This window comes from Chiloscyllium punctatum, chromosome 43 (assembly GCF_047496795.1).
Source record: "Chiloscyllium punctatum isolate Juve2018m chromosome 43, sChiPun1.3, whole genome shotgun sequence".
NCBI classification, from domain to species: Eukaryota; Metazoa; Chordata; class Chondrichthyes; order Orectolobiformes; family Hemiscylliidae; genus Chiloscyllium; species Chiloscyllium punctatum.
The window spans coordinates 65,001,154-65,073,242 of NC_092781.1; the positions used below are offsets into that span (position 1 = coordinate 65,001,154).

General features: G+C 44.8%; 1 non-coding gene and 1 pseudogene across 1 annotated transcript; both read left to right on the forward strand.

The window, feature by feature from the left end:
* Positions 1-15,602: 15,602 nt before the first annotated feature.
* On the forward strand, positions 15,603-15,684 carry trnas-gcu (transfer RNA serine (anticodon GCU)). The gene has a single exon. It is a non-coding gene; the product is annotated as a tRNA-Ser (tRNA).
* Positions 15,685-45,233: 29,549 nt separating this feature from the next.
* Positions 45,234-48,540, forward strand: LOC140466531 (uncharacterized; annotated as a pseudogene).
* Positions 48,541-72,089: the final 23,549 nt, after the last annotated feature.

The window sequence follows — 72,089 nt, forward strand, 5'->3', positions numbered from 1 at the left end:
TCGTTTCTGGAATGTTTCAGGACGTCTGACAGCATCTGTGGAGAGACGGATCCAATGGATGTGAAACGTTAACTGTGATTCAACTGCACAGATGCTGCCAACACAGCTGTGATTTTACAGCAATTTCTGTGTTTGTTTCAGATTGGCAGATTTTGTCGCAGTTCATGAGAACAGTGCTCATTAGAATCAAACAGACAGCATGGACCTGGTCGTGTGAAATGAGACAGTAATAATGAATGAGTGGAGAGTGTTATACTGGAAAAAGACAGCAGGTTAGGCAACATCTGAGGAGCAGGAGAATGGACGATTTAGGTATAAGCCATTCATCAGGAATTAGGCCTGTTAGTCGAGCAGAGGAACAAAGCTGAAGCCAGGTGCCAACTCACAGGCACCTCCTCCTACAGACCACGATCACAAACTCTCCTCCCCTCACCAAACCATCATCTCCCAGACCATCCACAATCTCATCACCTCTGGGCATCTCCCATCCACAACCTTCAACCTCATTGTCCATGAACCGCGCACTCCCCGATTCGACCTTCTTCGTAAGATTCACAAACCTGACTGCCCCAGTCGACCTATTGTCTCATCCTGAGCCTGTCCCATCCGAATCATCTCTTCTTACCTTTCCACAATCCTCTCTCCCTAGTTCAGGAAATGCCCACTTACATTCGTGACACCCCTATGCACTTCACCTCCTCCAAGAATTTCGTTTCCCTGGCCCCCAACGCGTCATCTTCACCATGGACATCCAGTCCCTACACAAATCCATATATCATGACAGAATTCTGGAAGCCTTCCTTTTCTTAATCTCACACCATCCCAACCAGTACCTTTCCACCGACATTCTCATCCACCTGGCTGAACTGGTCCTCACAATCAACAACTTCTCTTTCCAATTCTCCCACTTCCTCCATCGAAACTGGTAGCCATCGGCACGCGCATAGGACCTAGCTATGTCTGTCTGCGTGTCAGATACGCGGAACTGTCCATCTTTCGAAGTTGCACAGGCACCATCCTCCACCTGTTCCTCAGCTAGATTGATGAATGTTTGGGGCCACTTGGTGCTCCAACGAGGAGGTTGAATAGCTCACCAACTTTACCAACACCTTCTACTCTGACCTCAAATTTATCCGGATCATCTTGGCAACTTCCCTCACCTTCCTGGATCTCTCCATCACCGTCTTTGGCGACTGACTAATTACAGACATGTACTACAAGCCCACCGACTACCACAGGTGTCTAGACTACATCTCCTCCAAAACTTACTCGTGTAAGAACGCCATTCTTTATTCCCAATTCCTCCACCTCCAGTGCATCTGTTTCCAGGATGACCAATTTCACCTCAGAAAGAGCCAGTTGGTCTCCTTCTTCCACGATCACAAATTGCTTTACCACATGGTTGACAGTACCCTCGAGTTCATCACCTCCATTTCACACAACACCACCCTTGAAGCCACGCCTCTCAACGCAACAAGGACAGAACCATCTGGTGCTCACCTTACACGCCATCAAACTCCGCATAAACGCATCATATTTTGCCACTGATGCCACCTCCAATCAGACTCCATCACCAGAGATATATTTCGCTGCCCAGCACTGCCAAAATTCCCGAAAGACCATTCCCTCCATGACCCCCTCTTCAGGTCCACACATCCACCCACCAGCCCACAACCCTCTCCTGGCACCTTTCACTGCCACCAAAGGAAGGGTGAAACAAGCACCCACACCACTCTCCTCACCTCAGCCAAGGCCCAAATGGATCATTCGATATCCATTAGAAATTCACCTTTACAGCTACCAATGTCATCTACTGAATCCGTTGCGCCTAGTGTGGTCTCCTCTACATTAGGGAGACAGGACATCTTCTTGCAGGTCATTTCAGAGAACATCTCTGGGACACCCGCACCCACCAACTTCACCGTCCCGTGGCTGAACACTTGAACTCCCCCTCCTACCCCATCAAAGACATGCAGTTCCTGGACCTCCTTCACTGCCAAACCGTTACCACCCAACACCTGGAGGAGGGAACGCCACACATTCCAGCTTGGGGCCCTAACACCACACGGGATAAATGTGAATTTGAAGACTTACCTCTTTTCCCGTCCCCCAAGCACAAGCCTTCAACTCGCCACCGCCCTCTCGACCCATTCCATCACTGCCATTTCTGACCTATTTTCTTCTCCCTCCTATTCATCCATCTATTACTTTCCAGCTATTTCGCCTCAATCCCACACCATTTCCATTTATCTCTCAGCACCGACTCACAAGCTTTATTCCTGATGAAGGGCTTAGGCCTGAAACCTGAATTCTCCTGCTCCTCGGATGCTACCTGATCTGCTGTGCTTTTCCAATATCACACTACCATCTCCAGCAACTGCAGTCCTAACTGTATCCCTGGAATTATCAATGACCTTAGAGTGAATACATCCCTCGATTGCAGTGACCACAGTGTGACTGAGTTTTCCATTTATTTTGGGTGAGGGCAGGCTGGATCTGAGACGAGCGCTTAACATCTAAACAACGGGAATGGTATCAGATAGCGAAGTTAGGGCGGCTGAAGTGAAGTGGAAACTTTTGTCAGAAGATGGGTCAGTACAACTGCCCCACCTCACCCAGACTGTAAAAGACTTGCAGAAAGAGAAAATCAACTTCAGTGCAGGCACAATGACAGGTAAAGTGGAAAAGAGACAGTAGAACACACTGAGGTGCAGTGGAATTAGAAATGTGAATTTATTCGATATATAAGCTACACCTTTACATATGGACTGCCCTCACATTGGAAAAAGGAATTTCCTGCAGTATAACGGCGATTTTGCCTGTGATATCACAATGTTGAGAGACACTGACATAGTTTCTTCTGTAGCAGCGTGGCCTAGTGAAAGCATGATCATCCCATCAACCAGAATTCAATACTTCAAAGCTCTCCTCTGCGCTGTACAACTTCTTTGCTGCTGCTGTAGTCAGATCTCAAACGCTTCACTGTGTATCTTCTTCTGCTTCCTGCTGCACGGAAACACTTGAAACGTGAACAAATCCACTTTCCACTTTCACCAATCTTTTGCAACTTCCGAGTTGGCACAGGTACGAGTGACTGATTGGCCTTCTCGAGCGCTCTCACTCTGGTATGATCTGAATGATAAAGTGCATTGTGTCTGATCTGCAGAATGTCCCCACGCGGGACAGTGCTGTTTATCCCATCCTCTGGGAAGGAGCTGTCTCTATTGGCAGAGTATTCAGCCATTTCCCTCCACTTGCAGGCATTATGAGAGGATGTATGTCCGGATATGCTTGGAAGCTTCCTCTCACGGGCACAGCCAGGTGCAAGAGCGCCGCTGGAACTTAGCAACTTTATTGCGAACTTCCTCCAAAAATCATTTATTTGAGAGAGAGAGAAAGGTGCTGAGCTGGTGGGAAAGAGAGAAATGGGCTGTGGACTCTCTTCCCTCAGTAAAATTCAAATAAGTGCATTTTTGTGTTGCCCATTTGATGTTCAGAATCTATCTTCGCAGAACAATCCATCAGAAAGGCTTTTGTTTCAGAGCCGTCGGTTTTTTTGCTGCAATCGGGCATCAGTTAATATCTGAGTCCCAACTGTCCCAGATTGACTCCGAATGAAACCCTCACTCACTGAGAACCATCCCCACAGCCAGGAGCTGCGGGGCTGCAGGCAGTCCAAAGCGGAAGGGAGGATTAAAAACGAGCCATTATTTCTTCCTCTGCCACTCTGTCACAGAGACAGGGAGAGGGACGGCAGAGACGTGTGACGTCATTCATTGCCGACAGAAGCCGTTCAGCCCATCGAGTCCACGGCAAATCTGTATCGCTTGCTTCTCTCTGAGGATTTTCATCATCAGTGCTGCTTGTTTTATAATAGGGAACTGTATCTGTGTCGAAATGCTGTCGCCGACAGACTGAACCACATGTCATTCACGGCTGTTCATTTCACCGGAGGACCCTGCTGTGCGACACAGTGTGGGGAATAACTGCAAGGCGGTAAAACAATGACTGCAGATGCGGGAAACCAGATTCTGGATTAGTGGTGCTGGAAGAGCACAGCAGTTCAGGCAGCATCCGAGTAGGTTCGAAATCGAGGTTTCAGGCACAATCCTTCATCAGGAATACAGGCAGTGAACCTGAAGCGTGGAGAGATACGCTAGAGGAGGGTGGGGGTGGGTAGAAAGAAGCATAGAGTACAATGCGTGATTGGGGGAGGGGATTAAGGTGAAAGGTCACGGAGGAGAGGGTGGAGTGTATAGGTGGAAAAGGAGCTAGGCAGGTAGGACAAGTCATGGGGACAGTTACGGAGCTGGAAGTTTAGAACTAGGGTGAGGTGGGAGACGGGGAAAAGAGGAAACTGTTGAAGTCCACATTGATGCCCTGGGATTGAAGTATTCTGAAGCGGAAGATGAGGCGTTCTTCCTCCAGGCGTCTGGTGGTGAGGGAGCGGCGGTGAAGGAGGCCCAGGTCCTCCATGTCCTCGGCAGAGTGGGAGGAGGAGTTGAAATGCTGGGCCACAGGGCGATGTGGTTGATTGGGTGTCTTGGAGATGTTCCCTAAAGCGCTCTGCTAGGAGGCGCCCAGTCACCCCAATGTACAGGAGACCATATCGGGAGCAACGGATATAATAAATGATATTAGTGGATGTGCAAGTAAAACTTTGATGGATGTGGAAGGCTCCATTAGGGCTTTGGAGAGAGGTGAAGGAGGAGGTGTGGGCGCAGGTGTCCAGTTCCTGCGGTGGCAGGGAAAGTGCCAGGATTGGAGGGTTGGTTGTAGGGGGGCGTGGACCTGACCAGGTAGTCACAGAGGGAATGGTCTTTGTGGAAGGCGGAAAGGGGTGGGAAGGGAAATATATCCCTGATGTTGGGGTCAGTTTGGAGGTGGCAGAAATGACAGCGGATGATTTGGTTTATGTGAAGGTTTGTCGGGTGGAAGATGAGCACCAGGGGCGTTCTGTCCATGTTACGGTTGGAGGGGTGGGGTCTGAGGGCGGAGGTGCGGGATGTAGACGAGATGTGTTGGAGGGCAAATTTAACCACGTGGGAAGGGAAATTGCGGTCTCGAAAGAAGGAGGCCATCTAGTGTGTTTTGTGGTGGAACTGATCTTCCAGGGAACAGGTCCGGCGGAGGTGGAGGAATTGGGAATACAGGATGGCATTTTTGCAAGAGGTAGGTTGGGAAGAGTTGTGGAAGTGGTAGGGTGGGAAGAGGTGTGCATCGGGTCAAATCTCCGTCACATTCGTGACTGTTTTTCTTATGTTTGTTTCTTCTCTACGTGTGCTGAAGTAACACAGTGAGGGAGCAATTACTGTTGTCAGACATACATCTAGGGGCGTATTAAACACTGAAGTTGTGAGATTCGAGCAGTGTTTATTAACATAGATCATTCACTGTTCGAATCTCTGGCTCAGGAATTTGACAGAGAGCGAACTTGAGCAAAGGTTGAGCTGGGGCGTTTACCCCATGACGTAACACGAGTTTCTGCCGTTGCTTTGTTGTTCACGTCATTTGTGTGTTTTGCATCATTGAGGATTTTGAAGTTGTCCCCTTGATACAAAAGGCCCGTACTTTTGCAACATTGTACAAAAGATGCAATACAATAAAAGCCGTTGCTGATTCAGTCTACTTATCCAGATATTGACCCCGAGAAACAGCACTGTGCACTCTCCTCGAGTCTGGAAAACAACTTCCTCACATATGATGTTATATGCTCGCGCTCATGGCGCTCTTCCTTCCATCGGCTTCTGTGTTTTCACAGAATCTGATTCAATAGATCTTGTCACTGTGTCATTTCTTTCCATGTGGTCAGATCTTGTGAACAGAATATCACAGTGGGAGTGCCCTGGGCCCATAACCCAGAAGTCAGACCATACTCAGGGAACCGTATTCTGGTCTTGACCATTTCATGAACACCAGGAAGACATATCTATGCTCTTCAAAATTTAATTACCTGTTTTAAGAAGAAAGGTAAACAGTTCCTGGTTCCTGCTTCTGCTGCCACACGTACCAAGATTATAAATGCTGGAACTGTCCGCTCTCCCACATCCAATTTATCCCCAGGTTGTGTTAAGATGATGGTCTGAATCGCTTCCTTCTCTTCCCTGTCACTCTCGGACGATGTGAGCTGTGAAATCTTTGATGTGAACTGGAGACAACGGGAAAAATGTATACACGTCAGCTGCGTGAGCCACGGGGCTCGCTGCATTAACATCCCATGCTGATTCAGACAGCAGAAGCCTCCCTGTGACTTCGAGAAGCACAGACACTGTTCCCGAATAATGGGGAGAGATTCACTCTTTCCTCGCAGTTCTGCATTTTCTAACTGTCTCAGATGGCATTATTTGGACAATGGTTCCCAAAAGAAGATGATTTCTTGTGCATGCACGATCCCCCTTTTCTACACCTTTCCAGAATTCCCATACTTCCCACTCTGGCCAGACCCCTACCCGCCTCCACAAACTCTTGTTTGAAGCAAGCTGAAGACCGCGTTCGAACTGCTCTCCACCAACACTGCAATGACAATGGAAGAGGAGTTCGTCCAGTTATCAATGAAGACCGCCCTGTTCCGGGAAAGCAGCTAGCACAGCCTCCTGGGAGAAGCGAGTCAGAATTGACAGGAGCTGTTATTAGAACTTTGTGCTGCTTTCACTCCGAAACAGCAGAAATAGCCTTAGTTAACCAAAAACTCACCTGATTTCTGGTTACCACGTCTGGCGCCGTTCTGGCTCGTTTGTCTCGGGTGTGATATTGCCTCATACAGGTGACATACGTGCGAGTGCTCTCGGGTTCATATTGCAGATAAGCCTTGGAATTTTGTACACTATTTCATTTTCGACTGAGAAGATATGATTTCGATGCAATCGAGTTCAGATAAAGATTCCAAAGCTTGAAAACATACACAAACAAGTTCAAGAACCGCTTCTTCTCGGCCATTGCTGCTCTGAGAAATGAATTGCCTAACTTGAAATCACGCTGATCTTGCCAATGTGGATTTTGCTGAGCGCCCGTCCTTTACGTAGTAACCTGAATTCCTGAGTCTGGTCAAATGTTGCTTTTCTCACGCTGTGATCTGCATGTCCTTGATTACTATGATCCGCCTTTACCAATCGCAAACTACGCTTTCCACTGTACTTAGGTCCATGTGACAATCAATCAATCAAAACACAGTCATTTCCTCATTGCGTGGAGACGCCGAGCGAAGGTGTGCTGCATGGCCTCAGTCTGCAGTGTGACACGTTTTGTGATTCTGATTGAAATTGCAATTAAAACAGCAGAATTGGGGAAGTTACTGATGGTTATATTGACACAGCCGGGACACATCTGTGCCACAGTGTATCACACAATAACAGTGAAGATCTTTTGACGTCATCCTCGAAGGCACATGCTACAAAAACCTGAAGACTGCGGGAAACTACAGTGGACAGCGCTAACAGAGCGTCCCATAGGGATCGTGGTGGGCGCATAATCCAGAAATTAATGTATGAAAAGCATCCTCTGCTCGATGACAATTCCACCTTTCAGCATGTGTACTGCCACCACCAGTGTTTCGCAAAAACAGTGCTCCGTTCTTCGCATTACATATTGATGAGCCATCTACGTCCTGACACTCAATGGTATCTGAAATAGATGCACCCGGCAAATTTATAGAGTTGAGGAAACACACGTTTGAAGTTTTTTTTAGATTAGATTAGATTACATTACAGTATGGAAACAGGCCCTTGCGCCCAACAAGTCCACACCGACCCGCCAAAGCGTAACCCACCCATACTCCTACATTTACCCCTTACTAACACTACAGGTAATGTCGCATGGCCAGTTCACCTGACCTGCACATGTTTGGACTGTGGGAGGAAATCGGAGCACCCGGAGGAAACCCATGAAGACACGGGGAGAAAGTGCAAACTCCACACAGTGAGTCGCCTAAGGCAGGCATTGAAGGCGGTCTTTGGTGCTGTCAGACAGCAGTGCTAACCACTGTGCCACCGTGCCGCCCACAAAGTTATAGAATATTTTTGCTGTTCTCTGTCGTTCTGTTATGACCTGATTCGCAAAGTCACTTGACTGAACTGGGAATACACTGGCAAAGGTGAGAGAAATCAGTTGTGGTGTGGACCATGCCCCTGACAAGCAGCACTGATGATGAATAACCTCAGAGAGAAGCAAGCGATAGAGATTTGCCGTGGACTCGATGGGCTGAACGGCTTCTGTCGGCACGTGAATGACGTCATACGTCTCTGCCGTCCCTCTCCCTGTCTCTGTGACACCGTGGCTGAGGGAGAAATAATGGCTCGTTTTTAATCCTCCCTTCCGCTTTGGACTGCCTGCAGCCCCGCAGCTCCTGGCTGTGGGGAAGGTTCTCAGTGAGTGAGGGTTTCATTCGGAGTCGCTTCATCTAGGACATTTGGGACTCAGATGTTAACTGATCCCCGATTGCAGCAAAGAAGCCGACGCCTGTGAAACAAAAGCTTCTCTGCAGGATTGATTCTGCGAAGATTGATTCTGAACACCAAATGGGCAGCACAAAAATGCACTTACTGGAATTTTACTAACGGATGAGAGTCCACAGCCCATTTCTCTCTTTCCCACCAGCTCAGCACCTTTCTCTCTCTCTCAAATAGATGGTATTTGGAGAAAGTTCGCAATCAAAGTTTCTAAGTTCCAGCGGCGCTCTTGCACCTGGCTGTGCCCGTGAGAGGAAGCTTCAGAGCATATCCACATTTACATCCCGTCATAATGCCTGCAAGTGGAGGGAAATGGCTGAATACTCTGCCAATAGAGACAGCTCAGTCCCCGGGGATGGGATAAACAGCACGGTCCCACGTAGCGACATTCTGCAGATCAGACACAGTCCACTTTATGATTCAGATCATACCGGAGTGAGTGCGCTCGAGAAGGCTAATCGGTAACTCGTTCCTGTGCCAACTCGGCAGTTGCAAAAGATTGTTGAAGTGGAAAGTGGATTTGTTCACGTTTCAAGTCTTTCCGTGCAGCAGGAAGCAGAAGAAGAGACACAGTGAAGCGATTGAGAACTGACGACAGGAGCAGCAAAAAGTTGCACAGCGCAGAGGAGAGCTTTGAAGTATTGAATTCTGGTTGATGGGCCGATCATGCTTTCACTAGGTCACGCTGCTACAGAAGAAACTATGTCAGTGCCTCTCAACATTGTGATGTCACAGGCAAATATTGCCGTAAGACTGCAGGAAATTCCTTTTCCCAATGTGAGGGCAGTCCATATGTAAAGGTGTAGCTTATATATCGAATCCTTTCACATAGATACTTCCACTGCACCTCAGTGTGTTGTATCGTCTCCTTTCCACTTTACCTGTGATTGTGCCTGCACTGAAATTGATTTTCTCTTTGTGCGAGTCTTTTCCAGTCTGGGTGATGTGATGCAGTTGTACTGACCCATCTTCTGAAAGAATTTTCCACTTCACTTCAGCCCGCCCTAACTTCGCTATCTGATACCATTCCCGTTGTTTAAATGTTAAGCTCTCGTCTCAGATCCAGCCTGCCCTCACCCAAAATAAATGGAAAATTCAGTCACACTGTGATCACTGCAATCGAGGGATATATTCACTCTGAGGTCATTGATAATTCCAAGGATAAAGTTAGGACTGCAGATGCTGGAGATCAGAGTTGGTAGTGTGATGCTGGGAAAGCACAGCAGTTCAGGTAGCGTCCGAGGAGCAAGAGAATTCAGGTTTCAGGCTTAAGCCCTTCATCAGGAAGAAGGCTTGTGAGTCGGGGCTGAGAGATAAATGGAAGTGGTGTGGGGTTAAGGGGAAATAGCTGGAAAGCAATAGATGAATGAATAGGAGGGAGAAGATAATAGGTCAGAAATGGCAGTGATGGAATGGGTTCAGAGGACGGTGCCGAGTTGAAGGCTTGGGCTTGGGGGAGGGGAAAATAGGCAACTGTTCAAATTCACATTTATCCCGTGTGGTGTTAGGGTCCCAAGCCGGCAGGTGTAGCGTTCCTCCTCCAGGCGTTGGGTGGTAATGGTTTGGCAGTGGAGGAGATCCAGGACCTGTATGTCTTTGATGGGGTAGGAGGGGAGTTGAAGTGTTCAGCCACGGGACGGTGAAGTTGGTGGGTGCGGGTGTCCCAGAGATGTTCTCTGAAATGATCTGCAAGGTTTCCTGTCACCCTAATGTAGAGGAGACCACACTGGGTGCAACGGATTCAGTAGATGACATTGGTAGCTGTACAGGTGAATTTCTAATGGATGTGGAATGATCCCTTCGGGCCTTGGCTGAGGTGAGGGGAGTGATGTGGGTGCTAGTTTCACCCTTCCTTTCGTGGCAGTGAAAGGTGCCAGGAGAGGGTTGTGGGCTGGTGGGGGGATGTGTGGAGCTGAAGAGGGGATCATGGAGGGAATGGTCTTTACGGAATGTTGGCAGGGCTGGGCAGCGAAATATATCTCTGGTGGTGGTGTCTGTTTAGAGGTGGCATCAGGGGCAGAATATGATTCGTTCATGCGGAGTTTAATGGGGTGTAAGGTGAGCACTAGGTGGTTCTGTCCTTGTTGCGTTGAGAGGCGTGGCTTCAAGGGTGATGGTGTGTGAAATGGATGTGATGAACTGGAGGGCGCTGTCAACCACGTGGGAAGGCAATTTGTGATCGTGAAATAAGGAGACCAACTGACTCTTTCTGAGGTGTATTTGGTCATCCTGGGAACAGATGTTCTGGAGGTGGAGGAATTGGGAATAAAGAATGGCGTTCTTACACGAGATAGGGTTGGAGGAGATGTAGTCTAGTCGGTGGGCTTGTAGTATATGTCTGTAAAATGTCAGTCGCCAGAGTCGGTGATGGAGAGGTCCAGGAAGGTGAGGGAAGTTGCCAAGATGATCCAGATAAATTTGAGGTCGGAGTGGAAGGTGTTGTTAAAGTTGGTGAGCTATTCAATTCCTCGTTGGAACACCAAGTGGCCCCAAACATTCATCAATGTAGCGGAGGAACAGGTGGAGAATAGAGCCTGTGTAATTACGAAAGATGGACAGTTCCGTATATCTGACAGACGGGCAGGCATAGCTAGGTCCTATGCGGGTGCCGATGGCGACCAGTTTCGATGGAGTAAGTGGGAGGATTAAAAACGGAAGTTGTTGATTGTGAGGACCAGTTCAGCCAGGTGGATGAGGGTGTCGGTGGAAAGGTAATGGTTGGGATAGTGTGAGATGAAGAAATGGAAGGCTTGCAGACTTCTGTCATACAGATGGATTTGTACAGGGACTGGATGTCCATGGTGAAGCTGACGCGTTGGGGGCCAGGGAAACGAAATTCTTGGAGGAGGTGAAGTGCATAGGGGTGTCACGAATGTAAGTGAGCATTCCTGGACTGGGGACAGAGGATTGTGTCAAGGTAGGAAGAGATGACTCGGATGGGACAGGCTCAGGATGAGACAATAGGTCGACTGGGGCAGTCAGGTTTGTGAATCTTAGAAAGGAGGTAGAATCGGGGATTGCACGGTTCACGGACAATGAGGTTGAAGGTTGTGGATGGGAGATGCCCAGAGGTGATGAGATTGTGGATGGTCTGGGAGATGATGGTTTGGTGAGGGGAGGAGAGTTTGTGATCGTGGTCTGTAGGAGGAGGTGCGTGCGAGTTGGTACCTGGCTTCAGCTTTGTTCCTCTGCCCGACTCACAAGCCTAATTCCTGATGAATGGCTTATGCCTAAATCGTCCATTCTCCTGATCCTCGGATGTTGCCTGACCTGCTGTGCTTTTCCAGTACAACACTCTCCACTCGTTCATTATGACTGTCTCACTTCACACTGCCAGGTCCATGCTGTCTGTTTGATTTTAATGAGCACTGTTCTCATGGACTGTGACAAAATCTGCCAATCTGAAACAAAAACAGAAATTGCTGTAAAATCACAGGTGAGCTGGCAGCATCTGTGCAGATGAATCACAGTTAACGTTTCACATCCATTGTGTCCATCTGTCCACAGATGCTGCCAGACATCCTGAAATATTCGAGCAACGTCTGTCTTTGTTTGATTTTCAACATCACCAATTTTTTCATTTTTGTTTTATTTTCTGCCAATATGATTTGGCTAAAGATTACCTTAAATGTTTTAAATATGACTGCGATGGAATGGCCAGGTTCCACCAGCCGGCTCCTTTTATTTGGTTCACGTGAACAATGCCTTTCCACTTGGTCACCACGCCCTACAGCGGCACTGCATATAAATTGACAAAATTGTGGCATTCTCTCGGATTGGTAATCAGAAGCGAGACTGATTGAAATTATTGGAAATTTAAGATAAACTGATAAAATACGGGATATAAAACGGGAAACTGAAAGGGAAAGCGAGAACAGCGAATGATAATTTCTTGACAAAACTGAAATATAATTACTCAAGATTCAGAAAGTGCTCTCATCCACAGACATACCATAATATGGAATGTAATTTTTGGGACAATCAATGCAAGCAGATAGCAAAATCTTAGTTTTAAAGTCTTGCTGCAACTGTTTTGGTTTTAATGAATGCACACATGGGACTCAGTGCTGTAATGGTCCCCGAAAATGGAAAAGGAAATCCTTGCCTTCGAGGATCCGTGGGGAATGTTCACTGATTCATCCCAGTCATGCCAGGACTGTTCCCTGGAAGCGTATGAGTAAAATCTTTCAATGTCCCATGGAGTTTCGAATGAATGGTGAAGGGAATGTCTCCATTCACAAATTAATCATTCAGTAGAATTCAATACAGGGACTCATGAAATGATGAACAAATTGAACAAGAACACGGACATACGACACACAATAGCTACGACCATTACTATGTGAAAACTATTGATTTCACATCCACGGTGGCTTTTGGTGATGGCATTTACTGTACAGAACCAGTCTGCACTGGATTGACTGGAGACACACTATGAAGTATTTGAACTTCAATCGCCTTTAGAAATAGCTGAGACTGACACAGGATACGGGGATTTAGAGATGTTGGCCTTACAAACCTTTCAGACATTCCGTGGAAGAATATAGGAAGTGATAGAAAATTTTCGTCTCCATGGAGACGATGTTCGTGAACTGGATAGATAGTAATTTACCTTATTGGTGTTTATAAATAGAGGCGTCATATTTAAAAAGCAAAGAGTTCACAGTGTAACTGTAAAATCTTTTGGTCATACTCAGTGGGAACATTGTGTGTAATCCTTCTCCTCATTCTCCACCAAAAACATACAACGAAGTTAGAAAGGGCACAGACGCTGTTTCCTGGACATCAAGATATTAGAAAGCCAGGTGACGTTGTTTACTGAGACATAAAAATATCAGAAAGGATACAAACGGGATAGAAAAAAATGAAGGAGTTTATTCACGAGATTTGGAAATACTGGAGCAGAAAAACGCAAGTTTGATGTAAACAAATGAGATTTTCACGTAACGCGAGGTTTGAATGAATAAATTGGGGAAATTTCCTCTTTCCAGTGAATCAATAATTTTAGTTAGAGCTTGAAAACCATTAGTGAATGACGAAGAAAAGTTTAGATGAGAGTTATATAAATCGTGAACGACTTTCCAGAAATAAAACGTAGAAGCTGAGTTCAGAGTGTTTTAAAAGATACACTAATAAACATACAAGGAGAGAATTTATCATTGAGTGAAAGTCAGTGTGGTTGCGTAACAATTTCGAATTTGTTGACTTCAGACACAAAGACATTTCATGAACACGTACAGCTGAATAAGACTGAGTATAACAAGTTCATGGATTGGTAAGGTGTGGCGTATTATTCAAGGTGAAACTCTGTAAATGGAGCTGATGTCGTAAAATATCTGCAGACAGAAGTTATATCCTTATGAGTAGGAACTGAATCGTCACTTGGAGACGCAACTTGGAGACTATAAAGATTTGACCACATTCACATGATGGTATGTATATTTCGTACATTCTTTACTCCACCCAAGAAATCCACCAAGAAGACTCTGTCCTTTTGTATTGTTAACCCTCCGTATTTCTCTGCAGCACGCCATTTAAGATAAAATATGCTCAAACCAAAATTCAGCTCAATACAATTTTCAAACGGTCCTGTGTGATGTCTTTTTTTTATTATTGCAACATCCTTTGTGAGTTTGCAACAAACTGTGTAACATGAAAGCAGTTCAACATCTATTTTCCCGGAATTTCACGCAGTGCACATGTGAAACGTTATCCATCTGCTGAAATTTCACCTTTGGCTCTCTCTCCACATATGTCTCTTCACGTTTTAGATACTTGCAGTATATTTGTTGATCAAGGAGTCATTATCCAGAAAAGGTCGTTTCTCAATCCACAAACACGGGTATTTTCCCATAAACATGGCTTTGCTCAATATCACCTCCTGTCCGTACCCCTCAACACGACGACAAATTGAAGTTGCTCCATGTGAGTCTCAAAATTAAAACTTCCGCACAGCACAGCCCACTGTACTGGAACAGAGATACCGTGCACAGGTCACCTGCAGCACTGGAGGAACACATTAATACTTACCTCCATTCCTGGTTTTACCTTAACGTTTGGTAAACCGAGTTTCTCTGATTCCATGGCAAGTAAACGGGGATTATATGATCATCTTCACCAGCGGTTCTATCCCCGAGTGAGGAAAGTAATGTGGTACTCATTGTAAAGATGGGTAGATTGATTAAATGTACAATTTCATCTTTTGCCTTCACTCACTCATGAGCTTTTTATTTTGTTTTGCATCTGGAGAAATTTTAAAATCTTCATCTTGAACAGACTCAATGTCAGATCTCCATTGTGTCTCTGGCATTAAATTTCAAAATATAAACTCCCTCTGAATTCTTCCACCACAGTCCGCTGTTTGGGAAGTGTTCCTGTTGTGGGAAATGCACTTCCCCGTGTGTCACCTGCTGCTCCCAGCATGCGCACTGGCACTGCACTCATTTTCCTTCTGACACTTTCTCACTGTGTTGCTGTGATCATACAGTGACTTGGTGTCGCACGACCCAGGAAAATGATACACATCAAGGTTTTTGCATTGTTGAGTTCAATTGTCAGTTTAGCCTTATTTTGGGTTTTGAAATTGTCTGTTCTGTACACAAGTGCGTGTCAAAAACATCTGAGCGGAAGTTAGGTGTTCCGAATAATGACATTGAGCACTATGCACTCTCCTCCAGTCTGGAAAATAATTCCTCACAGACAATTTAATAGACAAGAGACAGCAGGTGCAGGAGTAGGCCATTCTGCCCTTCGAGCCAGCACCACCATTCATTATGATCATGGCTGAACATGCTCAATCTGTATCCTGTTCCTGCCTTATCCCCATAACCCTTGATTCCACTATCCTTAAGAGCTCTATCCAACGCTTTATTGAAAGAAAACCTCCTGCTGTCTCGGGTTCTTCATTCCGTTGACTTCAAATCTTCACAGAATTCAACAGACCTTGTTACATATTCATTTCCTCATTTTTGTTCAGATCACTGTGTGCATAGTGTGATAGTGGGAGTGCACTTGCCCCACAACCCAGGGGTCAGACAATAGTTTTTGAACCGTTCTGTGTTATTTATCATTTCACCAACACCAACGAGAAATCGCTGCTGCTCTGACTAATTTACACAATTCAATTATTCATAAGGTCATACCTTCATTCGCAGCTGCGACGAGGTGGCCGAGAGGTTAAGGCGATGGACTGCTAATCCATTATGTTCTGCACGCGTGGGTTCGAATCCCACTCTCGTCGTTGTAATCATCGGCTTTTAATTGTGTTGATTACAGTTGTCATGTTGAAACTGGAACGCCGATGTTCAGTTTTTATGCATTGACGCTGTTACAAAATCTCAAAGAATAGTTTGAACCTGTTGACTAAACTGCATTGCAATGTCGGTTGCATTGGGATAATGAAAAGAAAATCGATTTTCTTTTTCAAGTCAAGTTGCTGTGAACGATTTTTCGTATGAAAGACATCCAGGAAAATCAAATACCGAGAGCTGCGAAGTGCATGTTTATGCAAAGGGATTCTTAATGAATGTTTTGTCAGATGAAATCTGGAGGAGGTTGAGTAGAAGTATTTCATCCTGGTGAGAAGAGTACAGTGAGACAGCACAAAACAATGGAGATATTTCAAAGGGGCAGGGCGTGGGTTTAGGGGCACTGAGAACTGGCTGTAAATGCAGAGTGGAGAATTGCCGATGTAGTTCCGTGCATGGGCACGGATAGATTTACACATTGGTCTCACCCTCGCCCCTTGCTCTCGCCATTGATGAATGCTGGACATAAGGCACAGATAAACACAAGATGTGGGAAGTAAGCCCCCTCTCGTTATGCACACACTGGATGCATCACATTGAACTATGAACAACTGGAGAAATCAGCATGTTACCTATAGGGAGTGAAACTAAACTGTGGATCAATAACCGCAGATTCATGCAACATAAACATGGAAAATGATTTAAAATGTAGGGTGTAGGGTTGCTCACTGAGCTGCAACTTTGATATCCAGACGTTTCATTACTTGGCGAGGTAACATCATCATCAGTGGCGACCTCCAATTGAAGCAAAGCTGTTGTCTCCTGCTTTCTATTTATATTTTTCTCCTCGATGGGGTTCCTGGGGTTTGTGGTGATGTCATTTCCTGTTCGTTTTCTGAGGGGTTGATAGATGGCATCTAGATCTAAGTGTTTGTTTATGGCATTGTGGTTGAAGTGCCAAGCCTCTAGGAATTCTCTGGCATATCTTTGCTTAGCCTGTTCCAGGATAGATGTGTTGTCCCAGTCGAAATAGTGGTATTTTTAATCCGTATGTAGGGCTACGAAGGAGAGAAGGTCGTGTCTTTTTGTGGCTAGCTGGTGTTCGTATATCCTGGTGGCTAACTTTCTTCCTGTTTGTCTTACGTAGTGTTGGTGGCAGTCCTTGCATGGAACTTTGTAGATGACGTTGGTTTTGTCCATGGGTTGAACTGTTTCTTTTAAGTTTGTTCGTTTTTGTTTGAGAGTGTTGGTGGGTCTGTGTACTACTAGATTTCCGAGGGGTCTGAATAGTCTGGCTGTCATTTTTGAAACTTCTTCGATGTATGGTAAGCTGGTTCGGGTTTCTGGCTGTGTTTGGTCTGCTTGTCGTGGTTTGTTCTTGAGGAATCTGCGAACTGTATTTTTGAGAATCTATTCTTCTCGAATACGTTGAATAGGTAGTTCTCCTCTGTTTTCCGAAGTTCGTCTGTGCTGCAGTGTGTGGTGGCTCGTTGGAATAGTGTTCTGATACAGCTTCGTTTGTGTGTGTTGGGATGGTTGCTGGTGTAGTTAAGTATTTGGTCAGTGTTTGTCGGTTTTCTGTATACATAGGTTTGTAGTTCTCCGTTGTCCTTTCTTTCTACTGTGACGTTCAGGAATGCGAATTTGTTGTCGGTTTCGTCCTGTTTGGTGAACTGTATGCCTGTGAAGGTGTTGTTGATGATGTCAAATGTCTCTTCTATCTTGTTTTGTTTTGTGATGACAAAGGTGTCATCTACGTAGCGGACCCAGATTTTTGGTTTGATTGTTGGTAAGGGTGTTTGTTCTAGTCTTTGCATGACCGCTTCTGCTATGAAGCCTGATAGCGGAGATCTCATGGGTGTGCCGTTGGTTTGTTTGTAGACTAGGTTGTTGAAAGTGAAGTGGGTGGTGAGGCACAGGTTCACTAGCTTCATGATGCTTTCGTTGGTAATGTGATTGATGGTTGTTGGTGCGTCTGTGATGGTCTCTTCTAAAAGTGTGGTAAGTGTTTCCTTTGCCAGGTCGATGTTGATGAAGGTGAACAGTGCTGTTATGTCAAATGAGATCATTGCTTCTTCTTCCTCTATTTTGGTGTTTTTGATGATTTTTAGGAATTCCTGGGTGGAGTGGATGGAGTGCTGTGACTCTTCTATGAGTCATTTCAGTCTTGCGTGTAGTTCTTTGGCCCGTCTGTAAGTTGGTGTTCCGGGTAATCAGACTATGGGTCTGAGTGGGGCTCCTGGTTTATGGATTTTTGGTAGTCCGATTCAACTTGGGAAACACCTTGATCCTGGGACAGTCAAAGCAAAGACATGCCAGAAAATTCCCAAAGGCCTGGCACGCCAACCACAACGCCATAAACAAACACATAGATCTAGATGCCATCTTTCAACCCCGCAGAAAACGAACAGGAAATGACATCACCACAAACCGCAGGAACCCCATCCAGGAGAAAGATATAAATAGAAAGCAAGAGACAACAGCTTCCCTTCACATGGAGGTCGCAACTGATGGTGTTACCGATCCAGGTAATGAAACATCTGGATATCAAACCTACAGCTCAGCGAGCAAACCTACACCTTAAACCTCAACCTGAGTTACAAACCTTCACAATCCTTGCGATTTAAAGTGTCTATACGCATATCATTAATAGACTTTTCGATATAATACCCGTCTGGTTGAAAGAAGAAGACACCACATTTCAAGATGGATGACAACGTTACCAATGTTGTTTTGAAATTGAGATCTATTTGATCATTTTACGCAGTGAACAAGTTCATTTTAAATAACGCAAACCACATTCTCTCACCTGGAATAAAAGTGTGTTTTGAATACAAACATTGTCCTTGTTAACTCGCAGTTACTCAACATGAAAAATAGGATGTAATTTTTATTAAGCATACATCAATTAGCACCATTATCTTACTTCGGATGGACTGCAGTATGCACATGCGAAATAAGGTTTAAGAAAGAATAACTTTTGGAAATAATGATTCGGTGGTGACTAAAAATAATATTAGGTTCTTATGATGTGGTTATTCCACCAATTGGTCCAGTGGTGGGGATGTTCAGTGGGCAGTATTTCTATGATGGTATAGAAGTATGTGAGCTGCCAGGGATGGGAGCTCCCACTTCATTTGTGACATCAGTCTGGGAGTTCCAACCACACCTGGAGCAGCTTCCATTGACATGGAGCAGCAGGGAGCATTGAGGCATCAGGCTGGGAGTTCCAAACACAACTGGAGCAGCTTCTGTTGACATGGAGCAGCAGAGAGCATTGGAACATCCGAATGCAAGACCTAACCTCATTTGGAGCAGCTTCAGTTGACATGGAGCAAGGAGCTTTGTGAGATCCGTCTGGGAGTTCCACTCTCACCTGGAGCAACTTTTAATGACATGTAGCTGCAGGGAGCTTTGGGACATCAGAGTGATACATCCAACCTCAACTGGACTGCTTCTGTTGACATGGAGGAGGGAACATTGGTACATCAGACTGGGAGCTCCAACATCACAAGGACCAGCGTTTAGTGACATGTAACAGCTGGGAGCATTGGGACATCAGAGTGGTAGGTCTAACCTCAACTGCACTACTGGTAATGACATGGAACAGGGAGCATTGGGACATCAAACTGGGAGCTCCAACTTCAAGTAGAGCAGCTTCTATTGACATGGAGCAGCAAGGAGCATTGTAACGTCAGGTTGGGAGCTCCAACATCACCTGCAGAAGCTTGTATTTACATGGAAGAAGAGGGAGCATTGGGACATTAGGCTGGGGGAAAGGATATTCAACTATTTTAATCTAAAGTAAAATATGTTTCAACACCTCATATGTTAATTGATTTATGAGGAATCTTTCCCGGAAAAATAATTAATTCTTTAGACAGTAAAGACAAGTCCTGCAAATATTCAACTCAGGAAAATGCATTGGTACAGAGAGAAATGGGAGTGATGTTTCATGTCTTTGTCTTTTCTTTTCTGGCCGACTCTGCACTGGATTACGTCATCGGAAGGACGTTTTCACTCATTTCCTGCAAATTCGGACAGGTCATTAACGATATCTACATATAAAAATTAATGGGAATATGCGATGTTATGATTAGGCTGGAGTTTACCGCAAATTATGGTGAAAACGCATCAAAGTCAGTTGAAATTTCGAAGATCAGTAGTGACCTCATTGATTGGCTGATCAGATTGTGAATTGCAGTTTTTTTTGAGGACAATTTGAAATGAATCAATGATGGTGATTATCTTGGTTCTTTGTTCACCTTGTGACTGTAACTGTTATTGCTCATGTCCTTGTTAACACCACAGCCCTGCAGCGTGTAAAATCTCAGCTGTGCATCTGGCCTGTGGTACAACCATTCGTACAGCTGGCTACGGATCTGGTGGTTGAAGTTCGACTTTTACTTTGCGCAAGCGCATTATGGAGATTCATCACATCCAACCTAATCATTTTTGTTTTGCTGAGGTGGGTAATATTTGAAATTTTCATCTCCACGAAGGAAAATTCTTTCACTGTCTTCGACCAGTTAAACATTGTCAAGAGCTATCAGAGTAAAAATCACACAGCACCAGATTGTATCGAACAGACATATTTGGAAGCACCAGTGTTCTATGCACTGCTTCTTCATCAGGTGTTTGACAACTGTTGGAATCGAAAATGGCTTTGTGTGATTATTAAATATATCCACCCAAGTCCAACACCAACACCTCCAAGTCATGGGTACCGTCGACACGTCGAACGGTCAGTTAAAGATCAGATGATCTTCCAAAAGATCGCGCATATTGATACACACACCAGGTTTCTGCAGAAAAACACCCACCTGATGAAGGAGCGGCTCTGCGAAAGCTGATGCTTCCAAATAAACTTGCTGGGCTATGCCCTGATATTGTGGAATTTTTAACTTTGTCTACTTAACTCAGACACTGGCACTTCCATATCATAGACAACATCAGTCATGTCCCAGCGCTGTCAGAGAAGCCAATCCTGGAATAGCCCAATACCTAGCACATAGGTACGTTTCATTTTCAGAAACCAACGCACTCAATAGCTGCAGCTCCTAGGTATGAAAAGGCAGAAAAGAAATAGCTGAGACTCAGTTTTGACAATATTTTGAAACTCTTTGGGAAGTGGAATCAGAGGAGAATGAAGGATTATCTGTCCGACTGTGCAGAGAGAGGGAATGCACTATTCCCTTCTTTGATGAGCTGGTGTATTGACTGATCTAAGGCATGAAACAGGTTCCTGGTAGAGCTGCGCTCTCTGCATCAGGAACAAGAAGTCCTGATTTCCTGAACGGTAATGAAACCCAGGCCACTCAGTTAAAGCGCTGAATACTAACCACTAGACCACCAGGGAAGAGGGCAGAAGCCGTTGCACCGTTTCTTCATAACACGGTTTTTGGAATTATGTCACTGCAGATATGTTTCCCCTCAAAAATGAGTGAATTACCGAGTGTTTACAGCACAGAAATGGGTCCCTTCATCTCATTTCCCAGCACTTGGCCTGTAACCTTGTGAACTCTGACGTTTCACTTGAATGCTAATTTCTCTGGAACGTTTTAATCTCGTAAAACACAATAAATGGGATTAAAGTTTGAAATGGGAACTGAACCCCATTTTTACCGATAGACTGAAGCACGCAGGCACATTTCCCCAAGTGTGACACAGGCCTCGGGAGAAAACAAGGAGAAAGTAAGATTTCACCGACTTGTCTGATGTTGTCCCATTTCAGAGTTCAACACCAATGTCTGGTTACAGCAAAGAAAGGAAGCATTCAGCCCCTCCCGTCCCAGTGTTCCTTGCCCATTGTTTCCCCTTTACTCTGTAGTTATACTAACTCACCTCGTTCTTGCTGCCAAACTTGATCACTGCTCACGCCCGCTATTTCTTGTCCTGCCGAACGGTTTGCCTCAAGTTCTTGGAATGAAAAACAGGAATGGCCTATTTCAAGCACTTTTCTAGTTTACAAGGACAGTGTTATCACCACTGAGCAAGCACATTGCCAGCTCAGAGAGAAGGTCTCATCCTTTAGAAACTGAAATGCAAAGATGATTGGATCGCCTCAGTATTGTAAACCAACCAACAAGACCGGAATAGGGCAGAGGGGATCACGCACAGTAGGATGGGAGAATAGAATGGCGAATCTCATGGTGTCCTGGGTGATGTTAACAGAAATCTTCCCTGGTAGTATAGTGATGAGGATTCAGTGATTTCACTGTCATGGCTTGTTAAAGGGTAACGTGTCCAGTAATCAATATAAAATACAGCCTGATATTTCGAAGCAGAATGATGTTGTGCAGCAGACAGAATCGTTTCCCTGCATTACCTAATAAGAGAGCTCAGAAGAGCCAGGAGGAGACATGAGAGCCAGGAGGAGACATTAGAAGTTGTTGGCGGATAGGATCAGGGTTAACCCTAAGGCTTCCCACAGGTATGTCAGGAATAAAAGAATGACGAGAGTTAAGTTAGGGCCAATCAAGAATAATAGTGGGAAGTTGTGTGTGGAGTCAGAGGAGACATGGGAAACACTAAATAAATATTTTTCGACAGTGTTCACGATATAAAATGAAAATGTTGACGAGGACGATACAGAGATACTTGCATCTAGATTCGAAGAGATTGAGGTTCACAAGGAAGAGGTATTAGAAATACTGCAGAGTGTGAAAATAGACAAGTCTTCTGGGCCGGATGGTATCTATCCTAGGATCCTCTGGGAAGCAAATGAAGAGATTGCCGAGCCTGTGCCATTGATCTAGAAATCATCATTATCTACAGGAATAGTGCCTGAGGACTGGAGGATTGCAAATGTGGTTCCCTTGTTCAAGAAGGGTCGTAGAGACAACCCTGATAATTACAGACCAGTGAGTCTCACTTCAGTTGTTGGTAAAGCGTTGGAAAAGATTATCAGAGATAGGATTTATAATCATCTAGAAAAGAATAATCTTGTCAGGGACAGTCAGCATGGTTTTGTAAAGAGTAGGTCGTGCCTAACGAATCTTATGAGTTTTTTGACAAAGTGACCAAACAGGTAGATGAGAGTAAGCAGGTTGATGTTCTGTATATGGATTTCAGCCAGGTGTTTGATAAGATTCCCACAGTAGGCTATTATACAAAATGCGGAGGAATGGGATTGTGGGAGACAGAGCAGTTTGAATCAGTAATTGGCTCGCTCAAAGAAAACAGAGGGTTGCAGTTGATGCAACATGTTCATCTTGGTGTCCAGTTACTAGCGGCATTGCACAAGGGTCGATGTTGGGTCCACTGCTATTCGTCATTTTTATAAATGTCCTGGATGAGGGCTTAGAAAGGTGGGTTAGTAAATTTGCGGACAACACTATGGTCGGTGGTGTTGTGGATAGTGACGAAGGATGTAGTCGGTTGCAGAGGGACATAGATAGGATGCAGAGCTGGGCTGAGAGGTGGCAAATGGAGTTTAATGTGGACAATTGTGAGGTGATACACTTTGGACGGAGTAATCGAAATGCAAAGTACTGGGATAATGGTAAGATTCTTGGGAGTGCAGATGAGCAGAGAGATCTCGGTGTCCATGTACACAGATCCCTAAAAGTTGCCACCCACATTGACAGGGTTGTTAAGAAGGAAAACAGTGTTTTGACCATAATTAATACAGGAATTGAGTTCTGGAATCAGGAGGTTATGCTGCAGCTGTACAAAGATCTGGTACGGCCACATTTGAAGTATTGTCAACGTTTCTGGTCACCGCATTATAAGAAGGATGTTGATGCTTTGGAAAGGGTGCAGAGGGGATTTTCTAGCATGTTGCCTGGTGTAGAAGGAATGTATTATGAGGAAAGACTGAGGGCCTTGAGGCTGTCCTCGTTGGATAGAAGACTGAGAGGTGACTTAATAGAGACATACAAGATAATCAGAGGTTTAGATAGGGTTGACAGGGAGAGTCTTTTTCCAAGTATGGGGACGGCAAACACAAGGGTCACAACTTTAAAGTGAGGGGAGATAGGTACAAGACAGATGTCAGACGTAGTTTCTTTACTCAGAGAGTAGTTAGGGCATGGAATGCTTTGCCTGTAACGGTGGTAGATTCGCCAAGATTAAGTGCATTTAAGTCGTCATTGGAGAGGCATATGGACGTACATGGAATAGTGTAGATGGGATGGGCTTCAGATTAGTATGACAGGGTTGCGCAACATTGAGGGCCGAAAGGCCTGTACTGCACTGTAATGTTCTATGTTCTATATGCTTCAGTTCCACATCAGCAATGTCATTTTCAATTGCCTGAAGTTCAATCAGTTTAAAACAAGAACGGAGGGTGCGTCAGGAAAACGGAAGGGGAATAGTGGTTTGTGAGAGTTAACTACATGCCTCGTGGAGCCAGGTTCAATGTAGACACTGAATATCGGTTTTCCTGTTTACCTTGGTATACTGATCACGACGGATCAATGACCCAATATTGCCTGCCCTTTGTGTGTGGTTCTTTGTACATTTCACCTCGGTTCAGTGCTCCGGGGACCACACTTTTTTTAAATTTGGTACGTTTTACTGAGGTCGGTTTTGCAGCTTCATATTAAGGCCAACAATTTTAGGAACAAATAGTCACCATTCAGACCACCAAGTCTGTTCTGCTATTCAATGGTTTCATATCTGATCTGATAACCTTGAACTGCAATTTTTGCCTTTCGCCATAATGCTTGATGTCTTTGCTGTTTGAAGATCTACCGATCTCAGCCTCATTACACCTAATGACATTTCCTCAACAGCCTTCTGCTACAAGAAAGTCCACTGATCCAGAACTGTCTGAGAGAATAAATGCTTCTTCATCTCTATTTTAATTGTGAGATCCGCATTCTAATACAAAGTTAAAAATCGCACAACACCAGGTCATAGTCCAACAGGTTTAATGGAAGCAATAGCATTTGGAGAGCTGCTCCTTCATCAGGTGGCTGTGGAGTACACAGTGGTAAGATACAGAATTTATAGCGAAAGGTTACAGTGTAATGTCACTGAAATTATACATTGGAAAAATACCTTGATTGCTTGTTAAGTGTTCCATCTGTTAGAATGACTATGTTAAGTTCATTTCTTTCTTATGTAAATCAAAAAACTTTCTTTTAACACTTACATTCTCAGGTGGACTTAACCAATTAGTGTCAGCACAGATACTATGTTGAAGGTGTTAGTCCCTGTGTACTGCGTCCATGCCATAATGTTTAGACTGACGCTAATCTAAAAAAAACAACATGCTGCAGACAAGGATGCCTTAAGACATGGTACATTGGTGAAGCCGAGCAGAGGCTACAACAACAGAATGGGCGCTGCACATCAATTAACAGACAGGTGTACCCCTTCCCAGTTGGAGAGCACTTCAGTGATCCAGGACATTTGACCTCGGATCTTCGGGTGACAACCCTCAAAGGCGGTCTTCGAAACAGGCAGCAGCTAAAAGTGCCCCCACAGAGACTGATAGCTAAATTCGGTACCCATGGTCATTGCGTTCATGTCACAGTACAGGTGATCCCATTGCCCTATCTACAAACAGAGACCCTCCTGTACACACACACGCACACACACACACACACCCACACACACACACATATCCGTCTGTGGGGTGAAGTTGTACTTGCAGAGTTATATTGTGCTTTGCTCAAAAACTTCATGAATCCATGTAAGTCTCTGGTCACTCATTTTAATAAATTAGAATCAGTCTAAACATTATGGAACAGACAGCAGCACAGGGGGGCAGACACCAGTTTTTAAACTTCACCTGAGAATGAAACTTTAAAATAAAGAAAGCTTTGCGCTTTGCATTTGAAAGAAGTGAAGCTAACATGGTCATGAAAACAGATCGGAGACTTAGCAAACAATCAAGCCATTTTTCAATGTACAATTTCAGTTACATCACACTGCAAACATATGCTATAAATTCTGTGTCTTACAAATGTGTACTCCACAATCACCTGATGAATGAGCAGTGGTCCGAAATCTAGTACTTCCAATTAAACCTGTTAAACTATAACCTGGGGTTGTGTGATTTTCAAATTTGCATATCCCAGTCCAAAACCGGCATCTCCAAGTCATTCGATACGAAGTGCTCTGGTCATAGAACTAAACTTTCTGCATCCAACTTATTAAATCCTTGAAAATACCTCTATGTTTCAATAAGGATCATTTTGTAGTACTGAGTCTCAGCAGGAAAAGGCAGCTTATTTCAGCGTTTCTTCCCATTTGATTTCATCTCTGATATGAAATGCTCTCTGACTCTGACAGAACTGCTACCTTTGCTGTTTTGTAATGTCAGGAATTCATGTTCCATTTCAGATTTCCATAAGGAACAACAATGTTTTTTTGACACTGACTGGAAATCAACATTGGGAAATAGCAGCGAGACAGCTGCATTTCAGCACGTTCGCACCAAGGACGACATATGCAATGCTTGGAACTGTTCTTGATGACTTTGTTTTTGCCTATTTTGTTCAGTTGAAAAATGAGTTATCGAGGTTTTAAAAGCATGGCGAATGGCCCTTCAGCCTATTGCATCATTATCAGTTATCAAACATCTGGCTTGGAAACACAGTTTCCAGACGTGACTCATCGCCTGGTGTGTTCTAACATTTCAAGTCTTAGTTAAATTGTTATTCAATTTCTTAAGGGCTTGAGTGGAACAAGAAACATCTCTGTGAACAAACAGTTCTGAAAGACAAACTCTTTCTCGGAGCCATTTGTCAGTTTTCCTCAAGATGCTGCGGAAAATGTTTTTGCGCTCACATCTGAATTGGTTTACCCTGTTTCTTCCTCAGCTTCCTCCTTCTTTCTATTAAATGGGTTAGACTCCAGTACAGACACGAGGTGCAGGTTGTGGAAGTCACGTGTTTGTACTTTCATTGACACTCTGTCTCGCCGGGAGCTGCAGACCTTCCCCACCCTGATTCAGTCAGCACTGTCCTTCCTGTGACATTTCCCATGGAGAATGGAAGGACAGGCATTAATAACCCACACTTCGGAGCGTTGCAACAGTTTTAAAATATTGACAGTGCCCCATCCAGGAATTGAGCTTGAACTCCCGCATAACATACAGCGACACTAACCACTATACTAACAAGGACAACAGTTTCAAAGGAGACACTTCAGCCCGTTGTGGTTGCATTTGTCAAAAGCAACTGCTTAACGACCCGAATGGTTCAGCCCATAGCCTGACAGGTATTGGCAGAACATATTCACATCTGCATATTCCTTCAGGTTATAAGGGTTGCTGCCTCTCTGACCCTAACAGACAGTGTGCTCCAAATTCGAACACCCGCCGGCCTATACCGCTTATCTACACATCTACCTAAAGCTTTCTGTCTCTCTCCTTAAATTCTGGCCCCCTGTGATCGTCCTTTCCATCGGTGGGAAACGCTTCTTTCAGTCTACCTTATCTATACCCCTCACAAACACCTCTGCACGGTGCCAAACAAGCCCAGTTTGTCCTGTCTCCCTTCATGACTGAAACTCTTCAGCCGAGACACTATCCGAGTGAATCTCTCCTGCAACTCTCCCAGTGCGATCTCATCCCTGTTCAATTCTAGCACTGAGCCGAATGAACATATTTCCATTCTGTAACAGCATCGGGGGTAGCTCTGCAGCTTTTATTGCCTTCCGGTCTGGAGTCATGCCAGACCAGATAAGGACGGCAGTAGCCTTCCCTCAAGGATGTCAGTGAAACAGATGGGTTTTTCAGACAACGTATTCTTAATTCTAGGCAGTTATTGCATTCACATACTATCATCGTCGTGGTGTGGTGGGAATCCAACCCGTCTCCGCAGAACATTACCTGGCTTGCTGTGTTAACAACCCAGCGATAATCCCACTCGGCTATCGCAGAAAGCCCCCATGGGGGATCTTTTCCAATAGAATCTCTTTTCCCCAGTTATTCCCTATGCCCTTTTATTGAGCCTCACGCTCCAATAATCTCTGGTCCATGTCAGTAAAAGCTGCGAAAAGAGAATTGATCTCACAGCCACGATATCCAAACGGATCGAATGATTTGAAGGTGCCAATGAAGAGATTGGGGCAAAAGTGAGTGCAACGGCACAGACTGGATGGTACCAACGTGCAAGTGTATGTTAGATTGTGCAATGTCTCAGTCAAATGGGACGAGGGACTGAAAAGAGAGCTCGGGAGAGTGCGAGGGAGAGACATCTTCGAGAACTTTTGGGTTTAAATCCTGATACATGAAACGCAGAAATATCAGAGAACAAAATTCGATGGCAAACAGATCATCACTTCGGAGAATATTATCTTTTAAAAACGATTAATTTCTGACCGTGTTTCACCAAAAGTAAAACTTTGAGAGAACTGACCGCCATGATGTGGATTCTAGCCGAGGTCGCTGCAATCACAACGCAGAATGCGAGCTACTAAACGGTTACAGCATTCCACATAGCACGCTTGCAAACTGCAACCAGGATGGTAGCAGAGGAAATGTCAGGAGGAATGTACAATATCAAGACTTAGCGACAGGCATGTGGGAACGCAGAATGAACAGAATCTTTAAATGTAGTGTCCCCAAAGACTGTGGAGATTCCATGAATGAGAGTATAGGAGAATGGGATTAATGAAACTCTCCAAACTCTTGGCAGAGTGCAGAACATTGTTGAAACGTATGCTTCAATAGCATTATATTTGAACATTGGCTACTTCATCACTTTGCCCACACAAGGCAGGACCAATTGCTGCATGCAATCACACATAATCCTAGTTCCAGACCCGGAATCAGAGAAACTGTGTGAAGCATGCACGAAGATCCAATTGGAAACTGGGATGGAATGACAGGAAAGAGGCGCATGTATTTCCGAGGTTGGGACAGCTCCTAGTCAAAAGCGGGGCGGAAGGGAATACTTGCCCCCATTAATAATATTATGACCATAACCAGTACATGTTGCTGAGACAGCCGAGTGGCGCATCTAAAGCGAGTGGAGACTTTAACTTTGGGGTCGCAAGGTTCGAAATTTCATTTTCCTGTTTGGATCAGTGGTTTTGACATTGGCATCTGCTTTTGTTCGCATCAGCTCAGAATCAGCTTCTTGTTCCCAATAAATACTGCAACCTGGAGAAGGTAGTGTTGTGGTTATATAATAAACTAGTCATCCTTGGGGACTCACACACGGAACTGGTAATGTTAAAGTTCGATGAATAAAACCTGGAATGGAAGCCTGACCTCAGGAACAGAGAACATGCCTTTAATTTCCTGCAATCCCATTCATGCATGTCGCTTATACAGGGGATGCTACCATCTTTACCCAATCCTGCCTACATGTGTCTCCAGGACCTGAACAAAATAGCTGACCCTTAATCCAAGAATGAGGACCGTGTGGGAAAGCAGGCCATTCGGCTCATTCCAGTCGACACCATCCCTATGAAGCACATCCTATCAGACCCACACTCCATACCTATTCCGTTCCCCTTTATTTCCCATGGCTGATCCCAGTAACCTGCACACCTTCAGACTGTGGGAGGAATACTCACAGAAGCAAAGAGAGAATGTGCAAACTGCACACAGTCACACGAGACTGGGATCCAATTCATATCTTTTGTGCAGCGAGACAGCAGCGAATCTGGAAGAACAACAAATGTTGTCCTGACCAGCAACATCAACACCCTGTGGGTATATCAGGAAGAATCAAAACACATTCACAACATGGACAACGGGACTTGCAACTGCATGGACATGATTTGAACCAATCGTTCATCCTGGATATATACAAGGACACCGATATCACAGAGAAACCAGGGCAATGCGGGATTCAATTACCTGCTGAAGTGGAAACTCATCTACTCAGTCAAACTGGGGACAGGCTATTCAATAATCCCGTGTGTGGGAAGGGCTCAATGAGCAGAAAAACCTCCAGAGTAACCAGCAAGATTACGTAAACCAGAAGGAGATCAATTAAACTGTCAACGCTGCTGTTAATCCAAACCAGTTGCCAGTTTCATAGCGTCAAAGTCATAGACTCACGCAGCATGAAAACAGGCCTTTCACTCCTACCAGCTCATACTGAACATAATGCCAAACTAAACGAGTCGCATCTGACGACTCTTGTAACTGCTGAGGGTTAATAATGCCATTGTGATATTATTACTGCATTGTTAATATGAATGTCCAGACATAATTCTGTGGGCACGGGTTCAAACACTGGCATGGCAGCTGCTGGAATTTTATTTAAATAAATACCTAGAGTTTAATGATGATATTGAATCAGTTGTTGTATATCTGATTCACTAATGCCTGATAGGGAAGGAAACTGTCATACCTATTTGGTCTGGCTGGTGTGTGACTCCAGATCCATAATATCGTGGTTGATTCTGAACTTCACTCTGGGCAATAAATTATGTACTAGGCATGAATGAATAGCTTTGTTAATCCCACTGAAACTTTCCAATTCATTTATCGATCCAAATATCCTGTAAATATTTTAAATGTACTTTCATTCATCAATGCCTCAGGAAGTGAATTGCACACATAAACCATCCTCTGTTAAAAAAGCCTCTCATGTCTTATTTTAAATCCCTCTTTTCACTTTAAACATTTGCCGTCTCGTCCTGAAGTGCCCCTCCTTGGAGAAAAGACAGTTACAGTTAACTCGAGCCGAACTCTCAATAATTTATAAATTTCTATCAGGTCGCCTTTCAAACTCTAGTGCTCGAGTGAAAATATTCTCAGCCGATCCAGCCTTTCGTTATATCACAAACCTTCCCCACCAGCCATATGCTGGTATCCCTGTTCTAAACCTACTCCAGCTGAATAATTTCCTTGCTATTACTGGGCGGCAAGAACTGGACACAGTATTCCAGAAGACGCATCAACCAATGTCCTATTCAACCTCAACATAACGTAGCAACTCCAACGCTCAAAGGACTGAGCATCGAAGGCAGGATGACATTTTTTGAACCATTCTGTCTATATATGAAGCAAACAAAATGAATTATGTACTTGCATCCCTGGCCTACTGCAATGCCCGATCATTAATTGTTTAAGCCCTACTCTTATTTGATGTTGTAAAATGCAATACGTTCCATTTATCCAGATTGAACTTCATGTGACATTTTTCAGCCCAAAGACGGAATGGATTAAGATCCTTCTGGAATCTTAGATCACCTTCTTTACAGTCTCCAATTCTGCTGTCCTCTGCAAGCTTATGAACCATGGCTTCTATGAGTTCTATTGTTTTCTCATATAGGTCAACGAATTTTAATTATTTGTCTTGGCCATCATTTAGCAGTTTTCAAATCATGTAACAATTAGTCATGTAGTTAACCATGAGGAAGAAAGCCATAGACTGCAGGGAAATTGGAAACAATTGGCAAGAAAATGTGCTGAAAGGAATTCAATCCAGTGAAGTGGGTGATAATGAATTTGGGGAGGAATAATGATAAAAGTGTGACTGTTAACAGTAACAAAAGAGAAATTGGAGTAGGCATTCACGAATGTTTGAAGGTGATTGGACAAGGTATCGAGTGGTCTCGATGGGTTGGAGATACTTTTTGTTCTTGACAGCAGGTGGGAATTTAAGAGCAGGGAAGTGAAGCTGGAACTTTAGCAACGGCCTATTCAAGATCAATGGAGAGGGGAATCAGATGGGCAGAAGTGCGTACTGCAGGTGCTGGAAATCAGAATGAAGACTAGAGTGGTGCTGAAGAAGCACAACACGTCAGGCAGCATCCGAGTTGCAGAACAAATAACGTTTCAGGCAAACGCCCCTCATCAGGAATAAAGCTGGGAGCCTCGTGGGTGGAGAGATAAACGGGAGGACTGGGTCTGGGAAGAATTTAGCTGAGAGTGCAAGAGGTGGATAGAGATGGGTTTAAAGGTGGTAGGTCGGAGAAGAGGGTGGAACGGATAGGTGTAAAGGAAGATAGACAGGTGGGACAGGTCAGTAGGATGGTGCCAAAATAGAAAGTTGGAAATCGGATAAGGTGGCCGTGGGGAGATGAGGAAACTGGTGAAGACCACGTTGATGTCCTGGGGTTGAGGGTCCCGAGGTGGAAGATCTGGCGTCTGGTGGTGAGGGAGTGGCGGTGGAGGACACCCAGGAACTGCATGTCCTTGGGAGAGTCGGGGAGTGGTGTGGTAATTGGTGTTTTTGGTCATGGGGCGTTGGAGTTGAATGTTGCGGGTGCCCTGGAAATGTTCTCTGAAGCGCTCTCCGAGAATGTGTCTGTTGGCCCCAATGTAGAGGGGACCGCACCGCGAGCAACAGATGCAGTAAATGACATGTGTGGAAGTGCACATGCACATTTGATGGATGTGGAAGGCTCATTGGAGCCTTGGAAGGATGTGAGAGGGAAGATGTGCGTGAAGGTTTTGCAATTCCTGTGGTGGAAGGGGAAGGTGCCGTGAGGGGAGGGTGGGTCATTGGAGGGCCTGGACTTGACTAGGTAGTAGTGGAGGAAACTGTCTTTGTGAAAAGTGGATAGGGGTGGGGAGAGAAATATAAATTTCCCTGTCACTGCAGAAATTGCAAAACCTGCACCCACATCTACCTCCTCACCTCTGTCCAAGGCTCTAATGGAGGATTCCACGTCCATCAAAGTTTCTCCTGCACTTCCACACATGCTATTTCTTGTATACGTTCCTGTCGATGCGGTCTCCTCTAAGTTGGAGAGAGCAAATGTGTCCTCACAGGGCATTACAGAGAATATCTCCAGGATACCCGCAAGAATCAACCCCAGTGCCCCATGGCCAAACATTTCAACTCCCCCTCCCACTCTCCCGAGGACATGCAGGTCCTGGGCCTCCTGTATCGCCACTGCCTCACGACCCGATGCCTGGAGGAAGAAAGCCTTATCATCCGCCTCGGGACTCTTCAACACCATGGCATCAATTTGGACTTCACCCGTTGCCTCATTTCTCCTCCCCTACCTTACCCCAGTTCCCACCTTCCAGCTCAACACCATCCGCCTGACTTGTCCCACCTGTGAATATTCATTCCCACCTGTCCACTCCACCTACTTCTCTGATATATCATGTTCACCCCCCGCCTGTATCCACTTACAGCACTCTCAGCTACCTTCTCCCCAGCCCCACCCCCTTCCCATTTATCTCTCCATCCCATGTGCTCCCAGTCTCATTCCTGATGAATGGCTTTTGTCTGAAACGTCCATTTTTCCTGCTCCTCAGATGCTGCCGGACCTGCTGTGCTTCTCCAACACCACTCTAATCTTGAGGGGAGTCAGTTGACTGAGAGGATTTTCAGATATTTTCTATTGTTGACCACAGACTGTGGATGATAGCAGAACTTTAGCAACCACCAGTTTAGGGAACAGCTAAAGGACTGAGCACAAGTCTGGTCACGGCATAAATCAACATTTTTCATAAAATTGTAAGATAAAAGATGGAAGGCTGAAGTATGCAACTTTGTCCATCAAGATCGTTTCACCAATGAGTTTCTCACTGATAGCTTTCCAAGTCAGGGTGCTATGGGCCCTGGAGGGGAACTTGAAAATGGTGGCGTTTCGTTGCATCTTCCAACCTTGTTATGTAGTCAGTATAGCTGTTGAGCTTTGAAGGTTGTCAAAATGCCCGAATGTCTTACTCCAGTGCATCTTATAGTGGTGCACTCTGCTGCAATTGCGCCTTAGCGGTGAAGGGAATGAATATTGCAGGTGTTGAAGAGGGTACACTCAAGTGACTGCATTGTCGTGGACGGTGTCCAGTTCCTTAAATGTTAGTGAAGTTATACCCATCTAGGTAAATGGAGAGAGTTATATTCCATGTCTCATTTGTGCCTTGCAAACGATGTAGGATTCACAGAACAATGAGTTCAGTTTATAATCAAAAAATGTCTCAAGAACATGTTATTGTTGTCAAAGTATTTATGTAGCCAGTTTCGATAAGCTTTTCCCCTGAACTAATAGCTCTGCGGACGATTACACGGGGTAATTTGTTTCCAGTAAAGTTATTGAATGTCAATGAGATATGATTAAAATCTCATTTGTCAGAGTGATCATTATTCTATTTCCTCCTTGTGTGGACCAATTTGATTCCAGTCACTGTCTGATTTCAAGTTCCAATTCCCGTCTGTGCTTGAAATTTCATCCGTTTCTTCGCATAAATGTCTCCTCCTGCTGTAATAATATGTAAGGACGCTGCAGGGGACAGCAGAGATTAATGAACATGTTGTCAACACTGGAGAAAATGGAGCTTCGTGGAATGATTGGTTAGGCTGGGATTATTCTCCTTGAAACAAAGGAGACGGAGGGGAGCTCTATAATCACATAATAACATTTATAAACGTTCAATATTCATGGGATCTTGACAGGGTAGATACGGGCAGGTGGTTCACCCTCTGGTATGAGGAGAGCACCAGAGGACATGAACTCAGAATTAGATATTACCTATTTAATTCAAAAATGAGGAGTAATTTCTTTGCTCAGGGGTCAGTGAATCGGTGGAACTCCTTGCCCAAATTGTTATTGAGGCTGAGTTGTTGTGTATTTTCAAACTGTGCCAGACAGATATTTAACCAGAAAGACGGTGAAGTTTTGTCGAGGCAATGCTGGAGAATGGAGTTGAGGCTTATCAGATCAGCCATGAGTTCGTTGAATGGTGGAGCAGACTCGATGGGCTGAATGGCCGACTTCCAATCCTACATCATTTGGTCTAACGTCTTATTTTATTGATACCTTTAGAATTCTGAGGGGATGGGATGAAGTGATAGAAAAGGTTTCTCAAACTGATCAGACAGATCAGGAACTAAGCTCATCAGGTCATGAACAGGAAATGTGCTGTGGCCTGGATACAACAAATGACACTGGACACACCGCAGATGGGTATGTGCAGATGTTGTGATTGCTAAAGAAAATTGGTGGATATAATATTGTTGCCAACTTGTGACCACGCTGGATGCTGGATCGTGGTATGATTCACACAGCAAAAATTTGTGAAAGAATGAAAGATTCGTTTCATTGGAAAGGATTTCTGCGGTTCCAATTCAATTGACTGTTTAAAATACTGATTAGAACTTTGTGTGGAGTGTGACATTAAAATTCACAAGCCCACTGGATAAATTATTGCACCCGATCTCTCCTTTTTTGTTCCCCTTTCATTCGATGTAAATTCATAGAAAGTCAAGATGGAGTGAAAGGAGGAAAGAAACGTTTGCACTCCTTTTCATTATCCCAATGTAACTTACAACAGAATCAAATTGCTTTGCTTCGACTTTGATGAGATATCTATTCATTACAAATCTCCGTTGCAATGAAGGGCAAGAGCAAGATTCTGCACCCAAAGTATCCTAAAGATGCGACGCACAAAGGGAAACCACAGCTGCTTATGATGGAAATAACAGCCAGAGAAGGATTTAAATCCACACATGAGCAATGGAAGAGCAACCCGTCGCCTGAACCCCTGGGAGACTTCAGCCCATTGCAAAGGGGCTCACATGTGACCCCGTCAAGATCACATTTGGTGCACCTAGGCGATAAGAAATTCCCTGAGCCGAATCGAATCCACACCATGATGTTTCTGCTTTCAGCGGAATAATAATACCAGCAAAATCCAAGGAATTGACCTCGTCCTTGGAAGGAATACCTTGTCCTTGATTTATTTCGAGTCGGAACTGTCTCAGAATGAACCAGCAAACATGACATTCCTGTCACATTCACACGCACATTTAGTCTTGACGCATAATTTCTTCAGACAGTTTCTCTCTCACGTGAAGAAGTATATTTTAGCTCGATGGTCTTTCTCATATGGCTGAACCTGAACTGGGTAAAATTCCCGGAAATGCAGTTTTGTTCGATTCATTTTATTAATTTTGCTGCACCTCTACTCTGTTCATTCCAATGATCGGAAGTGAATTGGATTTATATGATTGGAACGCTCAATGTTCTGTTCAATTTTGCTCCGAATTTATTTCAGCTTATAGAAAATACTGATGAGAAAAACAGAAGGTTAAACTACAAAACAAGATGCCAGTTTTGATGCTCAGTTACTTTGGCAGATTTCAGTGGGTATCAAATGAACCCAACATCATGGCGATCGTTCTCCCATCTTCAAGGCTTGGGATTAAAGCAGGAAATCGATCTCTAAAAGACGGGTCACTTCCTATTCATTATGGAATAGCTTTCCTTGACAATATACAAAATCTGCTCAGTTCCATTTATAATGTTTCATGTGGAATATTAATATAAATCTTCCAAAACTCTGAGGTTTTTTCTGAATCTTACTCAGCTGCATTCGTTTCCGATATTTCTTTGCATCTGAAGTCGTCCAAATTAGACCTTGTTTCCTCGCACCTTCTACACCCTATACCCTCCTTTACACTTTTACCTGGCCATACGCTGTCTCTCTCCTGGAGAAACTCACTGCTTCTGTGTAACTAACTGTGCCTTTCCAAATATTTTGGAAACGGATTGTCTGTGTGACAGAAATTCTGCTCCCATCATTTATTAGTCCTAAATCGATGGTTTTGAAATCTTGACTTTCAGAAATTTATGAACTTGAAAGAGTGAATTTACCACATATTTAGTCTCTCCAAACCTCAAATACTCTGGAAAACTTCCATTTGATTTTCCTTGGTTTAGTTTCAAATTTTCCAAAACACAAATAAATAAAACTCCATCCTCACTAAACGCCGTCAGCATCGTCTCTAATGTCTTAGCAGCCCAGTCAACGCTGGCAGTGTCCTCTCTGATAGAATCACAGATTCCCTCCAATGCAGAAAGTACAATTAACCCAATCGAGTCTATAGGGAGACTCTGAACACCATCTCAACCCGCTCCCGTCTCTATCCTCGCAGGCTTCTGTCTTCTGATTTCAAATAAACCAGCTGGAATAAAACCTGGCATCGTGTGACTGCTGACCTTATCACCGCGTTACCCATGGCTAACTCACTTAACTTACTGAATTCACTCCCTGGACACATCAGCCCAGTTTAAAATGGCCAATCCACCTAACCTACAGACCTAAGAGCAGTGCGAACCACTGAACAAATGTACCATCACATTGAACACTACCTGCATCATGTGTGATGGCTTAACACACTGGCAACTCCGCCTAGTGAAAGAAAGCTGTGCCCACCAACGCGAATTCAATGCATCCAACGCGGTTCTACGCTGTACAATCTCAGTAGTTCTGCTGGAAATGTTTCTGCACTCAGGTCTGAATGGGTTTACTCTGTTTTCTTCCTCAGATTCCTGCTTTAAATAAACAAATGAGTCAGGAACAACTCTATATAATGGTTTTCATTGCAGCACAAACACAATGTGCAGTTTGCAGAAGTAACGTGTTTGCACTTTCACTGACACTCTGTCTCCCCAGGAGCTGCAGTCCTTCCCCAGCTGATTCAGACAGCACTGTTCTTCCTGAGACATGTCCCATCGAGAATGGAAAGCCAAACATGAATAACCTTCACTGGGAACATAGCGACAGGTTAAAAACCTTTACAATGCCCCCAGTGGAGAATTGAGCCCGGTGACAGGCGGGGACACTAACCACGATACTGTGGAGGATAACAACATCGAAGGAGACCCTTCAGCCTGTTGTGGCCGCACTTCTCCAACACAACTGCTTAACGACCTGAATCAAGTTTTCCATCGTTTAGCCCATAATCTTACATGTTTTGGCATCATAAATTCACATCTGAATTTTTTTTAAAGGTTAGAATGATTTCCGCCATTCTGACCCTTTCCACAAATCTACTCAAACCTTTCTGCCTTTTCCCGAAATCTCTTGGCCCCAGTGTTCGATCTCTCCATCAATAGACACTTCTTTCTGTCTATCCTATCCATATCCCTCAGTATTTAGTACATCTCAGTCATGTTTTCTCCAATCTCCTCTGCTCGGCGACAAACAACCCCAGTCTGTCCAATCTCTCCTCCCAACTGAAACTCTTCAGCCCAGACAATATCCCAGTGAATCTCTACTGCAACGTTCCCAGTGCGATCACATCCATGCAGTACTCTGAATTGCAGAACTGCACACAGTAATCTAGCTAGGGCCGAATGAACTTTTTTTTCTATTCTGTTACAGTATGAGGGCGTCGCTGGCTCGGCAGTATTGATTGCTATCCCTAATTGCACAGCGGATAGTTGAGACTCAACCATCTTGTAGTAAGTCTGGAGTCACATGGAGGCGCGAGCAGGTAAGAATGGCAGTTTCATTCCTTAAATGACGTCAGATGGTTTTGTTGTTTTTCAATAATTGAACATGGATATATATGAGTTATTAGATTCGTAATTCCAGATATTTATTGAATCCCAATTCTACCACCTAGCATGGTCTGAGTCATACCCAGGTTCCTGGTGTCTGAATTAACAGTTCAGTGTGCAGTGGTAATAGCGCTCGGCCATTGCAGAAAAGCAGTGAAACTTATCTTATCCAATTAAGTCACTTTTCCCCGATACTGTTCTGTGCCATTTTCCTGAGCTTAACACCCCACCCTCCACCCCGCAACAATAATATCTGGTCCATATCAGTAAAAGCTGCTACATGAGTTTTGACCTCACAACAGTGGTAACCAAATGGATCAAATGGTCTGCAGGTCCCGATGGTGGGGTTCAGGCACGTTCACCCAGCAACAGTGACCCCAGCCAAACAGACTGATCAGTATCAATGTGAGAGTCAGTGTTAGATTCTGCAATGCCTTAGTGAAATAGGAAATGACTCCGCAAACACATGATGAAAGAGCAGCGCTTGGAAAGCTAGTGCTTCAATTAAATCTGTAAGACCATAACCCGGTGTTGGGTCATTTTTAACATTGTACGCCATAGTCCAACACCGGCATCTCCAAATTAATGAAATGGGGGTTATGGGATGGAAAGTTCGGTTAGTGATTGTAGGAGGGAAGAAATCTCTGAGAACAGGTGGATTTGAATTCTGACATATGAAACAAAGAGATGTGAGCGAGCAGAGCTTGAAGGGAAAAAAGAATCACCATGGAGAAAATCAAAACTTTAAAACAACTGATTCCTTTGTGTTTCACAAAAGACTGGGACACATAAAGCAATTACTGCTGGGATTCGGATTTGAACCGAGGTTGCTGCGGCCACATTGCAGAGTACGAACCACTATACGATCACGGCAAACCACAGACGAACACACTAAGCGCGTGCAATAAGTAAATTATCATAAGAAATGTTAGGCAGAGCAAGAAATACACAATATCAGTGCTGAGCGAACAGTGGCAGATATGTGGGAACTCAGAATAGGTTGACCGTTTAACATCTGTTCCCCCAGTGGCTGTGGTCATTCCATCATTAATGTGTTGAAGGCTGAGATAAATAGATTTCTCCAAAACATCAAAGACTCCAGGGACAGTGCAGCTTTTGTAACCTGCACATCCACCAATATCATTTATTGTATCCGTTGCTCCCGGTGCAGTCTCCGGTACATTGGGGAGACTGGGCGCCTCCTACCAGAGCGCTTTAGGGAACAAATCCGGGACACCCGCACCAATCAACCACACCACCCCGTGGCCCAACATTTCAAATCCCCCTCCCACTCTGCCCAAGACATGGAGGTCCTGGGCCTCCTTCACCGCCGCTCCTTCACCACCAGACACCTGGAGGAAGAACGCCTCATCTTCCGCCTCAGAACACTTCAACCCCAGGGCATCAATGTGGACTTCTACAGTTTCCTGCTCTCCCCTTCCCTCACCTCACCCCATTTCCAAACTTCCAGCTCAGCCCTGTCCCTATGACTTGTCCTGACTTGTCCTAGCTGCCTATCTTCTATTTCACCTATCCATTCCACCCTTCTTCCCGGCCTATCACCTTCATCCCCTCCACCACTTAACTATTGTACTCTATGCTACTTTTTCCCCACACCCACCCTCCTCTCACTTATCTATCCACTCTTCAGGCTCTCTGCTTGTATTCTTGATGAAGAGCTTTTGCCCGAAACGTTGATTTTACTGCTCCTCGGATGCTGCCTGAACTGCTGTGCTCTTCCAGCACCACTAATCCAGAATCTGGTTTCCAGCATCTGCAGTCATTGTTGTTACCAAGCTTTTGTTGAAATGTATACTTCAATAGCAATGCAGTTTAACATCGGTTACTTCTCGAGTTTCCCCACACAAGGCAGTAACCACTGCTGCCACATTGTCCCAGTTCCCAGCCCCAGAATCAGAGGAACTGAGTGGCGCAGTCGCGAATAACCAACTTGAAATCAAGATGGGAATGAGGTTGCAGAGGTACTCGATGGCTCAAGTGACGCAACCGGAGAATGCACGGTATTTCTATGATGGTTTGGGCCCAAGCAATTCCGAGGTTGGGAGTGCTTCTGGTCAAAGGTGGGGCAGAACGGAAAATCTGTTTCCGTTTCTAATAACAGCAATCTACAGCGCATCTTGCTGAGACAGCTGAGTGACACAACTGGAGCGTGGGCAGCTGGTTTGAAGTTTAATTTTGATTTGAAGGGGGTCGTGTAATTTTTAAACGGTTAGCTGCCTTTTAGTCTTTTCTAACTTATAAAAAACATAAGCATGTAGGGGGTAGACGGTTAGCTGCCTTTTAGTCTTTTCTACCTCATAGTAAACACAAGCAGACACTCGAAACTGTTGCCGGACCTCCCCCACGTTTATATGAATGAAACAGTTGTAACAGCTTTCCTCGATAGTTGAGACACCGCCCTTAACCACAGTTGTACAACATCATCCATATAAGGAAAGAACGGGAAGCTCAAACACTGATTGGCCAAGTGAATAACAAAATAATCGCAGGCACCAGAACCCAAATAAGGAAAACAGTGGGGAATCCGAGCACTCGTTGGTCAAGACAGCAGTAGTAGACCCAGCCCACATATACATGTATATAATGCGTGGAGATTACTATGCTTGTGTGTGTGTACCTTTGAATGAAAAAGTTTTGGACAGACTCCTCCGTGTCTTTGTTCCTGGGAAGGGAAATAAAAAGTGCCGTAGATGGGGCTGGACAGCCACTTATGTCGCCCAATTGGGGGCTCGTCCGGGATGAAATAATTATTGCCGGGGCGGGGGGCAGTCTCTTCGGCTCACGGATCAAGCCTGATTACAACAAAGACGCGTCTAGTATATATTTATACTTCTCACTGATCAGCTTGGTCCGTCGGCCGTCGGCCAAGAGACGATGTGACCCGGCTCATTTAAAAATAATTTTGAATCCTGGAAAAGGAACACACGGACGAGTGCTGGGACGACCGGCTAGTGACTATACACGGGGGTACACACATTTAAAAAGGCCAGACAACTCCGTGCACGGATCAAGGTAAGAGATTCTTTTGTTCTTCCTTGTTGGCCGTGTGGTTTTGACGGTCATCTATGAAAACGCTTTGGGCGTTTAAGACCAGGACCGAAGATAAACCATGGGAAATCAGACTTCTAGATTTACTAAGGAAAAGTCAGGGAAGACTGCAAATGGGAAAGAAATACCCCCCGATAGTCCATTAGGTCGGAAGTTAAGTCTATGGACGGAGAGTAGTAGAATGAAGGCCTTAAAGAAAGAGACCATGATAAAATATTGTTGTTTTATATGGAGCAAAGAACCTATCCGCGCCCCCTCGGTAGTTTGGCCCGAGTATGGGTCTGATGAAGACTGGGTGTGTCAAATCCTAAATGTATATGTTAACAGAAAACAACCGTTTGACCCAGAGGAGAGCAAATATACCGCCACCTGGTTGGCGGGCGACGGCGAGAGTCCCACGCGTCTCTATCCTCTGATTCCCCAAACAGACCCGAGGAAGCCCCAGAAGTCTTGGGACATCCTCACCGACGGTTTGCCACCGTCTGCCCCGCCCCCGTATATACCACCCGCGCACGACCAGGCGTCCAGTGCGGACCTCCCTCCTGCGACGGATAATTCCGAGTCCTAGCAGGCTACGACCAGTGAGGAAGGGACTGCTGGGGGGGGGGGGCACAGGAGAGGGCGCAGAACTCACCCCAGGCACTAGGAAATCAGTCCAACTCGAGATGCGGAGAGGTCGAGAAGAGGGATTGAGAGCTGGGAGGAGTGACAATATTGAACAGCTGAACCCCTTACGAGAGGTGCCGTTTGGGAACGAACGGACCGGGTTCGTAGTACAACCTTTAAATTCTGGGGATATCCGGCAACTCCGTAATGAACTACCCCGTCTACTGGACGACCCCGTCAGTGTGGGAATACAACTGGACCAATTTCTGCGGCCCAGTATATACACATGGGCTGAACTGCAGGCCATGATGAGAATACTATTTAATTACGATGAAATTGTTATGATCCGGAATAGTGCAATGGCCATTTGGGATAGGGAGCATCAGGACGGCCCTCAGCATGGAGAGCAGAAGTACCCCTTAGAGGACCCCCGGTGGGATCATAACGACGCGGGGGGAAGGGCCAATATGACAGACCTCAGAAGCCTTATAATCAGGGGGATCCAAACCTGCGTGCCCAAACAGCGGAATTTAGCAAAAGCATTTGAAGTTGGACAGAAAAAGGATGAATCCCCGAGTGAGTTTTTAGACCGTTTGCGGGAGTCCATGCGAAAGTATTCAGGTTTAGACCCCGATGGGGAAATAGGCAAGAGCATGCTTAAGGTGCACTTTGTGACTAAGTCATGGCCTGACATTCAGAAGAAATTACAGAAAGTGGAGGATTGGGCTGAAAAGGATGTTGCAGAATTATTACGGGAAGCACAGAAGGTGTACGTTCAGAGGGATGTAATAAGGGAGAAACATAAGACAAAAATGATGGTGGCAGCCGTACGGGAAGCTTGTAAGTCCACCGGAATGGGGGAGGGAGATTATGGGGTGGAAAGAGGAACGTCGAAGAAAAGTTGGAGGGGGAGAGAAGCGAGACGGGGCAGAAGTGAGAGAGGAGGATCTTATGGAATTGAGCGCCCTCAGAAGGCTGGATGTTACCATTGCGGGAAACTGGGACACTTCAAAAGGGATTGTCCCGAGTTTAAAAGGGAAAGAGAAGGGATGTATGAAATGGAGTGTGAACAAATGGATTAGGGAAGTCAGGGGAGGATCGGAACACGGGCCTACCAAGAACCCCTGGTAAATTTACGGGTGGGCCCATTTAGACAAGATGTTACCTTCTTAGTTGACACAGGCGCTGGCAGGTCCTCAATTCCCCTCCATCCGAGGGGGGTTGGCTTCCAAGCTAAAACATTAAACATTTCAGGAGTTAAGGGTGGGGTTTTTAGTGCGAGAATATTCGAACCACAACCCTTGCGGCTGGAGGAGGAGGAACTCCAGGTGGAACTCCTTCACCTCCCCCATCTTCCCTATGGGTTGTTGGGACGGGATTTGATAGTCCGTTTCGGATTGCGAATAGAAGTGGGAGAAGAGGAAGAATTAGCCGTTACCATGTCATACCTTAGTGAGTCCCGATTGACAGAGATAGACCCTAGGGTTTGGGTCGCCAAAGGGAACCGGGGGGGACTCGCAATTCGACCTGTGGAGGTAAAATTAAAGCCCCAGAGCCCCGACGTCAGAGTGCGCCAATACCCCATCTCTTGGGAAGGGAGGCAGGGCCTGAAGACAGTTATGGAAGACCTAATAAAAGATGGATTGGTAGAGCCCTGTATGTCACGATACAATTCCCCAATCCTGCCGGTCCGGAAGTCGGACGGGAGCTACCGAATGGTCCAAGACCTAAGGGAGGTAAATAAAATTGTCCAAGTACGGCACCCTGTGGTACCGAACCCATACACTATTCTGAGGCGAATCCCCCCGGACCACGGCTGGTTTAGTGTTATAGACTTAAAGGATGCCTTCTGGGCGTGTCCCCTGGACAAGGACAGTAGGGATCTTTTTGCTTTTGAATGGGAGGATCCTCATACTGGCAGAAAACAACAGTACAGGTGGACCGTACTCCCCCAAGGATTCACTGAGTCCCCGACTCTGTTCGGGCAGATTCTGGAACAATTATTGGAGGGACTAACCTTGTCCCCATCCCTTAAGCTTATACAATATGTGGACGATCTCCTTTTATCCGGACCGGCGGAGGAGGACGTCCTACTTGGGACTAATGCCCTGTTAAATTACCTAGCTGAGAAGGGGTTAAGAGTGAGTCAGAAGAAGCTCCAATATGTTGAGAAAGAGGTTAAGTACCTGGGACACTTGATAAGCCAGGGACAGAAACGAATAAGTCCGGAAAGAGTGCGGGCAATAATCGAACTAGGCCTCCCAACGACCAAGAGGGAGTTGCGGAAGTTCTTGGGACTCTTAGGCTATTGTCGGTTATGGATAGACGACTATGCCCCCCTTACTAAAGACTTGTATCTAAAACTCATTGAGGAGGCACCCAACAGAATAAAATGGGAGGAGGAGGAGAAAAAGTTAATTGAAATCCTAAAAGGAAAATTGATGGCCGCACCTGTTTTAAGCTTGCCAGATTTTAGTAAGACATTTCGCCTCTTTGTGAACTCCAGAAAGGGAACCGCTCTTGGAGTATTGACCCAGGACTGGGGGGGTAAAAGGAAGCCCGTGGCTTTCCTGTCAAAAATTCTGGATCCAGTCTCCCGAGGGTGGCCGGAGTGTGTCCAAGCGGTGGCAGCCACGGCAAAGCTGGTAGAGGAAAGCAGGAAGTTGACTTTCGGGGCCCCCTTGACAGTCACTACTCCCCACCAGGTTCGAACTATCCTGAATCAGAAGGCTGGGAGGTGGCTGACTGACTCGAGAATTCTGAAATATGAAGCCATATTGTTAGACCGAGAAGACCTCCGAATAGAAGTCGGGGGCTGCCAGAACCCGGCGGACTTTCTTTGGAAAGGGGAAGGGGAGGAAGAACTGGAACACTGCTGTTCAGACATAATAGAGTACCAGAGTAAAGTGAGGGAAGATCTGAGGGATACCCCCTTACATGCAGGTAGGCGGTGGTACATTGATGGGTCCTCTCGAGTGATAGATGGGAAGAGACACAACGGTTATGCAGTCATTAGTGAGACTGGTTGGGAATTAGTGGAAAGTGGACGGCTACCGAATGCCTGGTCCGCACAAACGTGCGAATTGTACGCCTTGCACCGAGCTCTGAGGAATTTAAAGGGAATAGCCGGGACAATCTACACTGACTCTAAGTATGCCTTTGGGGTAGTACACACCTTTGGGAAGATCTGGAAAGAAAGGGGAATGATAAATAGTAGAGGAAAGGAGTTGGTCCACGAGGAACTAGTAGCCATGATCTTGGAGGATTTGTTGCTGCCACAAGAGATTGCTGTAGTACATGTGAAAGGACACCAGAAAGACGATAAAATAGAGACCCTGGGGAATCAATTGGCAGATGAACAGGCAAAATTGGCTGGGATGGGGAAGGATGTAATAAACTGCCTGGTAAGGATTCCACAGATATCCGAAATTACCGAAGTGCCCACGTTTACTGACAAAGAAGAAACTCTTCTCGCGTCTCTGGGGGGTACAAAGGATAGGGAAGGCAAGTGGACCTTACCCGATGGCCGCCAGCTACTAAATCGACCGTTGACGCGGGACATTATTGCCCGTTTACACCAAGGGGGTCACTGGGGCGCCCAGGCACTGTGTGATGCCTTCCTGCGCCGATATGCTCACCCTGGTCTGTACACGGTAGCCAAGCAGGTAACAGGAGATTGCATAACATGTCGAAAGATTAACAAAAGGGGGCTGCGGCAGCATGCAAGACAAGGGGGTAGGAGTCCGGCCTATAGGCCGTTTGAGTATATCCAGGTAGATTACACTGAGCTCCCCCCTATAGGTCGCCTGAAGTATCTATTAGTAGTGGTAGATCACCTGACAGGATGGGTGGAAGCTTTCCCCACTACAACGGCAACGGCAACTCAGGTTAGCAAGATTCTACTCGAGCAAATCATCCCACGATTTGGGCTACCCCGCGCTATTGACTCTGACCAGGGGAGCCACTTCACTTCGACCGTCCTCCAGAATGTAGTGCAAGCAATGGGGATTGACTGGGATTTGCACACCCCCTGGCATCCCTCCTCCTCGGGCAAGGTCGAAAGAATGAACCAGACCATCAAAAAGCAGCTAACCAAGCTCACTAGTGAAATCGGCCTGCCTTGGACCAAATGCCTACCCCTTGCCCTGTTGCAAATTCGCACCCAGCCAAGGCGGGATTTGGGCGTCTCCCCTTTCGAAATGTTATTTGGCCTCCCGTTCCATGGGCCGAAGGGGGAACCTCCTGTATTTGAGTCTCGGGATATGTTTGTGCAAAAATATGTGGTGGCTCTGGGGTCTGCTCTATCTCGTTTACGCCAACAGGGACTTTTGGCACAGACGCCGCCCCTCGAGTTTGCGGTGCACACCGTCAAGCCGGGTCAGTGGGTCCTGATTAAAAGCTGGAAGCAACGTACCCTCGAACCAACTTGGGACGGTCCCTTCCTGGTACTTTTGACGACCGAAACGGCTGTCCGTACGGCCGAAAAGGGCTGGACACATTACACTCGAGTCAAGGGACCAGTGCCACAACCGACGGAGGACGAACGAACCTCTCTGACAAAGGCATCTAAGGAACAGAGACTCTGAGAACGAACTAATCGGACTTTGGCGAGTCTAAAGGAACTGTGCCCTCGGGCTACGGGTGTCGCGACAAAATGCGGTCAATCGTATTGTTAACTTGCTATGCCATTGTCCTTGGGCTGGGTCATAGTGTGCGTGTTACCCAATTTGGCCTCCGGATGAAACAAATAGAGGACCGTCAGTGGTTCACCATCTCCGTGCTTGCCAACCAATCAACACAGACACTTAGCTTAGACCTATGTGAGTTGGTGCCCTGTAGGACTAAAAGTCAACTGAATCAAACTAAGCAGAATCTAGAGAGAGAAAGGGGATTCCAGGGTCAGACGTTAGTATTACAATTGCATGGTAGGGAAGGCCTAAGTAGGCCTCCAGCCCCCGGGGTCCAGGCTATGGTGTCAGTTGTCCGTGATCCCATCACCCCTGGACGAGATTGTGGGCATAATCGGTGCAATCCGCTTTATCTGACCATAAAGAACTTGGAAAAGAACGAGGCGAGACTTAATAGAACAATACTGGGTATTAGAGTTGGGGGCCATGCAGGATGGGGGGGAATGCAGCTGTGCTGCACGTATATCACGGTCATTGAAGCTGAGTCTGGGGGCTCATCCACCACTGATAAGCAGGAAAAGATTAGAATAATTGAGACAACGGATTTGGAAAAGACCTTTGAAATAGAAACGGGATACGGGGAGGCGAATGCCTGGATGGAATGGGTCAAATATACTGTGAGGAGCATGAAAAAGAGTGATTGCTACGCATGCACGAGTGCCCGCCCTAACCCTCAGGTGGTCCCATTCCCGCTGGGATGGGAGAAACACCCACGAGCCATGGACTGCATGATAAGGCTGTACCAGGACCGAGAGGCCTGGAACGACCCCACTTGTCGACCCTTGAGTTTGAAGTTTCCCCCCGTCAGGTCTGAGGGGGCGCCCCGCCCGCCATCATTCTCAGGGGTAACGGGTACGCACCAGGCCTGCGTCTCTCGGACGGGACTACAGTGGGACGACGATGTGGGGACATTTGACAAGTGCAGCGGATCAATCCGGCTGGTCAATGAAACTACCGGGGGTGGGAATTACTCCCACATTCATGTACCTAGGGCAGACCTCTGGTGGTACTGTGGTGGGAGGGTTCTGCGACCGACCCTGCCCCAATAATGGACGGGCACTTGTGCGATCGTTCAATTGGCCATCCCATTCACCCTGGTATTCGAAAAACAAGAGCGACCCCGTTCTAGTGGAAGAACTGAGAGAGCTTTGGAGACCTCTTTCGATGATAACATATATTTAGATGCCATAGGGGTCCCCAGGGGTGTTCCTGACGAATACAAGGCTAGGAACCAGATAGCGGCGGGTTTTGAGTCGTCACTGTTCTGGTGGGTGACCATCAATAAGAATGTGGATTGGATTAATTATATTTACTACAATCAGCAGAGGTTCATTAATTATACCCGGGATGCAGTGAAAGGAATAGCAGAACAACTGGACGCCACTAGTAGGATGGCGTGGGAAAATAGGTTGGCCTTAGACATGATGTTGGCAGAGAAGGGGGGTGTTTGTGTCATGATAGGCACTCAGTGCTGCACTTTCATCCCCAACAACACAGCCCCTGATGGGTCCATCACCCGCGCCCTGGATGGACTCACCACATTGGCGGACGAACTGGCCGAAAACTCGGGCATCGACTCTGGCCTCACGGACTGGTTGGAAGCTTGGTTCGGTAAATGGACGGGGGTGGTCGTTCCCTTTCTTGTCTCATGTATAGTGGTGGCAGGGGTACTCACTGCCCTTGGGTGTTGCGTTATTCCCTGTGTCCGGGGATTAACTCAACGACTGATCGAAACCGCCCTTACTAAGAAGGATGTTCCCTATGGGCAGGTTGAACGAATAAATCTCGAGATGGAACAACGTGAATCCCTCTTGGGCGGGGGTAGTATTAGAGAAGGGCAGTTTGATGAACAAGCTCGGGAGTTATTAAATGCCCTGGAGAAGAAACTTACGGTTGAAAAATTACAGGCCGTAAGAAAAGACACGGGGGATTTGTAGGGGGTAGTGTAATTTTTAAACGGTTAGCTGCCTTTTAGTCTTTTCTACCTCATAGTAAACACAAGCAGACACTCGAAACTGTTGCCGGACCTCCCCCACGTTTATATGAATGAAACAGTTGTAACAACTTTCCTCGATAGTTGAGAGGCCGCCCTTAACCACAGTTGTACAACATCATCCATATAAGGGAAGAATGGGAAGCTCAAACACTGATTGGCCAAGTGAATGATAAAAGAATCGCAGGCACCAGAACCCAAAAAAGGAAAACAGTGCGGAATCCGAGCACTCCTTGGTCAAGGCAGCAGTAGTAAACCCAGCCCACATATACATGTATATAATGTGTGGAGATTACTATGCTTGTGTGTGTGTACCTTTGGGAACAGCACCCTACTTTGCAAAGTTGAATGAAAAGTTTTGGACTGACTCCTCCGTGTCTTTGTTCCTGGGAAGGGAAATAAAAAGTGCCGTAGATGGGGCTGGATAGCCACCTATCTCGCACATCTTCTATTGCACCTATCCATTCCACCCTCCCCCCAGACCAATCACCTTCATCCCCTCCCCCACTTAACTATTGAACTCTATGCTACTTTCTCCCCACCCCCACCCTCCTCTCACTTATCTCTCCACCCTTCAGGCTCTCTGCCTGAATTCTTGATGAAAAGCTTTTGCCCGAAACGTCGATCTTACTGCTCCTTGGATGCTGCCTGAACTGCTGTGCTCATCCAGCACCACTATTCCAGAATCTGTTTTCCAGCATCTGCAGTCATTGTTGTTACCAAATTTTTGTTGAAATGTATATTTCAATAGCAATGCAGTTTAACATCGGTTACTTCACGAGTTTCCCCACACAAGGCAGTAACCCCTGCTGCCACATAGTCCCAGTTCCCTGCCCCAGAATCAGAGGAACTGAGTGGCGCAGTCGCAAATAAACAACTTGAAATCAAGATGGGAATGAGGTTGCAGAGATACTCGATGGCTCAAGTGACGCAACCGGAGAAAGCACGGTGTTTCTATGACGGTTTAGAGGCGTAAGCAATTCCGAGGTTGGGAGTGCTTCTGGTCAAAGGCGGGGCAGAAGGGAAAATTTGTTCCAGTTTATAATAACAGCAATCTACATTGCATCTTGCTAAGACAGCTGTGTAACATAACTGTCGCGTGGGCAGCGGGTTTGAAGTTTAATTTTGCTTCATTATCACCCAGTTCCCTGGAATGAATTGCTTTCACCAGTTCTATTTCCAATTGTTTAATATCTCCCTGTAGTCTGCGGCTTTCTTCCTCATGGTTAATTGCATGACTAACTGTTGTATGATCTGCACACTGCTAAATCACGGCCACGGCAAGTAAATATGACTCATTGATCTATATGAGAAAACAGTGGAACACACAGCAGGCATGCTTCGTAGGTTTGCAGGCGACGCCAGAATTGTAGACAGTGAGGAAGATTATCTAAGTTTCAAAAGGATCTTAATCCAATGAGTCGTTGTACTGAAAAATGTAACATGGAGTTCAATCTGGATAAATGGAAGATATTGCATTTGGTACAACAAAAAGAATATGGCTTTGCATATGTTGGAGAGCACGGAAGCTCGGTGTGCAGGTACATAATTCCTTGTAATTTGCATTACCAACAGACAAGATGGTTCAAAGGCATTTAACATACTTCCCTTCATTGTTCAGTCCTTTGTGTATAGTAGTTGGGACGTTATGTTGAAGTTTTGCAGGACATTGATGAGGCGTCTTCTGGAATATTATGTCCAGTTCTGGTCGCCCATTTGTAGGAATGATATTATTCATTGGTGTAGTATCACAAAAGGTATACACGCTTATTGCCTGTGGAAGGTTTGAGTTATAATGAAAGGCTGGATAGGCTGATACTATTTTCAGATTCGAGATCGGGGTGCTGGAAAACCACATCAGGTAAGGCAGCATCCCAGGAGCAGGAAAATATTTTTTTTTCGCGCAAGTGTCCTTCACCAGGCTCTTCCCCGAAACGTCGATTCTCCTGCTCCTCAAATGCTGCCTGATCTGCTGTGCTTTCCCAGCACAACATTCTCGACTCTGATCTCTCATCTGCAGTTCTCACTTTCTCCTAGTTGAGAGTGTTTTCACTCTAGCTTAGGGGTTTGAACGGCGACCTGACAGAAGTTTATGAATTATTGAGAGACAAGTTTAGAGTTAACGAAGGCGGCCTTTTCGCAAGAGGGGAATGTCAAGACGAGAGGGCATATGTTTATGATGAAAAGAGAGATCTTTTAAAAAAAAAGACATGTGCGGCATTTTTTGAGGGACGGTGTTTTACGTGTGTAATGAACTTGCTGAGGAAGTGATTGATGAGGGAATGTTTGCAGCATTTAATGGACAATTGATTCCAAACATGAATGGGAAAGTGGGATCTTTAAAATAAATTTATTCATGCCTAGTAGGTCCGTTATTTCCCAGAGCGCATTTAAGAGTCAACCACGGTATTATCCATCTGGAGTCTCCTGTGGGACAGAGCAGTTGAATATGGCAGGTTGCTTCCCGAACTGGCATGAGTGAATCAGATGGGTTTTTCCACACATCTTTTTCAGGTCATCACGAGACTCTTCAATTCCAGGTGCTTATTGAATTCAAACTCCACTATCTGCCATGCCAGGACCTGAACCCTTTGTCCCCAAAATATTACCTGTGCTTTGGATAAACAACACAGGAATAAAACTACAAGGGCATTATCACCACTCAGCGGGTACAGGAGGAAGCAGACGGGAATGGGTTAGTTTGGCAGTATGTTCAGCATGGATCGGGTGCACTGACAGGCCTGTTTTCATGTTGTATGACTCTGACTGACGCTATGGAACAAATAGCTGGTTGGGATGAACAGCCGCATTGACATCATAACCGAACACCTGATGGGATATGTAATCCTGCTGGAGTCTCCGGAGGTTGGTTTGCTCAGTCATCCCTTCCCACACACGGGACTGGTGAACGGTCTCTCCCCAGTGTTACTGATTAAATGAGATTCCATTTCTATGTTTAATTAACTCCCTTCCAGCAGTTCCCACATTGCCCTGCTTTCTCTGTGGTATCAGTGTCCTTTTTTTCTACACAGGGTGAACGATCCTTTTAAATTGTGTCCACACAGATACAAATCCTGTTTTTCATGTTGTGAATGTGTTTTCATTCTTCCTCATTCACCCACAGGGTGTGAGTATCACTGGTGATGACAACATTTATTCTTTGCCCCTCGTTCGTTGCTGTCTGGCTCCACCACAAACCCGGATGTGATCCCAGCCTCGGGTGTCTGTCTGTGGGCAGTCTACACATTCTCTTTGTGTTTGCGTTTTTATTTCTCCCTCTGACAAATGATGTGCCAGTGACAGGGATCAACAATGGGAAATGCAGGCTTTTGGGACAGGGAATACCGTGGGGTCTGGTGGGATGCGCTTCGGCTGTACTGTGTGGACTGGAAGGGCCGATTCGACTGCTTCGCCACGCGGTGGAGATTCTTTAATTAAGGGTCAGCTCATGCTTTTCTGGTCCTGGAGTCTCTCGTAGGCAGGACTGAGTGAAGATGGTTGAATCCCCTGCATCAGGGACATGAATGAATGAGATTGCAGGAAATTAAAGTCATGATCTCTGTTCCTGCGGTCAGGCTTGTATTTCATGTTTTATTTGTCGAACGTAAACATCAAAATTTCCGGTGTCCCAACCCCCAAGGATGACTAGTTTAAAATAACACCGCCAGAAGCACCTTCTCCAGGTTGAAGTCTTGACTGTGTGGAAGAAACTGAGCTGATGCGAGCAAATGTAGCTGCCACCGCCAGTGTCGGAAACACAGATCCAAACAGCAAAATCATCTTTGCAGCAAAACCATTGCAAAGTTAAGGGCTCAACACGCTCCACCTGTGCCACTCAGCTGTCTTAGAAAGATGCTCCGGAAATCGCTATGATAGTATAAACGGGGACAATCATTCCCTTGAGCAGGAGCACACCCAACCGAGGAATTTCTTGCGCCACTATACCATCACAGAAGGACAGGACGCTCACCTATTGCATCACTGGAACCAGAGAGTAACTCCGCGCGCACATTCCCATCCCCATTTCCGGTTGGATCTGGGCGGCTGTGCTGATGTTAAGCTAAAATGCTATTGAAGCATACATTTCAACAATATCCTGTACTGTCCCCCGAGTCTTTGATGTTTTGTCGAAATCGATCGATCTCATTGTCATTCAAGGGATCTCCACAGTCTCAGAGGACATCGAACTGAAAGAATGAGCTCATTCTCAGTTCCCACATATCATTCACTGTTCGCTGAGTATTGTACATTTGCTGTTCTTCCGAACATTTCCTCTGCTAGTATACTTATTGCTGCTTGCAAGCATCCAGTTCAATGGTTACTGTGATCCTGGTTGTCGGTATTTTGCATTGTGACCACAGCAACCTCGATTTGAAACCAAATCACGGCACTAAGTGTTCTCTCCATTGTCCTTTTTGTGACACATGCTAAGAAATTAATTGTTTTACCTTCAAATTCCGCTCTCTTACATCTCTGCGTTTCATATATCAGGGTTCAAACACGCCCGTTGTCAGAGATTCCAGTCCTTCCCACGATCATTAAACCTCCTTTCCGTCCCTCCCCCCAGTTCTCTGAGGCAATGCCCAATCTATCACTCTCTTTCACATTCATACTGTTCTGTCTGTGCTGCTGCTGCGGTCACTGTTGTTGGGTGAACGTGCCCCAATCCCACCATCGGGAGTTTCAAACAAGTCGATCCATTTGGATCCCAAGGTTGTGAAATCAATCCCCATGTAGCAACTTTTACTGACAATGGCCAGAGACAATTGGAGCGTCAGGCTCATGGAAAATACCCAGGGCAGTTTTGGTGAAAAGACATTTTATTATTCAAGATCAGCTTTGTGGCTTTCTGTGTTGGTCTTGTGGTAATTTCATAGGACTGATAATCCAGAGACCGAGGTAATAGTCTGGGTACTCGGGCTTGAATCCCACAATGCCATGATCATCAAATTTGGATTCAATGAATATCTGCATTGAAGAATCTAATGACTACTATATATCCAATGACAATGGTTGATAAAACAAATCTGTTTCATTGATGTTATTTCGGGATGGAATTTACTATCCTTACTTGGTCTGGGCTGCATGTGACTTCAGACTCATAGCAATATGGTTGAGTCTCAACTGCCCTTTGGGCAATTTGGAATGTGTAATAAACTCTGCCCAGCCAGAATCGCCCTCATACTAATCCATAAATTTAAAAAATAAATGCTCATTAGCCTCAAGCAAGAGCGTTGTGTGCAGTCTTGCAAGTCACATTATAGCAGGGATGTGATCACACTGAGAACATTACAGGAGATATTTACCGGGATATTGTTTGGGCTGAAGAGTTTCAGTTTGGAAGAAAGACAGGACAGAGTGGAGTGTTTGTCGCAGTGCAAAGGAGATGTAGACAAGACATGACTGAGTTAGGGTATGGACAGGGTTGACTGAACGAGTTTGCCATTGATGCAGGGTGCGATCAGCAGGGGCCAGAGATTTAAGGAGAAAGACAGAAAGGTTTGAGAAGATGTGCGAAAAAGCTTTATCAGCCAGCGGGGGGTTGGAATTTGGAATACACTGTCTGCATTTTTCAGAGTGGCAGAAACCCTTATTACCTGAATAAATATTCAGATGTGAACTTTTGATGCCAAGACAAATAAGGCTGTGGGGTAAGCATTCTGAAATAGGATTCAGTTCATTAGGCAGTTGTTTTTGACAAGTGTGGCCACAATTGGTGGAAGGGCCTCCTTTCACACTCTTGTCCTCGGTAGTATAATGGTTAATATCCCTGCTTGTCACAGGGCTCAATTCTCCACTGGGCACGATGTAAATATTTTAAAACTGTCGCTCAATTCCCAAGTGCGGGTATTGATACCTGTCCTTCCATTCTCGATGGGTCATGTCACAGGAAGGACAGTGCTGCCTGAATCAAGGTGGGAAAGGGCTGCAGCTCTCAGGGAGGCAGAGTGTCAGTGCAAGTGCAAACACGTGATCTCTGCAAACTGCACCTTTTTACTGTGTTGGAATGAAAAGCATTTGACAGACTTGTTCCGGATTGAAGTGTTTATTGGCAGCAGGAAGGTGAGGAAGGAACAGCGTAAAAGCGTTTGAATATGAGTGCAGAAACATTTCCCACAGCACGAATCAGATTGTAAAGCACAGAGTAGTGTTTCGATACATTGAATTTGGGTTGATTTACTTTGATGAGGCTGAGTTACCAGGGTATAAAGCCATTAAGAATGATACAGGTTTTGCTCACGATGATGGAACATTGGCTCAGTAATTCGCATTGCTGTTCGTTCTGAGGGTTATATTGATTGGCCAAGTTAAATTGCCCTCTCGTGTCCAGGGATTGAATTAAGTAAATTAAGTGAATTAGCCATGGATAACGCGGGGACAATGCCAGAGGTCACAGGACGCCAGGTTATAGCCCAACAGCTTTTTGTTTGATATCATAATGGGGAGGGTTGTCCCTTCTTCTGGTGAAATATAAAGAAATGGGGAGGGGAGCTAGGTCTGGGTGAGATGCTCTTCAGTGTGTCGACACCGGCTTGATTGACTGAAATGCTCTCTCTGCACTGTAGGATTCTGTGATTCCCTCGGAGAGGGTTATGACGGTGTTTACTGGGGTGTAAAGCCATTAGAGACGATGCTGAGACGGGATGTACTGAGGATGAGATTTTATTCACTTGTTGTCTTCGAAAATTTAGATCAGTTAATCCTGAACCAAGAAAGACTTAATTGGGGGGGGGGGGTGGGGGGTGGGGGGTTCATATTATGAGATGTTTGGACAGAGTAAATAGGAGGAAAATTCTATATTTCAATTGAGTAAACGTCAAGACGTCAGACATTCAAAACCTTTGATAAAACCTTTGAAGGATAAAGAAATGATGAGAGCAGAATCGCTGTTACTCCGAGATTCTGTTTTTTAAAATATTTGGAAAGGCACATTTGGTGACATACAAGGAAAAAAATTCACAAGGAGAGAGACAGCGTGTGTCTCAGTAAAGGTGTAGGGGTGGGGTGTAGTCGGTCGGAAGTTGCGGGGAATCAATGTCTAAGTGGGTTGACTTCAAATGTAAAGAATTTCGTGAACGTGTGCAGCTGAATATGATTCCATTCCAATACCTCTGTATTTCGAAAGATTTGGCATAATATTCTACCTGAAGCATTGTGAATGGAACTGAGTGGATTTTTCTTATTGTGAAGGGAAGATATTACATAATGAATAAGAAGTGACCAGTTGCTTGGAGAGCGACTTACTGCTTTAATCACATGCGATAAGGATGTGAGGACAAATACCATGATGTTTGGTCCATTTAATACTCGGTGAAATCTGCCAAAGCAACAAGCAACAAAACTGGTGGATTTTTTTTTGCACTTTAACCCTCTGATTTTCTTAGCAGTATTTTCCTAAAGCTGAAATAAAGTCTGAGCAAATTTGAATACAACATTAGTCGTTCCAATGAGATAAATCTAATTCACTTGTGATTATTACAATGAACATTGTGAGGTTGCAGCAAAATTAAAATGAAACGAACAAAACAGTGTTTCTTGCGATTTAATCCAATTCAGGTTCAGCCATATGAGAAAGGCCATTGAACCACAACATCGCCTTTATTTCCCTCTCCATGCCTGATTCTTCACATGAAAGAGAAAGTGACTGAAGAAATTATGAGTCAAATGTAGATGTGATTATGAGGGAAAATTCTTGTTCTCTGTTTCATTCCGACACAGTTCTGACTCAGACTGTATCACTGATAGCTATTCATTCTGACGAGCATGGCGATTTGTTGGCATTTGCTGTTATTATAATTCTGGTGCAAGCAGAATCACAATGGTGTGGATTTGATTCCGCTCTGCAAATTTCTGATCCTTCACTTTCACCACTACCCTGATGAGGTGACATGTCACCGCTCTACAAAATGTGCTGAGAAGACTGAATGATTGTGGTGGTGGGTTATTACACCACTGTGCTCCGCATTCACGAGTTCGAGTCACACTCTGGTTGCTAACTTCACAAACCGCTCCAGCAGTTTTTATTGGCACCTCACACGTCTGTATAGAATGGATAGAGAATCTTGTTCTTGCCCTTCAATGAACGGGAGATTCACGAATAATCAGCATCACATTAAAGTCGAAATGAAGAGTGAGAGCAGTCATTCTATTCAATTGTAGATTAACTTGGTGTAATGAGAAAGAACGCATTTTTCTTTCCGCCCCACATTCCATCTAGTCTTTCTATGAATTTGCATCGAAAGAATAAGAAACAAATAACAACAGATCAGGAGCACAAGTTTATCCAGTGGGGGGGGAGGGGGGGGGGGAGTGAGGTGGGGGGGGGGCATGAGTATCTTAACCTAACACTTCACACAATGATCTGATCAGTAATTCAAACGGTGACTCGGAATTCGAAACACAGAAAACTTCTGCAATGAAACGAACCTTTCATTCTTTCACAAATTTCTGCTGTGTGTGAATCATACAGCGATCCATCATCCAGCGTGATCACTGACTTGCCAATTGTATAAGGTCTACCAACTTTCTTCAGCTTTCACAACTTATGTATGCAGCCACCTGTGCTGTGCCCAGTGTCATTTGTTATCCCCAGGTCACAGTACATTTCGTCCTCCTGAGATTATGAGCCTTGTTCCTGATCTGTCTGATCTGTTTAATAAACCTTTTCTATCACTTCATCCCATCCCCCCACAATTCTGAACTTATTAATAAAATAATGCGTTTGACAAAATGTTAAACAAATGGGAGTTTGCCATTCAGCCCATGGAGTCTGCCCCACCATTCAACGAACTCATGTTTGATCTGATAATCTTTAACTCCTTTCTGCCCACTTACCTCGTCAAATTTTCATCATCTTTCTGATTAACTATCTGGCACAGTTTGAAAACACCCAACAACACTGATGGCACAGATTGTTAGGCCGCTGAGCAAAGAGATGACTCCTCATTTCTGAATTAAATGGGCAATATCTAATTCTGAGATTATGTACTCTGGTGCTCTCCTCACAGCATGGGGCAAACCACCTGCCCATGTCTACCCTGTCAAGATTCCACGAATATTGAACGTTTATGATTCGTGTTATATGATTATAGAGCACCCCTCCACCTCCTTTGTTTCGAGGAGAATAATCCCAGCCTAACCAATCATTCCACGAAGGTCTATTTTATACAGAGTTGGCAACACCCTCGTAAATCTCTGCTGTCCCCTGCAGCGTCCTTACATATTCTTAAGACAGGTGGAGAAATTTTGGTGATGAAATGGGTTGGAATTTCGGCCGCAGACCAAATGCAGCAATGATAACTCTGACAAATCAGAATCTAATCATATTCGATTGACATTCAATGGCTTCATTGTAGCTGAATACCTCCGTGTAATCGTCCTGACTGCTAGTGTTTTGGAGAAATGGAACCTGATCGCGCATAAAAGAGGTTGACGACAAAAATATGTCCGTTGGTCGACTTTGTTTGATTATTAAATCAACCCCTGTCTCCGTGAAGCCTACATCGTCCACAACGCACAAATTAAATGTTGAACAGAACTCTCTCCATTTGCCTAGGTGGGTGCCGCTGAAATACCACTGAAGGAACTGGAAACCCTCCACAACAATACAGTCACTTACTGTACATTGTTCAATGCGTGAATATTTATTCACTTCACTGCTGAGGCACAATTGCAGCAGAGTGCACCACCTAGAATATTCACTGAAGTAAGTCATCCAGGCTTTGTTGACAGAACCTTCAAAGCTGAAAGACTGTACCGACTATAATGACAAGGTTGAAGATGCACTGAAACATCACCATTTATGAATTACCCTCCAAGGCACATACTAGCATGACTTGGAGAGGAAGCAGTGGTAAATTCATTGAATGGTGAAGCGGTCTTGATGGGCAAAGAGTTATAGTCGACCCCTCCACATTTTATTTTACAATTTTGAAAAATGTTGATTATCGCATTGACCAGACTTGTGCTTATTCCTTCAGTTGTTTCCAAAACTGGTGTTTGCTAAAGATCGAATATCATTCTCAGACTGTGGTCAACAAAGAGCCTCTCGTACAACTGATCTCCCTGCCCAACAATCTTCAGAGATCTGTGAATATCTACTCCAAAACCTCTTTGGTCCTGTACACCACTCAGAATCCTCACTGCTATAGTTTCAACTCTCCAAATTCATTACCACTTATTGGTTTGGATTCAATTCCATTCGCCGTTTTTCCTTTCCACCTGATTGATACATCGCTGCGATCCCTGATATTATTCATCGCAGTCACCAAGATGACCAATTGTTGCATCGTCTGTAAACATCTAAACGTGACTCCTACAACTATGTTTGAATTATTGATCTACATCAGGAAACAGTGGTACTCCACTGGAAACAGGCATCCAAGCATTGTTCATTGCTGGATGGGATGAACACCTGCAATAACAGCAGAATCGGACCCTTGCTATCATTTGTAAACCTGATGGCAACTCTGCAGGTTGGTCTCCTGACTGATTCCTTCTCAGATAGGGGAGTGGTGAATGACCTGCCCACATTGTGACTGAAGAAGTGAGTTTACATTTCAGCGGGTAATTAAATCCCTTCCTGCAGGCCCCGTCCCCATGGACCTGACTTCATGGAGGCGTGGGTATACTTGTGTCTATTTAGTTTGGATAATCAGCTGAATTTGAGACCACGCTGAAACGATTCCCAATTTTCCCGGTCATCCATGTATCTTTTTTATCCTTCCTTATTCTCCCCAGGAGTGTGACCATCATAGTCTGAACAGCATTTGTTATTCATCCTTAATTCTCCTTGAACTGAGTCAGAGGGAATGTATGCTTGAACCGTACTATTGTGGGTCTGGAGTTATATGTTTGCAGGTCTCTTTAAGGACGGCAGATTTCCCTTTTGAAGGGACATGAATGAATGGATTTTCTGCAAATTAAAACTTTTTGTCACTCTTCCTTTGAGCGGGTTTATATTCCAGATTTTATTCATCGAATCTAATTACCAGCAGTTGCAATGCTCCAGTCTCCAAGGGTTGCTCGCCCAAATATCGCCATTATATTTACAGATGACACGAAGATTGGTGGAGTAGCAGAAAGCATAGTGGACTGTCAAAGAATGAAGGAGAATATAGATAGGGCAGTTGAGCGGAGAAGAGGCAGATGGAGTTGAATGCAGGCAAATGTGAGTTGATGCATTTTGGGAAGTCTAATTCCTGGACAGATGCATGTGTAGGAAGAGTGCAGAGGGATGCTTTGGAATTGGGTGATAGGTTTAGACAATGGATTTGGATCAGCTCAGGATTCGACATCCAAAGGGCGTGTTAAGGGGCTGTAAATTTTCTCTGTTCTTTGTTCTTCTTTGTTCACTACTCTGTCAACTTCATGCTACATTGCTGCATCTCGGAGAATGATATTGTCAATTCTAATTTTCACAGAGGGAATGAGAATATGACATGTGGCTGTGTCGGAATGAAAGTGATGTACGCTGGTCTGGAGTGTTTATTGGGAGCAAGCGGCTGATGTGGAGATGATGTGATCAAAAACAGCTCTTACTGTCGAAGTAACAAAACAGCGCATTGTTAAGGAAAATTTCAGAGAATGCTTTCAATTAATCGATCTCTCGCTGAAGGCTCCAGCACGCTTCAGCTGAGCCAATCTGTAGTGCGGGTTAATGCTGGTGTTGTATCCTAATACAACAATTATGCTCTTCGTCCCCGCCTTTGACCAGGAGCACTCCCAGCTTTGGCATTTTTTTCGCCTCGGTGCCATCATAGAAGAACCAGGTGCTCATCTTCAAGCCAATCAATCCATTTCGATACTATGGTTGTGAGATCAATTCTCATGTAACATCTTTTACCACAAGGACCAGAGATTATTCGAACATCAGGCTATGGAAAAGGACACAGGGCAGCACTGAGGAAAAGAAAATTTATTCGAAAATACTTCTGTCTGTGGACTTCTACATCATTTAGTCCACTTGCTCATTTAGCTCTGTCTTGTCTATTGTGTGCAGTTCTGCAATTCGCATTATAGAACGGATATGATAGCACTGGAAATGATGCAGGAGAGATTTAACAGGATACTGTCTGGGTAGAAGAGTTTCAGTTGTGAAGAGAAATTGGACAGACTGGAGGCGTTTTTCTTAGAGTCGAAGGGATTGAGAGGAAACATGATTGAAATGCATAAAATAATCAGGAATATGGATGGCATAGATTGAAATCAATGTTTTTCTTTGATGGTGAGATCGATCACGGGGGGAGGGGCATGGTGGCATAGAGTTAAGGATAGAGGAGGAAAGGTTTGAGTGAATGTGCAGACAAATGTCTTGAAACAGCCGTGGGTTGAAATCTGGAACTCATTGCATGCAAAGGTTGCAGAGGCAGAAATCCTCAGAACTTTCAGAAGTTTTCCGATGTGAATTTGTGATGCCAAGACATACAAGGCTATAGGCCAAGTAATTTTTAAAAGTGTTCCAATAGTTAAGCGAATGTTAATTTCCAGTATTAACACATAGGCTTATTTTTGCATAGAATTCCTGGGTAGTACCACTGCCTGTCACTGCGTGAGGTCGGGTTCAATTTGCTTCCAGGACAGGCACTTGCATATTGGGAGGTCTCAGTGGGTAGAACTGCACCATTCAGCGTCAGAAATCCGCCTTCGATTCAAGTCTTGTGTGACTGACTGTGTGGAATTTGCACACTCCTGCTCTCTCTCTCTCTCTCTCTCTCTCCCGTGTGAGTTTTCTCTGGCTGCTCCGATTCCTTTCCACAATGCAAATGTGTGCAATTCAGGTAAATGGCAAACAAAATCTGAATGGACTGTAAGTGCTGTAAATAAGAGACAAAATTCAGAATTGCAGGTCGGGGAAAACAGAATGACCATTTCGGGTAACAGACCCTTCGTAGGACCTGATTTTAATTCTCAATGTTAATTCTGATTTCTCTCCACTGATGCTGCCTGACTCGCTGAGCTTTTGGAGTAATTTCTAATTTTGTAGGTGCACCATAAATGCTGGTTCAGAAAGATAGAGTGGAGAGTGTGAATCCCTTCCATGGCACAGTGCAGACTCAACTGGCCAAATGGTTTCCATATGCACTGTGTCTAATTCCATTAACTCTGAATCTATAAGTTTTTGTCCTTTTTTTAGTCTTTGGTTTTCAATCTCTCCTGTCATGTGAATTGCAGAGCAGGACAATCGACGGTTCGGACATAAGCCACCACCAAAACTTTACCACCTGACGCCTGGAAGATGAACGCCTCATATTCTGCCTTGGGACCCTGCAACCACACGGGATAAATGTGGATTTCAGCGGCTTCCTCATTTCCCCTCCCCCACATTATCACAGTCTGAAACATCCAACTCAGCACCACCCTTCGAACCTATTCATCTCTACCCCTCTGACTTATCACCTTCTCCCCTCCTCCATCCACCATTTGCTTTCCCAGCGACCTTGCACCCAACCCCAACCCCCTCCCAATTATCTCTCAGTCCCCACCCTCAAGCCTCATTCCTGATGAAAGATTTATGCCAGAAACGTCGATTCTCCCGCTCCATGGATGCTGCCTGACCTGCTGTACTTTTCCAGCACGACACTATTGCCATGGCGAAGATAGACAAGCTCAGTTCAGGCTCTTTCTCTGGGAGCGGAGAAGGCGAAGTGAGGAAGTGATTAAGGTGCACATTAAGGGGATCGGTATGTGTGATAGGAATGAACTTCTTATGGGAAGAGTAAACATCCAGGGTTTTCTGTTAAACGCAAGGGAGAGAGAATGTTCAGATGAGATAGAGGAAGAACGTTTTCACTCTGAGAATATTGTATAATTGGAAATCACTGTTTGAACGTGTGGTAAAGCTATGAGTCATCAAAACATTTCAGGAGTATTTAGCCGAATACTTGAGAAGCGAGAGCACTCTTGGATAAGGACCAGTTACTGGAAAGTGGGGTGAAGATGTCTGATGAAAGAACGCAACACTGCACAAAAAATACAGAGCATGAAAGCATGGGAAGGTTAAAGGCATGGAAACGACTGGCAATCTGTTACAAGGGGTCTCCGGAATGCTACATTTATCAAAAGGTCACTGTGGCAGGATGGGATAAGTACAGTGGAATGCTCCTACACCAATTAGCAGAGTCAGACTGAGGCTGAAAGGTTACTATGGCAGGCTGAGATAATATCAATTATATTATATTCCTACTAAATATTATCATGGCAGTTTGGGAAACGTCGTGACAGTACATACTTCGGACATGAATTTAAATAATTAATTGATAATAGAGTCAGCCTGCTCCAGACACTTGTAGCAGGATATGACATTAAATATCTAATTAGTAGTTAGTAGAGTCAGCTTGGGAGAGGAAAACATTGTGATAGATGGGGGAGCTAAATATCTAATCATGACAGGTTAGTCTGGGATGGAGGTTCATTGTAGCACAGGTGGCAGTAGAATACTTAATAGTTACAGTAGAATAAATTAGGAAAAACAATAGTGGCAGAAGTAGAACGATAATGGGAATTAGCACCATTGGTTTATTGTATAGCTGGAGTGAGGTAATTCTGACTAACACAGCTGGCATTCTGATAAGCTAAAAAAACATGATTAAAGAAAAAGGTATAAAGTGATGGAGTTTAATTCAGATGCATGTGAGGTGCTGAATTTTGGGAAAGCAAATCTTAGCAGGACTTATACACTTATTGGAAAGTCCCTAGGGAGTGTTGCTGAACAAAGAGACCTTGGAGTGGAGGTTCATAGCTCCTTGAAAGTGGAGTCGCAGGTAGATAAGATAGTGAAGAATGCATTTGGTATGCTTTCCTTTTTTGGTCAGAGTGTTGAGTACAGGTGTTGGGAGGGCATGTTTCGGCTGTACAGGACATTGGTTAGGCCACTGTTGCAATATTGCGAGCAATTCTGGTGTCCTTCCGATCGGAAAGATGTTGTGAAACTTGTAAGGGTTCAGAAAAGATTCACAAGGATGTTGTCAGGGTTGGAGGATTTGAGCTATAGGGAGAGGCTGATCAGGCTGGGGCTGTTTTCCATGGAGCATCAGAGGCTGAGGGGTGACCTCATAGAGATTTACAAAATTATGAGGTGCATGGAAAGGATAAATAGACAAAATATTTTCCCTGAGGTTCGGGCAGTCCAGAACTAGAGGGCATAGGTTTAGTGTGAGAGGGTTAAGATATGAAAGAGACCTAAGGGGTAAACTTTTCACACAGAGGGTGGTACGTGAATGGAATGAGCTGCCAGAGGATGTGGTGGAGGCTTGTACAATTGCAACATTTGAGAGGCATGTGTCTAGGAAGGGTTTGGAGGAATATGGTCCGGGTGATTGCAGGTGGGACTAGACTGGTTGGGATATCTGGTCGGCATGGACAAGTTGGACAGCAGTGTCTGTTTTGATGCTGCACATCTCAATGACTCTATGACTCTATGCCATGGACCCTGAGGTTCGTGCGAGTCAAAAATTTGTTTTCTGAATATCACTGTTTTTGTTTGCCAATAAAAGATCTCCTTGAAAAACTCCCCATCTTCTGGTGATTGTCGACATCTTCTCGATGACAACCGCAACTTTGGGTGCAGTAAAATTGTGGCGAGTGCAGCTCTGTGGCGCAATGGAAAGCGTGTTAGATTTCTACAAATTTGGTAACTTTGCAATTCAATGTTTGTGGGTTTGAACCGCACTAGAATTGGAGTTAAATTCAGTTTTCAGCTGAACCGTTGAGTGTTGTGCTGATTCATCGCCAATTCCTATCGTCTGGAGTTCTCATCCCTGCTACTGACCAGAGGAAATTCATTACCTTCTTGGTTGTGAGTTTTTACAGAATCATATCGTTTGAATAATGATCAGATCAGAATCAGATGCTCATCGGCAAAACCTGCAAATTTCGTGCAGAAACCCACTGTGCAACGTGTTCTTGGATGTCCGAATGGTGAAGATTATTGACGGATGCAATATGTATCATGTTACCTGTATGAACAGAAATTTTCGATTGCTTAAATGTCTTTATCGCATTGTATGACAGGTTGTTGTGGATGAGCTGGGCAAAGACATTGACATGTTTGGTCAGCCATGATCATATCAAACGGCGGATAGACAGTGAGAGGATTAATCCCACGCTGTTGGTCTCATTTCTCTCACAAACCAGTTAGTCAACGAACTGAGCTAACCGACTTCCATTCAATGCAGAGCTAAACCAAACAGATCAGTGCATTTGAATTATATAATATTTCATGTAGAATGAGCTGCTGCACCTTCCAACTACATTAGCTCTTCTTACACTTAACATTTCCAATTGCAGGTGTTATGCAATTTCTTTCCTATGAATGTTAACCACTTCCAGAGTGTTTCCCTTTTGCACCCCCATCCAGGCAGCCCAGAATCACTGTCGCTGTTTAATTCACTCCTTGTGTGCCTGCACGAGCTTTTCGAATATTCTGGAATCAGCTCCTAAAATGTTTTTATTTCTGAAAGTTCATCTCCGAATGCAATAACTCTCAGAATATAAAATGCCTGACCAAAATTATTTCCCGTGCCCTGCTGGGTTTGAATTTCTAACGTCTAGTTTCCACTCACTGAAACGAGGAAACTTCCCTCATATTTACTCTTAAGATCTTCAGCTGGATAACCTCTATTCGAACACAACTAAGTCTCTCCTGATTTCTCCCGCATTATTCTTTATCTATGCCATCATCCCATTAAACCGCCTCTTTTCTTTTCTGGTAGCTTTATCTCCCAGTAAACCTCATTTCCTTCATTTCGAACAACATGGTATCATGGGCGTGTCATTCCTAACGTCTTTGTATTTCAGTAAACGGTGCCCGTGTCATTATTCATGTCCTTATATCCCTGAAAATTTCAACCTGAGAAAGGATGCTGGGTCGAATTCAATGCATGTAAACTCACCACTAAGCTGTGCAATCTTATTACCGAAACAGGAAAGGTGGAAGCAATTTCAATTACAGCTGCAACAGAATCGGGTCAAATCCCAGTCACAGACTTGACTGTTGTTCTTATAGTTATTTCTTCTCTACGTGTGCTGAAGTTACACAGTGAGGGATCAATTACTATTGCCAGACATACATAAGGGGGCGTATGAAATGCTGAAGTTGTGAGACCAGAGCAGGTTTTTATTGATATAGACCATTCACTGTTCGAACATCAGTCTTAGGAATTAGACAGAGAGCGATTTTGAGCAAAATTTGAGCAGGGACATTTACGCCATAACGTAATACCAAATTATGTGGTTACTTTGTTGTTTACCTCATTTGTGTGTTTTGCCTCATTGAGGATTTTGTATTTATCCTCTCTATACAAAAGTTTCGTGCTTTTGCACCATTATACAAAAGATGCAGTACAATAACACCCAATGCTGTTTCAGTCTACTTGTACAGATATTGACCCCTGGAAACAGCACTATGCACTCGCCTCGAGTCTGGAAAATAATTTGCTACATTCCCGCTCTTATGACTCTTTTCATTACATCGGCTTCTGTTCTTCACCGAATCCGATTCAGCAGACCTTGTCACTGAGTCATTACTTTGTATGTCTTCAGATCATGTGAGCGGAATATCACAGTCCATAACCCAGAAGTCAGACCATACTCAGGGAACCGTACTCTGCTCTAGATCATTTCATGAACACCAGGAAGATATATCTGTGATCTTCAAAATTTACTCACCTGTTTTTTAAGAGCAAGATAAACAATTCCAGGTTTCTGCTTTTGTTGTCACACCGACAAGGTTATAATTGCTGGAACCAGTTGAGGCTACCCGCTCTTCCACATCAATTCTCTCCCCAGGAAGTGTTAAGATGATGGTCTGAATGGGATTCTTCTAAAAAGAAGAATCTTTTTATCGATTGATTTCTGGTTTAGGGCCGACCAGGCTCCCGCTGGGCCTCCACGCTAGCGCTGATCACAGCAGTTTCCCGCAGTCTTCAGCGTTTTTGTAGCAAGTACCCTCAAGGATGACATCAAAAGATATTTGCTGTTACTGTGTGATACTCTACCAATAGAGACAGCTCAATCAATGGAGACAGCTCAGTCTGCTGGGATGGGATAATTTCTGCAGTGTGTCCTGCGGATCAGATACAATGCACTTTATCATTTAGATCATACAGAGTGAGAGTGCTCGAAAAGGCCAAGCGAGATTTCCCCACAGGAGTTTATTGTAGGTGGAACAATACCAGTGGCACCACCCGAACCCAGGAAAGAACTGTCTCAGAAGTCCATTTGGCAAGTTTACTTTTCAGACTCTGGTCACCATGCTCCAGGAGCCCTGCAGCCTGTGGGCAATAAGCACAATGAAGTTGGTGGTGAATCCCAAAATGAAAGTATAATTCTTCATTAATATGTCCAATAAAATGGGGGTGAGGGGATGGGCATTGTCAGAATGTAGACAATATCAAATACCAAAGCAGGTTATAATCTCCTTGAGTAAAATATTTACAACAGTTTTAGCAGTAGTGTTGGAAGTGGGGTAAGCTTCAACCCATCAAGGAAAAGCAAATCAACAATGACCAAAACATAATTATAATGCTGACACCTTTGCAACTCACTGAAGTCTTTAAACATCTTTTGCAGTTGGCATTAGGTGGTCAGAGGTCGACTCACACTTGTCAGAGAACATAGAACATAGAAACTACAGCACAAAACAGGCCCTTTCATCCACGATGTTCTGCCGAGATTTAATCCTATTGTAAAATATAATAACAACCTACACACCCCTCAATTCACTGCTATCCATGTACAAGTCTAGAAGTTGCTTAAATGTCCCCAATAACTCTGCTTCCACTACTACCACTGGTAACGTATTCCATGCATTCACAGCTCTCTGTGTTAAAACAAAAACTACTTCTGACATCTCCTTTATACCTTCCTCCTAATATCTTCAAACTATGAGTTCTCATACCAGTCAATGTTGTCCTGGAGAAAATACTCTAGCTATTGACTCTATCTATTCCTCTCATTATTTTGTACACCTCTCTCAGGTCTCCTCTCTTCCTCCTTCTCTCCAGAGAGATATCCGAGCCTATGCAACATTTTTTTCATCAGCCAAGCCCCCCAGTTCAAGCAGAATCCTGGTAAACCTTCTTTGCACCCTCTCCCAAGCCTCTGTATCTTTCTTACAGTAGGGCCACCAGAACTGGACACAATATTTCAAGTATTGCTTCACCAGGGACTTGTAGAGCTGCAGCAAAACCTCACGACTCTTAAACTCTATCCCCCCGTTGATGAAAGCCAAAACTCCATATGCTTTCTTAACAACCTTATCCACTTGTATTGCAACTTTGAGGGATCTATGTACTTGCACATCCAAATCCCTCTGTTCCTCCACACTGCCTTAAAGCCATCTTTAATCCTATATTCAGCATTCGAGCTCCACCTTCGAACATGCATCATTTCGCATTTATCCAGGTTGAACACAATCTGCCATTTCTCAGCGCAGCTCTGCATTCTGTCTATGTTGCGCTGCAGCCTACAGTAGCCATTTATACTATCGCTGACACCTCCAAACTTTATGTCATCTGCAAATTTACTAACCCTCCCCTCAACCTACTCATCCAAGTCATTTTAAAAAACTACAAAAAGCAGAAGCCCAAGTACAGAACCCTGGGAGACCCCACTCAACACTGTCGTCTAGGCAGAATACTTTCTATCTACAGCCAATCTCTGCCTTCTGTCAGCCAGCCAATTCTGTGCATATCTGTTTAATGCCTGGAAACAGAGTGTTGATGGACGGTTGTCTGTTTATGTCTGATTAATGGTCGGTGATAAGGGGTGGTGCACGGTTGTGTGTGTTTTTCTGTATATATCTGTTTAATGGCACGAGATAGGGTTGTCCTGGAGGGGTGTGCCTGTGATTCTGTGTATGTCTATTTAAGGGCTGGAGACAGGGTGGTGGTATGTGTGTTTCTGTGTATACCTGTTCAGTGGCAGGAGACAAGGTGGTCATGAAGGGTTGTGTGTGTGATCCTGCATAGACCTGCTCAATGGCAGGAGGCACGTTGTTCATGGAATGTTGTGCTTGTATGTGTGTGTTTCTGCGTGTATCTATTTAATTGCAGGAGATAGGGTGGTGGAGGAGGATTGTGTTTGCATGTGCGTTTTTGTGTATATCTGTTTAAGGGCAGTAGGCAGGGTGTTCGTAGAAGTTTGTGTGTGTATATTTCCGTGTATAACTGTTTGATGAGAGGAGACATGGTGGTCAAGTAGGTTTGACTGAGTGTGCGTGTGTGTTTCTGTGCATATGTGCTTAATGGCACGAGACAATTTGGTGTGTGTATGTTATTGTGTATATCTGTCCAATGGCAGGAGGCAGGGTGTTCATGGAGTGTTGTGCATGTGGGTGTTTCTGCGTATATCCTTTATAATGGCAGGAGACAGGGTGGCGGTGGAGGATATATGTCTGTGTTTCTGTGTCTAAGTGCTTATTGGTAGGAGACACGTTGATGGTGGAGGTTTGTGTGTGTGTGTTTCTGTGCATATCTGTAAAATGGCAGGAGACAGGGTGGTGGTGGTGGAGGGGTATGTGTGTGTTTCTGTGTATATCTGTTTAATACCAGGAGACAGAGTGTTGGTGGAGGGTTGTCTGTTTGTTTTTTTTTCCTGTGTCTGTCTGTTTAATGCTGGTGTTAGGGTGGGGGTGCAGGAATGTGTATGTTTTTCTGTCAGTATCTGCTTAATGACGGGAGACAGACTGGTGGTGGTGGAGGGTTGTGTGTGTCTGTTTCTTTGTATATCTGATTAATTGCAGGAAACAGTGTGGCGGTGGAGCGTTCTGTATGTATGTGTGTTTCTGTGTATATCTGTTTAAGGGCAGGAGACAGGGTGATGGGAGAGGGATGTGTGCGTGTTTCTGTGTATATCTGTTTTATGGGCTGGAGAGAGTGTGGTGGTGGAGGGGTGTGCGTGTGTGTTTCTGTGTATATCTGATGAACGGCAGGAAACGGGGTGGTGGTCAAGGAATGTGTATGTGTGTGTTTGTGTGTTTGTGTATATACCTGCTTAAAGGCAGGAGACAGGTGGTAGTGGAGAGTATAGTGTCTGTATTCCTGTATCTATGTGCTTACTGGCAGGAGACAGGGTGGTGGTGACGGTTGTGTATGCATGTGCGTTTTTGCGTATATCCGTTTAAGGTCAGTAAGCAGGGTGTTCATAGAACATAGAATATAGATCATTATGGCGCAGTACAGGCCCTTCGGCCCTCAATGTTGCGCCGACCTGTCATTCCAATCTGAAGCCTATCTAATCTACACTATTCCATGTACGTCCACATGCTTGTCCAATGACGACTTAAGTTTACTTATAGTTGGCGAATCTACTACCATTGCAGGCAAAGCATTCCATACCCTTACTACTCTCTGAGTAAAGAAACTACCTCTGACATCTGTCCTATATCTGTCACCTCTCAATTTAAAGCTATGCCCCCCGTGCTCGCCGTCACCATACTTGGAAAAATGCTCTCCCTGTCCACCCTATCTAATTCTCTGATTATCTTATATGTCTCTATTGAGTCACGTCTCAAACTTCTCTCCAACGAAAACAGCCTCAAGTCCCTCAGACTTTCCTCAAACGACCTTCTCTCCATACCAGGCAACATCCTAGTAAATCTCTTCTGCACTCTTTCCAAAGCATACTTCTTATACTTCTTATATTGCGGTGACCAGAACTGTACACAATACTCCAAGTGCAACCGCACCAGAGTTTTGTACAGATGTAGCATAACCTCATGGTTTCAGAACTCGATCCCTATATTAATGCCTTCTTAACAACACAGTCAACCTGGGTGGCATCTTTCAAGGATTTGTGTACCTGGACACCGAGATCTCTCTGCTCATCTACACTACCAAGAATCTTATCATAAGTCCAGTACTTTGAATTGCTGTTCCTCCGACCAAAGTGCATCATCTCTCACTTGTCCACATTAAACACCATTTGCCACCTCTCAGCCCAGCTCTGCAGCTTATCTCTGTCTCTCTGTAACCTCTTTCGTCACTATCCACAACTCCACCGACCTTAGTGTTGTCTGCAAATTTACTAACCCACCCTTCTACTCCCTTATCCAGGTCGTTTATAAAAATGATGAACAGCAGTGGACCCAACACCGACCCTTGCGGCACATCACGATTAACTGAACTCCAGATGGACATTTCCCATCAACCACCACCCTCTGTCTTCTTTCAGCCAGCCAATTACTGATCCAACCTGCTATATATCCTACAATCCCATTCCTCCGCATTTTGAACGATAGCCTACTGTGGAGAATCTTATCAAATGCGTTGCTGATATCCATATACACCACATCATCCAGTTTACTCTCATCTACCTGTTTGGTCACTTTCTCAAAGAACTCAATACGGTTTGTGAGGCAGGACATAACCTTCACAAAACCGTGCTGATTCTCCATTATCAAATTATTCTTTTCTAGATGATTGTAAATCCTATCTGTTATAACCTTTTCCAACACTTTACCAATAACTGAAGTAAGGCTCACTGGTCTATAATTACCAGGGTTGTCTCTACTCCCCTGCTTGAACAGGGGAACCACATTTGCTATCCTCTAGTCTTCTAGCACTATTCCTGTAGACAATGACGATTTAAAGATCAATGCCAAAGGCTCCGCAACCTCCTCCCTGGCTTCCCAGAGGATCCCAGGCTAAATCCCATCCGGCCCAGAGGACTTATTCATTTTCACACTCTGCAGGATTTCTAATACCTCTTCGTTGTGAACCTCAATCCCACCTAGTCTAATAGCCTGTATCTCAGTATTCTTCTCGACAACATTGTCGTTTTCTAGAGTGAATACTGTCGAAAAATATTCATTTAGTGCTTTCTCCAGCTCCTCCGACTCTTCACACAACTTCCCATTAATATCCTTGATTGCCCCTAATTTTACTCTTGTCATTTATTTTATTCCTTAAATACCTATAGAAAGCTTTATGGTTTACCCTGATCCTATCGGCCAACAACTTCTCATGTCTCCTTCTGGCTCTTCTGAGCTCTCTCTTTAGGTCTTTCCTGGCTACCTTGTAACCCTCAAGTGCCCTAACTGAGCATTCACATCTCATCCGACCGTAAGCCTCTCTCTTCCTCTTGACCAGAGATTCCACTTCCTTCGTAAACCACTGCTCCTGCGCTCTACAGCTTCCTCCCTGCCTGACAGGAACATATTTATCTAGGACTCTCAGGAGCATTTCCTTGAATAAGCTCCACATTTCTAATGTGCCCATTCCCTGCAGGTTCCTTCCCCATCCTATACTTCCTAAATCTTGCCTAATCGCATCGTAACGGCCGTTCCCTCAGCTGTAAATTTCGTGGAAGTTGTGAGTGTGTGTATTTCCGTGTATAACTGTTTGATAACAGGAGACAGGGTGGTCGAGGAGATTTGAATGAGTGAGTGTGTGTTTCCGTGTATATGTGCTTACTGGCACGAGACAGTTTGGTGTGTGTGTTTTTTTGTGTATATATGTCCAATGGCAGGAGGCAGGATGTTCATGGAGTTTTGTGTGTGCGTGTGTGTGTCTGTATGTGTGTGTGAGTTTCTGCATATATCTTTTTCATGGCAGGAAACAGGGTGGTGGTTGAGGGATGTGTGTGTGTTTGTGTGTATATCTGCTTAAAGACAGGAGACAGGGTGGTGGTGGAGTGTTGTGCATTGGGTTCAGTGTCGACCTGTTTAATGTCAGGAGGCAATATGGTCATATTGGGTTGAGTGCATGTGTGTCAATGTGTATATCTATTTAAGGGCTAGAGACAGGGTGGGAGTGGAGTGTGCTGTGTGTGTGTTTCTGTGTATAACTGTTTAATGGCAGGTGGCATGTTTGTGTGGAGGGTTGTGTGTGTGCTTCTGCGTATATATGCTAAATGGCAGGTGACATGATTGTGT